The sequence below is a fragment of the Dendrobates tinctorius genome, unplaced genomic scaffold (assembly GCF_039654945.1).
Source record: "Dendrobates tinctorius isolate UK_male_01 unplaced genomic scaffold, ASM3965494v1 ptg000103l, whole genome shotgun sequence".
Taxonomy (NCBI): Eukaryota; Metazoa; Chordata; class Amphibia; order Anura; family Dendrobatidae; genus Dendrobates; species Dendrobates tinctorius.
The window spans coordinates 19229311-19301399 of record NW_027361771.1 but is presented as its reverse complement, the minus strand read 5'-3'; positions in this window follow the sequence as shown (position 1 = coordinate 19301399).

Below are 72089 nucleotides of genomic sequence, written 5' to 3'. Positions count from 1 at the left end.
GGGGTGTGCTGAATTCCTTTAGCTCTGTCTTCTGAAAATACCTGAGTGCTTATTTTGTTTTTGAAGCCTAGCTGCTTCAGGGTCTTTTTCATATCAGCTTGTTGGCTTATGTCTTTGATAGGGTTTTGGCAGATTGCAGACAGCAACCTTCCTTTCCTGTTCTGTTTAGCTAGCTTGGGCCCCATCGTTTGCTCAGCCTATCTTTCTATCTGTGTGAGTGTTTTTTCATCTTGCTTCACCGTCATTATATGTTGGGGGCTGCCTTTTACTTTGGGGTCTGCTCTGGGGCAGTTTAGATTTCCTTTTCTGTCTTTAGGCTATTTAGCGCTCCGGCTGTGATCGAGGGGTCTAGGACATCGTAGGAACCCCCCACGGCTACTGCTAGTTGTGTTGATAGGTTCAGGGGTCTGCAATCTGATAGTTGCCAATTTCTCTGGTTTTCTGGACGTAGCTTCTATTTTTGTGTCTGCCTCCTACGGTGACTCAATCATAACAGAATCCCCCGCCATACCGCAGATCCTAGGGTACTCAATAGCAGGAAAGAATTGTAAAAAAAAAAATAAATAAATAAAAAAGTGTGTATATTTTTTCCTCTATATCTCTGAGGCCATAGGGGGAATTTTTTTTTCTCTCAATGGAGATAAAGCAATTGTCTGATCGTGTGGAGCAGCTCGCTGCAGAAGTGCAGGGAATTTCCGCCTACCTTGCTCATTCACATGCTGCTGAACCAAAGATTCCTACACCTGATGTATTTTTTGGGGATCGGTCTAAATTTTTGAATTTCAAAAATAATTGTAAATTATTTTTTGCCTTGAAGCCTAATTCGTCAGGGAGCTCCGCACAGCAGGTTAAAATTGTCATCTCTTTGCTGCATGGCGATCCCCAGGATTGGGCGTTTTCTTTGAAACCAGATGATCCTATTGTGACTAATGTGAACGCATTTTTTTCAGGCCTTGGGGTTGTTGTATGACGAACCTAATGCCATTGATCAGGCTGAAAAGACCCTGCTGGCATTGAACCAGGGTCGTGATTCTGCAGAATTGTACTGTCAAAAATTCCGAAAGTGGGCAGTACTTACTACCTGGAATGATAATGCCTTGGCTGCTCTCTTTCGGAAGGGGTTGTCAGAAGCCGTAAAAGATACTATGGTGGGATTTTCTGTTTCCTCTGGTCTTGACGATTCTATGTCATAGCCATTCAGGTTGATCAGCGTTTGCGTGAACGCAAAGCTGCACGAGAGGTGTTGCCACCTGTTGAACAAATGTCTGAACCTATGCAATGTGATAGAGTTTTTTCCAGAGAGCAGCGTCAGGAGTTCAGAAGGCGTAATAAGTAGAGTTGAGCGACTTTTGTTTTTTTAGGGTCGAGTTTCGTTTCGTGAAACCCGACTTTTCCAAAAGTCGGGTCGAGCAAGATCGGCCGACTATAGGGAAAAGTCGGGGTCGTCCCGAAACACGAAACCCAATGTAAGTCAATGGGGAATAAAAGTCGGCAGTGAGAGGACAGGAAACACACCTACAGTGCTCATTTGAATGCCAAAAGCATCAATTCTTCTTACTTAAGCTTGTCAACCTTAATTAACTTCATAATACTAGTTACGCACTGAAAAATGCACGCTCAGTACCTCAGCAGGACAAAAAAAAAATTGGGATTGCTTTTAAAAAAGCAGTTTGCAGAGCAGTGGGTAAACAGCAATGCAGCCGTCAGGAAGCCTTAGAAGGCAGCCTAACAACCAACACCGCTGATCCAGCAAAATATAGCCTCCCCTTGCAATGCACACACAGTGACTGGTGTGTTGTACAGGCAAAATCGCTAGCAGCAGAAGCAGTTTTTGGTGTCTTCTTACCTGCCTAACTCTCTCCCTACAGAATCATCAGCAGCAGCAGCTCTCCCTATTCTGAGATCAGCATGAGGAACATGGCGGTCGGCGTGCATGCCCTTTTATACCCCCTGTGACGCCCACCAAAGCAAGCCAATCACTTGCATGCCCTTCTGAAAGATGGTGGTGACCCCTGCCTATGTCATCACGTTGACCACAGTGTCCGTGGATCCTGATTGGCTGAAAAAGAGCGCAAAACAAACTTTTGAAACGCGACTTTGGCACGTAAGTCGCCGAACTCGTGGCCGACCTCATCCTAGGGTCGGGTTTCGTTTCATGAAACCCGACTTTGCCAAAAGTCGGCGACTTTTGAAATTTTTCGACCCGTTTCGCTCAACTCTAGTAATAAGTTGTGTTTTTTCTGTGGAGATGCCTCGCATATTATTTCTGTCTGTCCTAAACGAGAGAAACGCTTTGCACACACGTTTTCTGTTGGTGGTGTTCAACCTGAGTTTCTTCTGGCTATTACTCTGATCTGCTCCCTGTCCACATTTTCCACCAAGGCTTTTGTGGATTCGGGAGCAGCCCTAAACCTAATGGACTTGGATTTTGCTAAACGTTGTGGATTTCCGATGACACCTCTGCAGATGCCTATCCCTTTGAGGTAGATTGATGCTACTCCTTTGGCTAAAAATAGACCTCAGTTTTGGACCCAGGTGGTAATGCGGGTCGCCCCAGACCATCAAGAAAATTGCAGATTTTTGGTGTTGCATAATCTGCATGATACTATTGTTCTGGGGTTTCCCTGGTTACAAATTCATAATCCAGTTTTGGATTGGAAATCTGTGTCTGTGGTGAGTTGGGGTTGTCGGTGTGCCTTTAGTGAGGCTCTGGTGTTTTCCACCTCTCCTCAGTCGCATGATGTTCCTGATTATTTGGCGGACTTTTATGATGTATTTAGTGAGAATGAGTCTGCGTCTCTGCCTCCTCATAGGAGTTATGACTGTGCAATTGAACTGAGCCCGGGGTGTAAATTTCCCAAGGGTCGGCTCTTCAATTTATCTGTACCCGAGCACGAGGCTATGCGATCCTATATTAAGGAGGCGTTGGAGAAGGGTCATATTAGACCATCCTCTTCACCCTTAGGTGCCGTTTTTTTTTTTTTTTAGCCAAAAAGGATGGATCATTAAGACCTTGTATTGATTATCGCGCCCTCTACAAAATTACTGTTAAATATCAGTATCCGTTACCCCTGATTTCTGATCTATTCTCCAGAGTTAAAGGTGCTTGCTGGTTTACCAAGCTTGACCTCAGGGGGGCGTATAATCTTATTCGCATTAAGCATGGGGATGAATGGAAGACGGCGTTTAATACTCCGGAGGGACATTTTGAGTACCTGGTGATGCCTTTTGGGCTCACTAATGCCCCTTCTGTCTTCCAGTGCTCCATGAACGATATTTTCCGAGATTTTGTCAATAAATTTTTGATTATCTATCTGGATGATATTTTGATCTTCTCCAAAGATTGGGATTCTCATGTGGAACATATTCGGACTGTGTTCCGGATCTTGAGGGAGAATTCCCTGTATGTCAAAGGATCTAAATGCCTTTTTGGAGTACAGAGGATTTCTTTTTTGGGATTTATTTTGTCCCCGTCAACTATTGAAATGGACCGGCCAAGGTACAGGCCATTTACGATTGGGTTCAGCCCACTTCTTTGAAGGCCCTCCAGAAGTTTTTGGGTTTTGCTAATTTTTATCGGAAATTTATAGCAAAATTTTCTAGTATTGCCAAGCCATTGACTGATTTGACTAAGAAGGGTACTGATGTGTTAAATTGGTCTCCGAAGGCTGTTTCTTCCTTTCAGGAGCTGAAGCGAAGATTCACCTCCCCCCGGTTTTGCGGCAACCTGATGTCTCACTTCCGTTCCAGGTAAAGGTGGATGCTTCTGAGATTGGTGCAGGAGCTGTTTTGTCCCAAAAGGATCCTGTAACATCTAAAATGAATCCCTGTGCTTTCTTTTCCCGAAAGTTCTCTCCATCTGAACGTAACTATGATGTGGGGAATCGGGAACTGTTGGCCATGAAATGGGCATTTGAGGAGTGGAGACATTGGTTGGAGGGAGCTAAGCATCAAGTCGTGGTCCTCACTGACCATAAGAATTTGATTTACCTAGAGTCGGCTAAGCGCTTGAACCCTAGACAGGCTAGGTGGGCCTTGTTTTTTACACGCTTTGATTTTGTGGTTTCTTTTCTTCCTGGAACTAAGAATGTCAAGGCAGATGCCCTCTCTAGGAGCTTCTTTGCTGATTTTCCTGTGGTGACCAAGCCTGCTACCATCTTAGGCGAAGGGGTAGTTCTTTCTGCCATCTCGCCCGATTTGAGACATGCTCTGGAAGAGTTCCAGGAGGACAAACCTGAGCGTTGTCCCATTGGAAAGTTGTATGTTCCTGACCAGTGGAAGAAGAGAGTGATGTCTGAAGTTCATTGCTCTGCTTTGGCTGGTCATCCAGGTATTTTTGGTACTAGAGATCTGGTGAGCCAGTCTTTTTGGTGGCCCTCCTTGTCTCGTGATGTCAGGAATTTTGTGCAGTCCTGTGGGACGTGCTCCCGGTCTAAATCGTGTTCTCGCTCTAGTGGGTTGTTGATGCCTTTGCCTGTCCCCAAGAGGCCATGGACCCATATTTCAATGGATTTCATCTCTGATATGCCTGTCTCTCAAAGGATGACTGTTATTTGGGTGATTTGTGATAGGTTCTCTAAGATGGTTCATCTTGTACCACTCCCTAAGTTGCCGTCTTCCTCTGAGTTGGTGCCCCTGTTTTTACAACAGGTGGTTCGCTTGCACGGGATTCCTGAGAACATTGTATCTGACAGAGGAGTCCAGTTTGTGTCTAGATTTTGGAGAACTTTCTGTTCCAAGCTGGGAATTCAGTTGTCCTTCTCCTCTGCTTTTCACCCTCAGACCAATGGGCAGACAGAGAGAACAAACCAGACCTTGGAGTCGTATTTGAGATGTTTTATTTCTGCTGTTCAGGATGATTGGGTTTCATTTTTGCCCTTGGCCGAATTTGCTTTAAATAATAGAGCTAGTTCTGCCACTTTGATGTCACCTTTTTTTTGTAACTTTGGGTTTCATCCTCGATTTTCTTCAAGGCAGGTGGAGCCCTCTGCCTGCCCAGGTGTTGACACTGTGGTGGAGAGAATGCACCAGATCTGGGACCAAGTGGTGGATAAGTTATCTCTCTCCCAGGAAAAGGCCCAGCGGTTTTCCAACCGACATAAGACCATTGGTCCCCAGTTTAAGGTTGGTGATATGGTGTGGTTATCATCAAAAAATATTGCTATGAAGGTGGCTTCTCCTAAGTTTAAGCCTAGATTTATTGGACCTTACAAGATTTTGGAGATTATTAATCCGGTCTCTTTTCGTTTGGCTCTTCCTTTCACATTTAAAATCCATAATGTGTTCCATAAATCTTTGTTGAAGAGGTTTGTTGAACCTGTTGTTCCGGGGGTGGCACCTCCAGACCCTGTATTGGTTGAAGGTAACATGGAATATGAGGTAGAGAAAGTACTGGATTCCCGTCTGGCTAGACGGAGACTCCAGTATTTGGTTAAGTGGAAGGGTTATGGTCAGGAGGATAATTCCTGGGTCTCTGCCTCTGATATTCATGCCAAAAGATTGGTGCGTGCCTTTGATCGGGATCACCCTGGTGGCGTGGTTGAGGGTTCGGTGACCCCTCCTCAAGGGGGAGGTACTGTTGTGAGTTCATTTTTCCCTTCACTACTGAGGCCCGAGGAACTCCCTCTTCTGGTAAAGAAAGGTAGTGAGCCTGATTATCAAACACCTGAGTCTGATGATGATGACTGGCTGAGTGGAGTTACTGACTGGATATAAGGCTGCCGACGCCCTTCTGCCCTGCGGGTGATTTCTCTGTGGGATCCTTGGAGACCAGTCTGAATTCCTGCTCCTCTAAAGCTAAGTTTTCTGCTCGGCTTTTTGCATTTGTGCTTAGACTTTGTTTTGCTTTGTTTTTCTGGATTTCTACCATTCCCTGCAGGGGTGTGCTGAATTCCTTTAGCTCTGTCTTCTGAAAATACCTGAGTGCTGATTTAGTTTTTGAAGCCTAGCTGCTTCAGGGTCTTTTTCATATCAGTTTGTTGGCTTATGTCTTTGATAGGGTTTTGGCATATTGCAGACAGCAACCTTCCTTTCCTGTTCTGTTTAGCTAGCTTGGGCCCATCGTTTGCTCAGCCTATCTTTCTATCTGTGTGAGTGTTTTTTCATCTTGCTTCACCGTCATTATATGTTGGGGGCTGCCTTTTACTTTGGGGTCTGCTCTGGGGCAGTTTAGCTTTCCTTTTCTGTCTTTAGGCTATTTAGCGCTCCGGCTGTGATCGAGGGGTCTAGGGCATCGTAGGAACCCCCCACGGCTACTGCTACTTGTGTTGATAGGTTCAGGGGTCTGCAATCTGATAGTTGCCAACTTCTCTGGTTTTCTGGACGTAGCTTCTATTTTTGTGTCTGCCTCCTACGGTGACTCAATCATAACATGAAGCTATCTGTGTGTCACTCTGTAAGGATAAGTCGAGGACATGTTCCGTTCTTACAGACCTGCACCTTCTAGTTTTGTCTAGTTTTCAAACAGTTAAATATATTTGCTGTTTGATCACATTCAAAACTATAGAGAGACAGCGTGTGTCAGTCCGTTTACTTAAAAAACACGGAGCTTGACAATTTTACGTACACCGGACAGCCGTGTACGTGCACGCTCCTCTCTCAGTACCGTGTAACAGCTGTTATCACGGCCACAGTGAAGCTATCTGTGTGTCGCTCTGTAAGGATAAGTCGAGGACTTGTTCTGTTCTTACAGACCTACACTCTAGGGAGATTCCTATTCTGCCCAATTCTATATGCACCTTGTAGTTTGTCATACACTAGCCAATTTCTGCCTGTGACATAGCGCTGTGATATTTACTGGGCCTCACACAATCCAAAAGTGTCCAGTGTCCACAAGTGTGTGCAGAAATTCAAAATCTCCGTTATCCTCTAGTGACATTTTTCACACCTGCGACATCGAGCCTGTGACAGCGCTGTGATATTCAGTGGGCCTCACACAATCCAAAAGTGTCCAGTGTCCACAAGTGTGTGCAGAAATTCAAAATCTCCCCTGTCCTATAGACACCTTGTACCTTGTTTTACATTACTATATAGTTTGTTGGATTTTGTCTACATTTCTACCAAAAATGAGGAAGGCTGGTGGAAGAGGCCGTGGAATTGGGCGGGGGTTGGCAGCTGGTAATAATGGTGTTGGTGGTGGATCTGATGGTAGTGGCAAAAGCAAAATAGGACCAAATGCAGGAGGTGTTGAGCCTGTGTCATTGTCTGGCTCCACAAGGCCTCGAAGGCTTAGTTTTCTATGAGTTGGCAAACCGCTTTTAAAGCCAGAGCTTCAGCAAAAAGTTTTGTCTTACATTGCTGACTCAGCCTCCAGCTCTATTGCCTCCTCTTTTGAAGTTGTAAAAAATAAAAGCACTGAGTCGTCATTGGAGGCTCATGTTCATAAACCACACCTTTCCTTGTGTCCTTCACCCCAACCAAGATTGAAGGATGACGCATGCCATACTACTGATTACTCCATGGAGCTGTTTTTACATACCATGCCTGGATTATCAAGTGAAATGGTGAATTACCCAGGCCAAGATGAATCTGACATGGAGTGCACTGATGCACAGCCACTGATAGATGATTCTGCTGGTACATTCACTCAGAGCACTACATTGTCATCGCAGTGTACAGAGCCAGATTCTGACCCTGATGAGACTCAGGTGCCCCTTCCCGCACACTATACCACCATACACGGTGACACAGAGGAAGGTGCACATGACATTGAAGAGGAGGTGATGGATGACCCAGTTGTTGACCCAGATTGGCATCCATTGGGGGAAGAGGGTGCTGCTTCCAATAGCTCAGATGAGGAGGAGGAGCATCCACAGCAGACATCGACATCGCAACAGCTGTTATCTGGCAGGCCCGGAGCACTCCAAAGACAGGTTCCAAAAATCAAAAGAGTTGCTGGACAGCTTGTCCAGAGGGTCAAAAGATCACAGCGTGCTAGGCCGCAAAATGTCTGCCAAAGTAGGAAGAGTGCAGTGTGGCACTTTTTTGAACAAAATCCTCATGATCAGGCCAAGGTTATCTGTAAGAAGTGCGTAAAGACCTTTAGCCGAGGGAAAAATCTGAAAAATTTGAATACCAGTTGCATGCTTAGACATTTAACCAGCATGCACTTGCAAGCGTGGACACAATACCAAACCTCAAGTACCACATGTGCAACTGATCACAAAGAAGGTAGTCAGCAACGCTACATTGTTTCCCCCACTGTAAGCCCACCGGTTAGCACAGCAGCAAATGTTGAGGTGTCGTTGCAAGGCCACAGCAGTCAGGGAATCCCACTGTTATATCAACGAAATACTGAATCTAGGCCATCAGAAAGAACACCAACTCCATCACCATCATCAACCCTCTCTCAGTCCGCCCTGTCCACCGCTACTTCCACCATATGCAGCTCTCAAGTCCAGCTCACCCTCCCAGACACTATGAGTAGGTCAAGAAAGTACTCAGTCTCTCATCCGCGTACACTGGGTTTGAACGCCCACATTGCCAAACTAATCTCGTTAGAGATGATGCCCTATCGGTTGGTGGAAAGCGCAGCTTTCCGCGAACTCATGGCCTATGCAGTACCACGCTATGACCTACCCAGTCGCCACTTCTTCTCTCGCAAAGCCATCCCAGCCCTCCAACATCATGTGAAACACCGCATTGTCCATGCACTCAAGCAGTCAGTGAGTGGAAAGGTGCACCTCACAACTGATGCATGGTCCAGTCGGCATGGCCAGGGCCGTTACGTGTCCATCACTGCGCACTGAGTTAATGTGGTGGATGCAGGGTCCACAGGGGACAGCGGTGGTGGGACAGTGCTGCCTAGCCGACGGTATAGGAAACAGTTGGCTGTAGGCGTTCGACCCTCCTCCTCCAGAAGCGAAAGCTCGTCCACAGAGCGCAGTCGTACGAGCACTCCATCTGCAGCTGCCACTGTTGCATACGAGGTGTCCCCCTATCGAGCAGCTAGTGGAAAGCGTCAGCAGGCTGTGTTGCAGATGATGTGTTTGGGCGACAGACACACTGCCGAGGTGTGCAGCTGGATCAATCCTGACAGAAAAAAGGACCCGTCTGTCATCCCAAAATGTGGATGATCTAACCTTCATTAAAATGAACCATGCATGGGTTTCCAAGGATTTTGTCTGACCTTCCCTTGATGACACATAGGTTGCCAGAAAAATGGCTTACTTTGGTCCTCCTCCTATTCCGCGAACTTGACCTATTTCGCCTTTTGCAGCAGCTGAATGACCCACATCTACATATGCCACTTTGTAAACCTCCCTAAGTGGGCGGCCCCCCCCATGGCCGGGGTCACCACCTAGCGCACAAAACCGTGCGAGTGCCGTTGCCCTGGACAGGTGGGTAGGCCGACTCTTGGGCGCGGGCACTGGCATAGGGTCCCTCATAGTGCAATCAAGTGTCTCTGACAGTGGTGGTGCACACCCGCCATCAGACACACCGCCGTACTATGAGGGGCCCAGTGCCAGTACCAACGCCCATGAGTGTGCCCCCCTTGCTTGGGCAGGGCCCCAGCATTTGCAATGTTTACCTCTCCCTGCTCCTCCGCTGTGTAGTCTGGGCTGTCAAATCCTTCACTGGGACTGCCACTACAGTTGATTGAACTGAAAGATGATGGTTAAGATGTAGCTATGCCCTGTACTGCTGGCCGGGCTCTAGCTCCAGATGATCAGTGGCTTCCATTTCTTATGGACGTCGACTCACAATTGCATGCATTGGTGGTTTATCATCAGCTTTCACAGTTTTCCTACTCACAAACATGTGACATTCCGGCGCACATTTCAAAATGTGACCTATCATGCCAATCAAATAGAATCGCCTGTGGCTTCTGTCTTTTGCACTCCAAAGTTACGTGACAGATCATGATAGCCAGTGAGCACCATGTTTACATCGCTCCCTGTGATAAAAATTGGATTGAGATGAGTAACAGTGATGGAATCAACGGAAGTGCGATACAGCAAGACTTTATTCACAAAAAAATGTTTTCACTGTCTCAACACACAAATTAATTGAGGGTTAGCATCGCCTGTGAGAATTGTGACGGAATTTTTTCCCGAGAATAATAATTCCTAGATTTCTGCAATCAATAGCCTTTATGTCACTAATTGTATGCATCTCATTTCCTATTGCGGAGAGGCTGGACTGTAATACTGAGACAGAAATATATATGAAGATTTAAAAATAACACCAAAAGTATATAGTTGTGTACGCCTCAAATGCATTTCCTTTTTTCCACTTTTTAGATTGCTGTTTAAACTATGCTATATATACGTGCTATCCAGTGATAAAGTACCCTTTCTCAACTTTGTACAATCTGGTCAAATCCATACTGGGCCTGAGAACATCTGAGTCTGCCTCCTGATCTATAGACATATATTTTTAATGTGTAAACTAGGCTACATATATACGTGTTATCCAGTGAAACTGTACCCTTTATCAACTTTCTACAATGTTGTTGAATCCATACTGGGCCTGAGAACGGCTGCCGAGCTGTTAAGCAAGCTACAGCACCTGTGGTTTGGACATGTAATTTTTTCTTGAATGACGGTTAGGCCTAACTCCGGAATTGCGGTTGACCTGAACTTACTGGGAAATCATTGTTCGCGGGGAATAATCTGGATCCCAGATCCCCATCACTAACGGAGTTCAGCAGGTTATCTGCACCTGTAAGCGACAAAAGCTGGTCCTTTCAGTGTAGCGTGCATGCAGCCCCGGACATGTACTGGAATGCTAGACCTGTTATTGCTCGATCTCACGTGCCACAGCCTCGCGTATCCCTCTAGTAAGCTTGACGCGTACCACGGGGCCATGCCGGAGTCTCGGTCATTAATGGAATAAAGCTGAGAAATCGCTAGCACAACTACAAACGGACATACCACACCACACACAGAATCGACAAAGCTTGCAATCTGTCCATCTTTTCTGTAGCTTGTATGGTAGTGGTTTCCCGGGTGCAGTCCAATTAAGCCACAGGCTCCACTCCTGGTGGTGCCCTTTTGGACATTCGTTTAAGGTTCAGCTTTGCAATCATACTGCCCCCGGAAACCAAAAACTTTGCCTTCAGGGACTCTGTTTGGAGGTTCGTGGGAATAACGCCGCCCGATCAGCAGTCGGCATATGGGTCGCCCTCCCAGGGCTGTGGGGTACTCGGTACCGGGCCGGTGTCAGTGGGATGTGTCACAGCAGCGGTGACCCGGAGAGTGGCCCTGGGCGCCCATGTAAATGGCGTGGTATAATGGTAAAGAGTTTATATAGATAGTTTGACGCCACCTGTGGTGTTCGGCAACATAGATGTTAGGCCGACGCTGCATGCAGATCCTCTGGGACTGATGGTGTTGTGCAGCAAAGATGGTGAAATTCCCCACAGGTGGAGCTGGAGTCCCAGGGAAGTGTAGATGTAGTGATGGGGGAAAGGCACAGGCGGTGTAGGTGCTGGTACCCAGATGTAGCGGTGCTGGAATAACTGTAGGACACCAGAGCGTGCAGTTCCAAACCTTTACTCACAGTCTGCAGGTTACACAGATGCCTGCCTCCGTGCTGTGTCCTCCGGGTCAGGACCTCTGCCAACCTCCGGGACCAGAATGGAAAGCTCCCTTCCAACACTCCGCCAACATGTACCTTCCTGAACGTCTCCTTTCTAGCACTTGTGGGGGGAAGCACTCACAGGACCGTGGTTCACTGAAGTGCCTCCTGTCTAACAGATGTTCCTCAGACTTTACTTGTATGGCAGACAGCTGTAGCCTTTTCCTTCTGCCTCACACACGTCGATGCTGGGGCCTCCGAGCCTTAGTTGGGTACAGAGCATTTATAGCTGCTACTTCCCCCGGTTTCTGCTGCAGGAACGTCAGTGTCCCTACAAACTCGGAGACCGGAATCCAGACCATGCGGACCTGCTCATCCTCCAGCTCCCCTTCTCACGTCCACACACTTCCCCTTCCCTGCAGCGAGTGCCCTAACTTACCTCCTCGCGACCACAGAGAGCAGCTCCTCAGCAGTCAGGTTCAGAGGTCTCCCTGCTGGCCTGGAGTGGGAAATGTGTTGTGTGTTGGTTTCACTGCGAGAGAGATCCTTCGTTGCTCCCAAGCTTGACAACACACTCCCTAGGAGGAAGGCAATGCCACAGTGGCGACCGTACTCTTGAGGACGCCACAAGTGCACTGAGGCCCAGCCACTGCTGGATGATGCTGCTGGTACATTGACCCAGACCACTACATTCCCCTCGCACTCTACATAGCCAGAATCTGACCCAGAGGAAACTCGGGTTCCCCTTCCCGCATACTATACCACCTTACACGGTGACAAAGAGGAAGGTGCAGATGAAAGTGCAGGTTCCTTGAGCAGGTGGGGGGGCATACTCATGGGCGATGGCACTGGCACAGGGCACCGCATAGTATGCAAAAGTGTCTCTGCCGGTGGGAGGGCCTAAACAGCCAAGTGCAGTGAGATGGAAGATGGGGACGACAAGGAGTTCAGAGTAGTGCAGGGATTCCCTAGCAAGGAGACTTATGTAATTGTTTTCAATGTTGGGACAGCAATTTTTGGGGAGCGCTATACTCTGGTGAATGATATATGGGGCCCACCATAAACTGGAGCATTCCAAAGGTGGACATCAGACACTGGAGCAGCATTTACAGGGCCTATTATACACTAGAGCAGTAGAAATGGGGCCCATTATATATGGAGCATTATTTGGGCCCATAAGACAGTGGAGCTTCATCCATTGGGACCAACATATACTGTAGCATTATGTGGAGCTCATCATATACGGTTTGAAACATTATATGGGAATAATGATTCCGTATGGAGAAATATATGGGCCTCATTACTCTGTATAGCGCACTAAGCGCTGGCCATGATAATGTATGGAGTTATATACTGTCCGTTTTTGGAGGTATTGGAGAATTTAAAATGGATATCAGTCATGAGATGTAAGAAGTGTAGTATTTTTCATTGTACTATACTGCTATTTCTCTGCCGTATCGGAGCATCATGAGTTGTGGTATGTGTTAAAGGGGCGCTCTTTGGACCTGGGCCCACGAAAACCTGGATCCAGCCCTCTCCCCCCACAACTATAGCCAAATAACCCCCATTTTTCAGTGCGTAACTAGTATTATGAAGTTAATTAAGGTTGACAAGCTTCAGTAACAAGAATTTATGCTTTTGGCATTCAAATGGGCACTGTTGGTGTGTTTCCTGTCCTCCTCTCACTGCCGACTTTAATTCTCCATTGACTTACATTGGGTTTCGTGTTTCGGGACGACCCCGACTTTTCCCTATAGTCGGACGATTTTGCTCGACCCGACTTTTGGAAAAGTTGGGTTTCATGAAACGAAACTCGACCCTAAAAAAAAAAAATTCGCTCAACACTACTTGGTAAGTGCCGTCCAGGACCCAGAGTACAGATGGAGAAGGAGTTGGTCAGCCTGGAAGCAAATTAGGAATTCTCTCTCTGCAGATAGGTAGTGTGGCCTCCGTTCTAGCGCTTATCTGAGGTAGTCGCAGTACTGAGTTCACTGAAGTTCCCCCTGTTGACTCTCTTTTGGAACTTTCTTGTATGGCAGGCAGCCGTAGCCTTTTCCTTCTGGCTCACACACGTCGCAGCTGGGGCCTCCGAGCCTTAGTTGGGAACAGAGCATTTACAGCTGCTACTTCCTCTGGTTTCTGCTGCAGGACCGTCAGTGTCCCTACAAACTCGGAGACCGGAATCCGGACAATGCGCTCCAGCTAGGAGTGAGCCTTAACTCTGCTCATCCTCCAGCTCCCCTTCTCACGTCCACACACTTCCCCTTCCCTTCACAGACTGCCCTAACTTCCCTCCTTCCGACCACAGAGAGCAGCTCCCCAGCAGTCAGGTTCAGAGCTCTCCCTGCTGGCCTGGAGTGGGAACTGTGTTGTGTGTTGGTTTAACTGCTATGGAGATCCTTCGTTGCTCCCAAGCATGACATCACACTCCCTAGGAGGAAGGTAATGCCACTGTGGCGACTATACTCCTGGGGGCGCCACAAGTGCTCTGATGCCCAGCCACTGCTAGATGATTCTGCTGGTACATTGACCCAGACCACTACATTCCCCTCGCACTCTACACAGCCAGAATCTGACCCTGATGAAACTCAGGTTCCCCTTCCCGCATACCATATCACCTTACACAGTGATAAAGGTGCAGATGAAAGTGCAGGTTCCCTGAGCAGGTGGGGGGGCATACTCATGGGCGACGGCGCTGTCACAGGGCCCCTCATAGTACGCAAAAGTGTTTCTGCCGGTGGGAGGGGGAGGGTCCCACCCGAGGGCCCACCCGTCGGCCCACCCGCTGTCAGACACACCGCCGTACTATGAGGGGCCCTGTGCTAGTGCAATCACCAACAAGTGGCCCCCCCTGCTTGTTCAGGATCACAGCACTTGCAAAGTTGAAATACTTACCTCTCCCTGCTCCACCGCCGTGACGTCTTCCGCGTTTCCTGATAGTGACAGTCTGGTCAGAGAGCGTGATGACATCACATCTGTACGCCCTCTGCCTAAACTGTTGTGAGCTCATCTGTTCATTCACCTTTTGTGTCCAAGGATCTCCCTCTTCTGATGAAGGAAGGTAGTGAGGCTGATTTGGATGAAAGAAACCAAACACCTGATCACGTGGATTGTGAATGGGTAACAGGAACTTCAGACTGGATATAAGGCAGCCGATGCCCTTCTGAGAGGCTGGTGATTTCTCTGCTGGATTCTTGGAGACCAGTCTGATTCCTGCTTCCCAAAGATAAGTTTTTGCTCTGCTATTGAACTTATTAGTTTTGGTTTTGTTTACCTTGTTTTTCTTTAGTTCAGCCATCCCCGGCCGGGGGTGTGCTGATTCTTATTCCTTGATTAGTGTTCTCTTTTGCTCTGCTTTCAGAATATTCTGAGTGCTGATATAGGGTTTGAAGTCTAGTGACTTCAGGGTCCTTTTTGCTTATCAGTTGTGTTGGTAATATTTTTAGCAGGGTTTTCTCAGATTGCAGACAGCAGCTTTTCTGTCCTGTCCTTTTTAGTTAGCATGGGCCCCATCGTTTGCTCAACCTATCTTTCTATCTGTGTTAGTGTTTTCATCTTGTTTCACCGTCATTACATGTTGGGGCCTGCCTATTGCTTTGGGGTCTGCTCTGGGGCAGTCAGTTTTTCTCTTTTCTCTCTTTAGGCTTATTTAGATCTCCGGCTGTGACGAGGTTTCTAGGATCACCGTAGGAACACTCCACGGCTACTGCTAGTTGTGTGATAGGATTAGGGGTCTGCAATCCGCTAGTTTCCAACCTCTCTGATTTTCTGGGCTGAGCTTGTGTCTTGTTTTTTCCTCCTCGGTGACTCAATTATAACAGAATCACCAGCCAAACCGCAGATTCTAGGGTACTCAAAAGCAGGAAGGAATTGTTAAAAAAAAAAGTGTCAATTTTTTTTTGTGTATATTTTTTCCTCTTTTTCTCTGAGGCCGTAGGAAGAATATTTTTTTTTCTGATGGAGTTTAAGCAATTGTCTGATCGTGTGGAGCAGCTTGCTGGTGAAGTGCGAGGAATTTCCGCCTATCTTGCTCATTCACACGCTGCTGAACCAAAAATCCCCACTCCTGATGTGTTTTTTGGGGATCGGTCTAAGTTTTTGAATTTTAAGAATAATTGTAAATTATTTCTTGCCTTGAAGCCTAACTCATCGCAGCAGGTAAAAATTGTCATCTCCTTGCTGCGCTGCGATCCCCAGGATTGGGCGTTTTCTTTAGTACCAGATGATCCTATTCTAACTAATGTGGATGCATTTTTTCAGGCCTTGGGGTTGTTGTATGATGAACTTAATGCGATTGATCAAGCTGAAAAGGCCCCGTTGGCATTGAGCCAGGGTCAAGATTCTGCAGAACTGTATTGTCAAAAATTCCGAAAGTGGGCGGTCCGCACCACTTGGAATGATGGTGCCTTGGCAGCTCTCTTTCGGTAGGGTTTGTCAGAAACCGTAAAAGATATTCAGGTTGATCGGCGTTTACGTGAACGTAAAATTACATGGGAAATGCTGCCACCTGTTGAACAAATGTCTGAACCTATGCAATGTGATAGAGTTTTGTCTAGGGCGCAACGTCAGGAGATTAGAAGGCGTAATAAGCTGTGTTTTTTCTGTGGAGATGCCTCTCATATTATTTCTGCCTGCCCTAAACGAGAGAAACGTTTTGCACACACATTTGCTGTAGGTGGTGTACAACCTAAGTTTCTTCTGGCAATTACTCTGATCTGCTCCCTGTCCACATTTTCTGCTAAAGCCTTTGTTGATTCAGGAGCGGCCTTGAACCTAATGGATTTGGATTTTGCTAAACGTTGTGCTTTCCCTATGACACCCCTGTGGACACTTATTCCTTTGAGGGGTATTGATGCTTCTCCTTTGGCGAAGAATAAACCTCAGTTTTGGACCCAGGTGGTAATGCGGGTCACCCCAGACCATCAAGAAAATTGCAGATTTTTGGTGTTGCATAATTTGCATGATACCATCGTGCTGGGGTTCCCCTGGTTGCAAATCCATAATCCAATTTTGGATTGGAAATCTGTGTCTATGGTGAGTTGGGGTTGTCGGTGTGCTCTTAGTGACACTCCTGTTTTCTCCACCTCTCCCCAGTCGCATGAGGTTCCTGACAATTTGGCTGATTTTTATGATGTGTTTAGTGAGAGTAAATCTGCGTCTTTGCCTCCTCATAGGAGTTATGACTGTGCAATTGAGCTGAGTCCGGGATGTAAATTTCCCAAGGGTCGACTTTTTAATTTGTCTGTACCCGAAGATGAGGCTATGCGTTCTTATATTAAGGAGTCGTTGGAGAAGGGTCATATTAGACCATCCTCTTCACCCTTGGGTGCTGGGTTTTTTTTTGTGGCCAAGAAGGATGGTTCACTAAGGCCCTGTATTGACTATCGCTCCCTTAACAAAATTACTGTTAAATATCAGTATCCGTTACCCCTGATTTCTGACCTATTTTCTAGAGTTGAAGGTGCTTGCTGGTTTACCAAGCTTGACCTCAGGGGGCGTTTAAACTTATTCGCATTAAGCATGGGGATGAATGGAAGACAGCGTTTAATACTCCGGAGGGACATTTTGAGTACCTGGTGATGCCTTTTGGGCTCACTAACACCCCTTCTGTCTTCCAGTGCTTCATGAATGATATTTTCCGGGACTTTGTGGATAAGTTTCTGATCATCTATTTGGATGATATTTTGATCTTTTCCAGGGATTGGGACTCTCATGTGGAACATGTTCGGACTGTGTTCCGGATTTTGAGGGAAAACTCCCTGTGTGTTAAGGGATCGAAATGTCTTTTTGGTGTACAGAGGATTTCATTTTTGGGATTTATTTTGTCTCCGTCAACTATTGAAATGGACCCGGCCAAGGTACAGGCCATTTATGATTGGGTGCAGCCCACTTCTTTGAAGGCTCTCCAAAAGTATTTGGGTTTTGCTAATTTTTATCTGAAGTTTATAGCCAATTTTTCTGTTATTGCCAAACCATTGACTGATTTGACTAAGAAGGGGGCTGATTTGCTGAATTGGTCTCCAGAGGCTGTTTCTTCTTTTCAGGAGCTGAAGCGGAGGTTCACTTCTTCTCTGGTTTTGCGACAACCCGATGTCTCCCTTCCATTTCAGGTGGAGGTGGATGCTTCAGAGACTGGTACAGGAGCTGTTTTGTCCCAAAAAGATCCTGTAACATCTAAAATGAACCCCTGTGCCTTCTTTTCCCGAAAGTTCTCTCCTTCGGAACGCAACTATGATGTGGGGAATCGAGAACTGTTGGCCATGAAGTGGGCATTTGAGGAGTGGAGACATTGGTTGGAGGGAGCTAGACATCAAGTTGTGGTCCTCACTAACCACAAGAATTTGATCTACCTTGAGTCGGCTAAACGCTTGAATCTGAGACAGGCCAGGTGGGCCTTGTTTTTCACACGTTTTGATTTTGTGTTCTCCTTTCTCCCGGGCACTAAGAACGTTAAGGCTGATGCCCTCTCTAGGAGTTTTTTGGCTGATTCTCCTATTGTGACCAAGCCTGCTACCATCTTAGGTGAGGGGGTGGTTCTTTCTGCCATCTCGCCTGATTTGAGACGTGCTCTGGAGAAGTTTCAGGAGGATAAGCCTGAGCGTTGTCCCAGTGGTAGGTTGTATGTTCCTGACCAGTGGAGGAGGAAAGTGATGTCTGAGGTTCATTGCTCCGCGTTGGCTGGTCATCCAGGTATTTTTGGTGCTAGAGATTTGGTGAGTCGGTCTTTTTGGTGGCCTGCCTTGTCTCGTGATGTCCGAAATTTTGTGCAGTCCTGTGGGATTTGCTCCCGATCTAAGCCTTGTTCTCGTTCTAGTGGTTTGTTGATGTCTTTGCCAGTGCCCAGGAGGCCATGGACCCATATTTCAATGGATTTTATTTCTGATCTGCCTGTCTCTCAGAGGATGACTGTTATCTGGGTGATTTGTGATAGATTCTCTAAGATGGTCCATCTTGTACCACTCCCTAAAAGTTGCCATCTTCCTCAGAGTTGGTGCCCTTGTTTTTGCAACAGGTGGTTCGCTTGCACGGGATTCCTGAGAACATTGTATCGGACAGAGGAGTTCAGTTTGTCTCTAGATTCTGGAGGACCTTTTGTTCCTAGTTGGGAATTCAGTTGTCCTTCTCCTCTGCATTTCACCCTCAGACCAATGGGCAGACGGAGAGAACAAGCCAGACTTTGGAGGCTTATTTGAGATGTTTTATATCTGCTGATCAGGATGATTGGGTCTCATTTTTACCCTTGGCCGAATTTGCTTTAAATAATAGAGCTAGTTCTGCCACTTTGTCACCCTTTTTCTGTAACTTTGGGTTTCATCCTCGATTCTCTTTAGGGCAGGTGGAGTCTTCTGCCTGTCCAGGGGTTGACACTGTGGTGGAAAGAATGCAGCAGATTTGGGACCAAGTGGTGGATAAGTTGTCTCTTTCCCAGGAAAAGGCCCAGCGGTTTTCTAACCGGCATAGGACCATTGGTCCCCGGTTTAAGGTGGGTGATATGGTCTGGTTGTCATCAAAGAATATCTCTATGAAAGTGGCTTCTCCAAAGTTTAAACCTAGATTTATTGGACCTTACAAGATTTTGGAGATTATTAATCCGGTCTCTTTTCGGTTGGCTCTTCCTGTCACATTTAAGATTCATAATGTGTTTCATAAGTCCTTGTTGAAGAGGTTTATTGAACCAGTGGTTCCTATGGCGGCACCTCCTGACTGACCCTGTGTTTGTTGAAGGTAACATGGAATATGAGGTAGAGAAGATACTGGATTCCCGTCTGGCTAGACGGAGACTCCAGTATTTGGTTAAGTGGAAGGGTTATGGTCAGGAGGATAATTCCTGGGTCTCCGCCTCTGATATTCATGCCGAAAGATTGGTGCGTGCTTTTCATCGGGCTCATCCTGATTGGCCTGGTGGCTTGGATGAGGGTTCGGTGACCCCTCCTCAAGGGGGAGGTACTGTTGTGAGCTCATCTGTTCATTCACCTTTTGTGTCCGAGGATCTCCCTCTTCTGGTGAAGGAATGTAGTGAGGCTGATTTGGATGAAAGAAACCAAACACCTGATCAGGTGGATTGTGACTGGGTAACAGGAACTTCAGACTGGATATAAGGCAGCCGACGCCCTTCTGAGTGGCTGGTGATTTCTCTGCTGGATTCTTGGAGACCAGTCTGATTCCTGCTTCCCAAAGATAAGTTCAATAGCAGAGGAAAACCTTATTAGTTTTGGTTTTGTTTACCTTGTTTTTTTTTTAGTTCAGCCATCCCCGGCCGGGAGTGTGCTGGATTCTTATTCCTTGATCAGTGTTCTCTTTTGCTCTGCTTTCAGAATATTCTGAGTGCTGATATAGGGTTTGAAGTCTAGTGACTTCAGGGTCCTTTTTGCTTATCAGTTGTGTTGGTAATATTTTTAGCAGGGTTTTCTCGGATTGCAGACAGCAGCTTTTCTGTCCTGTCCTATTTAGTTAGCTTGGGCCCCATCATTTGCTCAACCTATCTTTCTATCTGTGTTAGTGTTTTCATCTTGTTTCACCGTCATTATATGTTGGGGGCTGCCTATTGCTTTGGGGTCTGCTCTGGGGCAGTCAGTTTTTCTCTTTTCTCTCTTTAGGCTTATTTAGATCTCCGGCTGTGACGAGGTGTCTAGGATCACCGTAGGAACACTCCACGGCTACTGCTAGTTGTGTGATAGGATTAGGGGTCTGCAATCCGCTAGTTTCCAACCTCTCTGATTTTCTGGGCTGAGCTTGTGTTTTGTTTTTTCCTCCTCGGTGACTCAATCATAACACTAAACAGTCCAAGTGCAGAGAGATGGAAGATGGGGACGACAAGGAGTCCAGAGTACAGGGATTCACTAGCGAGGAGACTTATTTAATTGTTTTAAAGGTTGGGAGCAATTTTTGGGGAGCACTATACTCTGGAGAATGATATATGGGGCCCACCATACACTGGAGCATTCCAAAGGTGGACATCAGACACTGGAGCAGCATTTACAGGGCCCATTATACACTGGAGCATTAGAAATGGGGCCCATTATATATGGAGCATTATTTGGGCCCATAAGACACTGGAGCTTCATCCATGGTGAACAACATATACTGTAGCATTATGTGGAGCTCATCATATACTGTATCGAACATTATATGGGACCAATGATTCTGTATGGAGAAATATATGGGCCTCATTACTCTGTATGGCGCACTATGCGGTGGCCATAATACTGTATGGAGTAATATACTGTCCGTTTATGGAGCTATTGGAGAAATTAAAATGGATATCAGTCATGTGATGTAAGAAGTGAAGTATTTTTCATTGTACTATACCGCTATTTCTCTGCCGTATCAGAGGATCATGAATTGTGGCATGTGTTAAAGGAGCCCAGTGACACTCTTTGGCCCTGGGCCCACGAAAATCTGGAGCCAGCCCTACCCCCCCAGAACTTTAGCCAAATAACCCTCAGTTTTCAATGCCTAACTATTATTATAAAGTAAATTAAAGTTGACAAGCTTAAGTAATAAGAATTGTTGTTTTTGGCATTAAAATGGGCACTGTAGGTGTGTTTCCTGTCCTCCACTCACTGCCGACTTTTCTTCCCCATTGACTTGCATTGGGTTTCGTGTTTCAGTCGGCCTTCGACTTTTCACGATAATCGGCCGATTGCGTTCCACCCGACTTTTGCGAAAGTCGGGTTTCATGAAACCTGACTCGACCCGAAAAAAGGCAAAGTCGCTCATCTCTAAGTTGGAACCTTGACAAGTTCAGTACAGACGGGCAAGATGCTTCACCAGGGGCCAACAAACGCATTGACTGATGAATTGTGTCTGGGGTGAAACAGGCTGAAGGAACTGTCATTATAGCGAGATCAGACCAGGAAGGAACTGAGAAGCAGTCTAAGACGGTCCGGTCCTGGCGTGTACTGCACAGAAGTGACAACAAGCAAGGGAGAGATGAGGAAGCAAGCAAATGTTATGATGTACCAACTGTGGATGTAACGTGCAAAATCCTAAGTAAAGAAAGTGTTAAAGTTGTCTCGGACTGTGTCTCCATTGATGGGGCTGGCCTAGAAGAGGGACCATTATGGCCTGGGAAGTGCCCTGGTGAAGCTAAATCTGGAGATGCAGGTATGCCGAGGAGAAGAGTATTTTTTCATGTAGGGGAAGGACTGGACACAGCTGCTACAGTAATACAGGTCACGACTACAGTCCTGTCCCTCCCTTACACTTAGATCTCTCCTGAGGCTTGGGAAAATATCCTGGAGAGAGCTTTGCCATTTCTTGAACCAGGCCAATAAGAAATTATAAAACTAAACCTGGAAAAAAAAAAGCCCAACATGCTGGTCTTGCAGGCAACCTCTCAGCTGTACGGATGAATTCTAAATTTTTGTGGTTTGTAAGGACAGTCACCGGATGATTGGCCCCTTCCAAAAGATGTCTCTAATTGGAGAAGGCGACCTTTGTAGCTAAAAGTTCCTTATTGTCAATGTCATAATTCTTTTCTGCAGATGACATGGCATGAGAAAGGAATGCACATGGATGAAGCTGCATCTTCTCCCCAACTTGCTGTGTTAAAACTGCTCCCACCGCAGAGTCTGAGATGTCTACTTTGACAACAAACGGTAGTTCAGGATTTGGATGGACTAGTAATGGTACAGAAATATAAAGATACTTTAGTTTGTCCAAAGCCATCTGTCCCTCTGGGGATCAGAAAAACACTTAGGTTTTCTTTGCGAGCAAAGTAATTTGTAAAATAATTTTTGAAGAGATTTAATGAATCTTCAGTAGAAATTTGCAAATCTTATAAAGCATTGGATGTGCTTTAGATTTATTGAGGTGGGTCAGTCAACTACTGCTCTGATTTTACTGGGATCCAAGCTAAGACCTTTTGGGGAGATGATATATCCCAGGAATTAAGTCCTGGTTTGTTCAATGCACATTTTTCAAGTTTTATATAGAATTGATTCTCCTGTGGATGTTTCAGGACTAACTGGACATGCCTGCGATGCTCCTCCAAGGCGTCTGAAAATATAACTATGTCATCGAGATAAACATAACCAAATCAATCACAGAAATCTCAAAAAACATCATTAATGAAGTTTTGAAAGATGGCAGGGGCATTGCTAAGGCTGAAAACCATAACTAGATATGGAAAATGCCATATCTAGTTCTAATGATGATTTTCCACCCATCTCCCTGGCGAATTCGTATGAGATTATAAGCCCCTCTTAGATTGAGTTTGGTAAAAATTCTGGCAGAACGTAGTCTCTCCACCGACTCAGGAATTAAGGGGAGTGGGTAATGATTTTTAATGGTTATCTTGTTTATTTCCCTGTAATCACTACATGGCCGCAGGGTTGAGTCCTTCTTTTCTATAAAAAACAAGGGTGCTCTAGCTTTCGAAGAAGAAGGTTGAATGAAGTCATTCTCTAAATTTTCGTCTAGGTATTCTTTTAGTGCTTTCATTTCCAGTTCAGAAAGTTTATAAATTCGCCCAAATGGAATGGATGCTCAAGGAAGCAATTGAATAAGACAGAAATAAGAACGATGAAGAAGCAGTTGATCGGCTTTCTTCTTATTGCAGACCTCACTGAACTGCTGGTAATGAGGTGATAGTTTATCATCATTCTGATAAGTAATCTCTGATACTTGAATTTGTTTGAGAACAGATAAATTAGCATGACCGCAATTGTTCTTACAGTACTCAGAGGGAAAGGGAAAGGTAAAGGTCCTTGATGCCCAGATAAGGTTATGGATTGAAAACAAGGGAATTCCTAGAATAACTGGAAATTGTGGAGCGGAAATAAGATAGAAATTAACAGCTTCATGATGATTTGGTTCAATACAGAATAAAGTTCAATTGTCTCATAACAGGTCCAGAAGATATAGGTGATCTATACACAGTTTGCATATTGTTTGGCATAGATTTAGTGCAAATTGCTTTGCTGTTATCAAGTGTAAATTGTAAGTCCATAAAATTTTTTGCTGCTAGAGACTCTAACATGGCAGAGCATTGCATTTTTTGGGTCCCAATTATAACCTGTATGGGAACGACAAAATGAAAATGACGATGGGGATTGCTCTTTGCCTTTATCCTGCATTGCAGATGAGATGGTCTGCATAACCGGATCTGGCCATTCAAAAAGGTCTAAATCGCTTTCAGTTTTGGCATATGTGAAAGCCATGGTCCTTTTATTAGGACAGTTGATGGCAAAATATCCAGTGCCCCCACAATAGAGGCATAAATTTTCTGTACGTGGCCTCTCCTTCTCTATTGCAGAGAGAGGTTTATGGATTACATCAATTTGCATAGGTTCAGGAACACTTTCCATTTTCTGTTGGTTTTTAATGCTGGTTGAGTAAAAGAGTAGTTAGGGTTGTTTCCATACACTCGCAGCCTTTCCTTTCTTCATTCAGTGAGTCTCTGATTAATTCGGATGCATAGTTGAATAAAGTCTTCTAAATTATCAAGGGTCTCAACCCTTGCAAGTTCATCCCTTATTAGCTCTGAAAATCCTTGGCAAAATGGACTCCTCTTGACAGCTAAATTCCATGTGGTGTCTGCCATCCAACAGCGGAATTCGGAGGTATATTCAGCGCCAGAGTGCTCGGACATGATGTAGGATTTGCAATTTGATTTCAGCTGTAGCATATTAATTTGGGTCATCAAACACTTCATCCAAAGCAGTGATGAAGGAACCTAAGTTATTTATTTTGCCAGAGTTCTTTTTCACATAAGGTGAGGTCCGTGCAAGAGACTTATCAGTCATGAGATTAATGATGAAAAGAACCTTTTTCCTATCACTGGTAAATGGAGAAGGTTGAAGTTGGAAATAGATAAGACATTGATTAAGGAATCCACGATAATGATAACGATCCCCACTGAATTTTGCAGGCAGCAGCGTGCATGCGTTTGATTCCGAACCGGAGTTGTGCAAATCCAGAAGTTGCCTCTGCAACTCAATTTCCTTTCGCTGACCCAACACCTGTATTTGCAACTTTGAACATTTTTCTTGGTATGTGGCAACAAAATTATGAAGTTCAGCAACTTGTTGCCTCATTGCCTCAGTTGTGCTGCAACAGTCTCCATTTTGTGTGCGAGAATATTATGTTAAGGACTGACCTTAGTTGCAACTACTAGGGGCATCACCGGCAGGTAGTATTGTCAGGATATAGCCAGAGGCCGGCACACAGAGCAACAATATAGTTGGAAGGATAAGAAGGAATCGTAGTCAGTATATAGCCAGAGGTCGGTACACGGAGCAGCAGTAGGATCTTGAGGATAAGTGGAAATCGTAGTCAGGATATAGCCAGAGGCTGGTACATGGAGCAGCTGTATAGTTGGGAGGTGTGACAAAGTCACTAGTAAAGTACTGGAGGGGAGATATGTGTCACTACACTTAATGGCATGAAACCAAGAGTATTTTGCTCATGCACACTAATTTTAGGAAGGGGTTAAGCTAATTTTCATAATGGGCTGGCCTTTATGTAGACCTTGTCATGATACAGGATGGGTTTTTTTCTCCCATCCTGGTCAGGTGGGGGTTAACTTTGTTTAGCCTCTCTTTGTTTCAGGGAGGGCTATTTAGGTTTGCTTCTAGCCTGGTTCTGTGTCAGTGATACTTCTGCTTGCCTGGCTTGAGTTGCTGACCCTGGTTATCGTTCTGTTATCATTGTGCCTCTGTGTGCTTGTGTGTTTCAGTGTATGACCCGGCTAAGACTCTGTATCTCCTTCTGTCTCTTGATTCGGTACTGCTTTGTATTCCTAGGTTCTGATTCCCGGCTCTGTCTCTGACCACTCTGTCTTGCTCTTTGGTCCCGCCCTCCCATCTGGCTTCCGATTTCGGCTTGTCCCCCACCATCCTTCTGTCTTGTCCCTGGCTACTGCTCATCTTCATGGCTTATGACCTCAGCTTTCCGGACTACATGCTTGGTTCTCATCCAGCTGTCGGCTCTCGTCCATTCACAGAGCTTGACTTCGCCCCCCTCCAGACGACTCCCCGGTTGTCACGTGATCTACCATGTCCTGCTCCCCGCACCTCATGCACTGCAGTGTCTGTGCTCTCCCAAACTGTCCTGCGTCTCACGTGCAGCGACTGCTAGAAAGACACACAGTGTGTGTGTGTCTTTACAGACCTCCATTAAGTGGGTGGGAGGATGTCCATCTTATTTCAACCCCAGGGTGTGGTCTGGGGCTTATATAGCTGGGCTCCAGAGGCAGTCTTGGTCCAGCAGCACTGGAGAGAGGATCTCCAGTGGCTTTGTCTCCTAAAGAGGAAAGACTGAACCTGTGTTACTCCAGAGCGAAATTGATGAAACGTTGCAATGCAGGATAGTCCGGATGGTGGATAAGCAGCCCCAATCAAGTTCCAAAGAAAATCAAGCTGTTCTGCAGTCTCTGGATGCATCAGTGTCAGTGGAAACTATCTGTCGACATTTGAATGAAATGAAATTCTATGGCAGGAGACCAAGGAGTACCCTACTGTTGATACAGATGCATAGAAAAACTAGGCTGCAATTTGCCAAAATGTATGCTAGTCAGCCAAAATCCTTCTTAGAAAGTGTCTTTTAGACAGATGATACTAAGATAGAGCTTTGTTTATAGAAGATGGAATGAGGCCTACAAGAAAAGTACACAGTACTTACTGTCAAATATGGTGGAGATTCGAAGATGTTTTGGTTTTGTTTTGCTGCCTCTGGCACTGTTTGCCTTGACTTTGTGCAATGCATATTTAAATCAGAAGATTACCAAAGGATTTTGGGCCGCAATGTACTGTAGTGACCTGTGTCAGAAAACTGGGTTTGCATTCTAAGTCATGGGTCTTCTAGCAGGACAATACCCTCAAACATACTTCAAGAAGCTGTGACTGTTCGTTAGGGAAAGGTACCCTGAACTGTCCCTAGGTCTGGGACCTTAAATATCTCTAAAGGTGAGGAGGTTTGAGCCAGCAACCTTACTGCTCTCCTGTTATTCCCTAAGCTGTCCCCTCCCCCTCGAGGCCTGGGATAAAAATGCTATTGTATCAAAACGTAAGACAGACTGTCAAGATTTGAACCCAGCAGCTCTTGTGCACCAGGTGACAGCTCATCCCTCTGTGCCATTCAGCTCGCTGGACAGTTCCTTGCCAAATCAGATACTTGTACCTGTGTTGTTCCTGATGTATCCAACCTGAGTTCCTGATATCTCCACCCCAAGTTCCAGATTGGCTCACCCTGTGATCTCCTGATTGAGCACCCTACTTAAACCTGTCACTGCACTTCATTCATTGCAAGAGTATTGAGATCCTAGCCTTTAGTCTAGCTTGTTTCCATCTGCTGCTTATCCTCAAGATCCTACTGCTGTTGAATGTACCGACCTTTGGCTATATCCTCATTACATTACTTGCTTATCCTCTGTGATAGTTCAACTCACACGGCTGTACACGGAGGTAGAAAACAGGAACACTGTCTCTTTAAATCTTCGGTTGGTTTATTATATGGCGGCATAAACCAACAAGAAGAGGAAAGTACACACAGCCCTTCAGCAAAAACAACAAAGAAAACCAAATGCTGTAACACAACCCATGCGTTTGTGGGTAGCATTTCGCTCTGGAGTAACACAGGTTCAGTCTTTCCTCTTTAGGAGACAATCTAAGTGCAGCAGAGAAATCTAAGTGTTGTTTTGTTTAACCCTGTCTGTCGTATCACCCCTTGGTGTTTTATTAGTGCAGCTGTGGGACCAGTGTCAGCACTTACCAATTCCCTAGTGAGGGATAGGTGCAGGGTAAGTGAGGGCTAAGGTATCCTGCTCGGCGACAGTTTGAAAGAAGCCATATAGGGACATCAGGTTAGTCCAGAACTCAGCCGCAGCAGAGTGCAGGAGGTGTCCTTTTCCCCATTGCGTATAGCAGGGCCCACCGTTGTAATTGTTTCCCCGGTGTCCCCTTGTTGTCTTGCTGTTTGGTGACCGACCGGTCGTTGGGTCACGCCACGGAGGGCCAGTCACATATCAAGACATTATAAACGCAGGGCCAGTCACATATTGTGACACAATGTGTTCTAGCTTTGCATTTTTCTATTGTATGCCAAAAATCCATAAAAACACTAATCATCCACGAGGTAGACCCATCATTTTGGGCATATTAACTAAATGTAACTAAATATGTGGACCTGCATTTACAACCTACATACATATCATAGCGCCTATGAATTATTTGGCATTAACACTGTTCCACAGATACCAATATCTCTTGTATAGGCTTCTTTCCCAACATAATTCTATATATTTATATGTACAGTATATATTTCTTGTTTTTTTTTTGCCATCTATTATTTATTAGCGCAACAGTATTATTTAGTTTTGGATTGTAGAGATGATCACACATGCACATTGCCTTTCCATTTATACATGGGACTTTGGGACCCCCATTCTTTGGATACGCAGAGATCTAGTCAACACTGATTATTATTATTATTCGTTATTATAGCGCCATTTATTCCATGGCGCTTTACATGTGAGGAGGGGTATACATAATACATGCAAGTATAGTAATCTTAAACAATACAAGTCATGACTGGTACAGGATGAGAGAGGACCCTGCCCGCAAGGGCTCACAATCTACAACGGGATGGGTGAGAATACAGTAGGCGAGGGTAGACCTGGTCGTGCAGCGGTTCGGTGGATCGGTGGTTACTGCAAGTTGTAGGCTTGTCGGAAGAGGTAGGTCTTCAAGTTCTTTTTGATCATACAGCTGTCAACTATTCATTTGATAGGTGACCAATGTATTTTAAAGGAAACCCCATTAATATATAGAAAGCTCTGTATCAAGAAAAATGTGTGCAGAGCTGCAATCCGAGGAAGTACATTAGCTATGTTCAAGGATTTTCTCAATGTCACCATGCATTAACCCTTGATGTAAATGTCACCACCAATGTAAATAATATTGGCAGTATAAACACTCAGGTAAACGCGCCTGCGTCAGCCGTCCATGCCAGTACTACCTCGTTGACATAAGGTCGATAAGGCTGTAGACATTTGGGCTGGCATGCATGTCAATATGTTTTTATGGCACTCTTCCAAAAGCTCTGCTTGTTCATTTGTGGATACATTTACACAAGATAAGAGATCATGAGAGATCCCGGTGAAAGGAGAAGCAAATACAGAATTGGGAAGTTTAAATAAACTGGCAAATTCAACATGTTTTATGATCACCTGCCAAAATCATTATCGTGTCCATGTTTATAGCAAACACGTGGTATCGGAGAAATGAAAATATGATGGTGTTAATGTCATTCTTCATACATAGAAGTAAATATAGTATTTAGTAAGGCCTTATTCACACAACTGTGTCCATTTTCCAACAATCCCCATGAGGTTTTTTTTTTTTTATCCATTTGTGTTCTGTGTGTTCTTTTTACCATCTGTAGAACATCCTTTTTCTCATGTGCAAAATGAAAAATTGCAAGGATGTTTCCTAAGTTTTTCAGAGGGACCAGTAAGTGTAAATGATGGAATGATGGTATGAAGGATGTCCTTTACCAATTTACTTGAATTGTTGAGTCCAGTCTAAAAAAACCTAAATTTTGTATGTAGACTATATCTTTCTTTAAGACTATGTTAATAGTCTAAAAAAATAAATAATGTGCCTAATACTGTCTATGAAAAAAAGGACAGCACATGTACAACAAAGGTTAGGGTCACCAAGCATGTCAATTTTTTGTGCAGTCATGTCCCCAAACTGCAGATGTGACTGTGTCTGTGTGCAGCTCTGTAAAGACATCCACATAACGGATGGGTACAGGAGCTGGATGGGTACTGACAAGTTATTAAAACAAACAAGACTAGTGCATTTTGCATTTTACTTTTTTCATTATGAAGCTTATGCTACCTGTGGAAAATTGTTCATGTGCACTAGCATATTAATTATCATTGATCAGTCTGCTGTAAACTGAAATACACATTCACATGAAACAGAGGGTTTGGTTCAGGGGGGGGTGAAACATCCGAGTGGCCCCTAACCAGGTAACCCTGATTACAACTATGGTGGCACACCCTAACGGTATGTGTCGATGATGAGGAATTGCTGCAGGTTTAACGCTGCGTATTTATGCAGTGTCAAAAGCGCAGTGGACAGATGTTACGGCATAGAGGAGGGGATTTCTAGAAATCCCATGTCCACTATGCGTGTATGTGCACCTGCGGACAGTGACATCGGCGCAGGTTTACAAGTCACAGCAAGTCAATTGATCTTGTGGAGGAGACGCTAGTCTCCGCAAGAGAAATTTCACCAATAGAATGTATGTTCAGTGAACACATACCTGCATGATTAAAACGCAGCGAAAATACGCTACGTCCAAAGTGCTGCTACTTCCTGATTGTGGGAACGCACCTTACCAGTGGATGTAGAAGAATCTCAACAGATGACAGAGCTGTTACTAGAAAAATAATCTCTATACCAAGGCCAGCACTGAAATTACTGCCATAGTGGCCAGATAGTGATAGATCCCAGTGCTGCAGAACATGTGATTACAGTACAGTTATAGATGGTGACTTACAGCTGACATTCTTTCTGAGAGTCACTCATTTCATCCATCTTTTCCATAAGCTCACACTGACATGACAACTTCTTCCAGCCAGGACTCGTCTGCAGAGATTACATAAAAGACACATCTGACTTCTCACATTTTAGGCACTGTCCCCATCTATTCACAACCTGCACAAACTCCTCATCCTGCTGATACCCCAAAATTGTCACCTAGAAATTATTTTTGCCTTGTGCAAGTGCCCTAGAAAACAGTGCCCACATTTTGCCCCACTAGAAGGTAATAATGCCCCATGAGCACGTTTAATGGTTACAACAATCTGAGTGCCCCTATAAGAATAATGGTTCTTAAGTGCCCAATTAACATTTAATAATATCCCCTGAGTTCCTCAATGTACAGTAATAGCCCATGAGTTCCCAGCATCATTTACAGCTCTGGCAAAAATTGAAAGACCACCACATCAAAACCCTGTCATGGGCAGCACATTCTCCTGACCTGAACCCCATTGAAAACCTCTGGAATGTAATCAAGAGGAAGATGAATAGTCACAAGCCATCAAACAAAGAAAAACTGCTTACATTTTTGTGCCAGAAGCAGTGTGAAGGACTGGTGGAAAGCATGCTAAGACGCATGAAAGCTGTCATTAAAAATCATGGTTATTCCACAAAATATTGATTTCTGAACTCTTCCTGAGTTAAAACATTAGTATTGTTGTATCTAAATGATTCTGAACTTGCTTTGTTTGCATTATTTGAGGACTGAAAGCACAGGGTTTTTTTTTTTAACCAATTCTCCTTTTCAGAAAAAAAAAATTATTGCTTGGAAATTTGAAGACATGTTGTCAGAAGTTTGTAGACTAAAAGAACAATTTACATTTTACTCAAAAACATACCTATAAAGAGAAAAATCAGACAAACTGAACATTTGAAAGTGGTCTCTTAATTTTTGCCAACGCTGTATGTGATCAGGGGGTCATGTCATGATCTGCCAGTCTGCAGTCACATAGAGTGACTGCAGACTTTTATCCCAAGCCGGGACAACCTCTTTAATAACTTTATACAAATAATAAGTTGATTATTATGAAATTATTAAAGTCTGAAAGTCTGCAGCTACTCTATGTGAACGGAGACTTGTGAATCGTCACATTGGGTGCACAGCACATTGTCAGGATTTCCCAGTGTGGGGAGTGAGTAGTCATGTGACCTCAAGTATGTGTTTTTCATACTCCTGGCCACACTCCAACTAGACAATGTCTGGCCTCGCTCAATACACTTGTATTGAGTGAGGCCATGCACATGTAGTCAGAATGTAGTCAGTAGTATGTAAATCGCATACTCATACTCATTTGATGAATACTCACAGTGCACAAGATGTGAGGATTCAGAAGACTGCAGCCATGTAGAGTAACTGCAGACTTGTAGATTTAGACCGTGCAACCACTTTAAATAAAGTGCAGCTCATGCCATAGTTACTGTATGGGGGATTGATATGCTGTCTGGAGCTTATAAGGCTATGTGCCCACATTCAGGAATAGCAGCTCTTAGGACGCAGCATATTTTCGCAGTTAAATCCACATGCAATCATTGAAACATGCGGATTTAACACATCTAATGAATGGCTATGGGTGAGACTATGCAGTAGCGTCTCTTGAGGCTTGTAAACTTGCACCGCGGGTGAGATTGCGCAGTGGTAAATAGGAGCACAGTGGGCATGGGATTTCTATAAATCCCATTCACTGTGCTTCTAATGTAGAATGCAGCATTTTAGACTGTGTCTGAAACATTGCTATTCCTGATCGTGCGCACATACCCTAATAAGACCTAGCTGTAAATATAATAAGCCCCCTATCTCTCTCTTCTCCCTCCCCAAACAGCATCTATGATATAAGATAGCATATTATCTCAGAACACAAGGCCTCCAGCGCCACCCCACTACCCTCATTCAGCTCCCCCTCTTCCCCTCATTCACCCCACTCCCACAGTAACATCATATGCATGAATTTATTTTAATAAAAATATGTTCTAGCAGCCCTAACATATGTAGTGATGATGATTGGTCCGGGTCAGGCAGCGTCTTGGTATATCCTAAGTGCACGCTAGGACCCAGAGGAAGGCCAGTGTGGACCAATCATGTGCAAGGGGTGGAGCTAACAACAGCATTGCCAAGTGCCAAACTGAAGATCATGAGAGAGGGAGATAGAGAGAGAGAGAGAGAGACAGACTCTTCTGGCAGCTCCCTTTCCCTTACTACAACCATTTTATAACACAAAAGTTTGGGTCCCTATTGACTTCTATGGGTTCGGTCTCAAGTTCGGGTAGAGTTTTGGTACCTAAATCGAACTTTGGACTAAATCCAAACATCCACAGGTCAGCTTATCCCTAGCTGTACCACTAGAAAATTAAAGGTTCGCATTTCAGAACATTTAACCGACATTGTTTGTTCTTCTAGTTTGCACCATACGGTATCCTACATGTCTAAGCATTTTATTACTCACCATGAAATCCAAACAGCATCTTTCAAAGTATTTGGCATCGAAATGGTGTTGAAATCCCCGAGTGGAGGAGACATCATGAGGTGCCTCCTAATATAGGAGGCATTTTGGATAGATAACCTCAGTACCTGCCATCTTGAAGGTCTCAACGCTCGCCCTCTTTGATTGTTTTCATTTCTCATCGCTGTCTGCATGTTTTTATTTTATATTTTGTATAATTTTATACATGTTCTTATTGTACATGCCCTTGTCAAGCGATTTATGCATCGGTTCTCATTGATTACATCAGCGTTTATAGTTATATTATGATCCACTTTCATTAGCTCTGAGAACAAACGCCAGAGAGCTTTTGAAACGCGTTGCTCTTGATCACACACTATGGATTGAAATAATTTTTAATTTGTTAAAATAAGCTTGGAATTTTAGAGGAGCTGGAATTTTCTATTTTTTTGTACATCTCTTTTTAGTAGCTTTTCGCTTTGGCTACGGCCAGATTCACACATCCAAGTTTCCTCAAACTGCAATGCACGGACTAGCCACGGATTTCCTGATCAGAACTCGACAGTCCCATAGGTTGTATAAACTGGAGGCTCATCTAGCAATGGCTTACTTCACTTTTGCCATAGAGAGCACACGAGAACTAAGCCAAGTCGAGTTAGGAGAGATAGCTGTTGTTAGGCGTCGGGTTCCTGCAACTGCACAGCAGGGATCCAGAGCCTCACATCCTGCGGCCTCCCATTTTCCATCGAAAGCATCGTTCCCGACACTCTGCTCAGACCAGCTCTGTGGGTCTGGCTGTTGCTGCCACCTCTGGGCCAGCAATAGCAGAGCAGGCTGATCAGCGGCAAGTCACTCCAGAGGCTAAGTCCTTCCGTCGCTCAACTGAGCATGCTCACGAGACGATGTCCAATTGGAGATCGGGAGTCACATGCCCAGGTACTTCTCCAGATCTGATTAGTCCATCTCAGGGATCTGGAAGCTTCCGGTAGGTCCCAGCTATAAATGGTTTGCATGGCCGCTCGGCCATGCGCTAGTATACACTCTAGTTGTTAACTGTGTGAATGACTCATTAAGATTCCCTTCCCTCTGATATTACGTGTGTGGATAGGGACTTAGTCATAGAGTCAGCGCCAGTCAGTGGCACGCTACAGGCCACAGTGCATATCTCCACAGAACTAGTGTCCGACAGTGCGCCCCCTCCTGGGCATTGTCATACAGTGGCTGTCAGTCGCCGCGCTGCACCCACGGTCGGTCTAGACGGACACTGACCCTGTGTCTTGGGCTCTTGTCCTGTGACCATATACCGTGCGTGCATTCCACTGAGACCATTTGAGTCCAACAGGCTCGGTATTTATGTTTATTGCTTTGGCACCTCTGTGAATCAACAGAGTACGCCCAGCGCACACCGGGTGACTTTCAACCCGCGTGCGATATACTGCCATATTGAGTTTCCGCCATTACCTAGCAGCAGAGTAACACCTTCTGCATGGTGGACCCCAGGCGGCGAACGTACTTTCTATTATTTATTATTTAGTGCGTTCTGCCGTCCCTTACAGCTGTTGGCCAAATGAGCCTTCTGCTGGTTCTTTTCTAAGATGTGTTGTGGTGGCCTTAAGTACTGTAAATACTTTTATTAGAAATTAACAGTTTTGCATTTCCTTTTCTGAAATCTCATTCATTGTGGTATTTTTCTTTTACTCCTTTAAATGTATAAATACATTGACAACTTGGTGTTGCAACTCTTTATCAATTTGGTGTGTTTCCAAACAGTCTAATAACTGCCATATACATTAGGTTGTATGGTCACTGTTTCTTCAATGAAACTTTGCATAAATCAATAGTACAATCAATATAGTACAATCAATATAAGAACTTTTGAAATATATGTTACAAAGAAATTGCTTTTTTACCTACTTATGAACCACTTCTTCCTCTTTCCCCTACTACCTGAACTTTTCATTCACTAGGATAAAGGGCTCAAATCCATCATGGCCAAAGTAAGAGTATCTGCCAGTACAATGAGGTGTCAGGCTACACAACCTATTAAGCTCTATGGAGTCAGTAAGAGAGAATGAATGATGAGCACACAGCACTGATACTTACAGACTTGTGCTGCAGCGTCGGACAGTGCTGAAATCACAACCAGACAGCTCTGGACTGCTGGGTAATATCCTCCACGCAAATATTTATTGTCTTTTATACTGTTGCTGCTTCTGAAAATATGATAACAAAAGAAAGAATTGCAAGAATCTCTGTTTCTGTGTGTATGGAAGACATCTAGCAGCTAAGCTCCTTCCAATAGATCAGCGAATACTGAAAATTGGAGAAAAAGCATTTAGATGGAAAACTCATGAATATTGCAGGATACAAGTCATTTAATGATCAGAAAACGCGTAATTCCTCATGTAGAGAGATGGGCGAACCCAAACAGTAAAATTTGGGCTCCATACTAAACACCTAGTGTTTGGGCACGGACCCCAAACACAAATTTCTCTAGGAAGTCCATGTTACTGTTGGGTTTAGCACCCAGAAAACTGAGTGTTTCCCATGCTGTCATCTGTATGACAGCGCGAGAAACACTGGTGACTCTGATCAGAGAGTTGCAGTTCCCACACTGTCAGATGACAGCGTGAGCCAGCAGTTGTGACGGGCAATAACAAGGTTACCTCCGGACACATGCATTGGCTGATGAGAGAGTACTACTCCAATCAGACTACACCTGCTGTCACTGATAATTTTCGGATGTTTTGGAGAGCAGTCACATCAGTGACCACTCTCCCCATCAGCTGGAACACACTGACAGGAACGTAATCACGCTCCTGCAGTGTCTAGTGCTGAGCTCCCATGAGAAAGTTTACCAAAGTTCATAGCTGAACCCAGGTAAACTCACGGCAACTTTCTCACGCAGTGAGTAGTGCTGTAAGTGAAGTCAGCGGGGTTTCGCTATAAACTTTGGTGAACTTTCTCTAGACGGCTCAGTGCTAGTCACTACAGGACGGATTACGCTCCTGTCAGTGTGTTTCAGCTGGCGGGGATAGCTGTTTCCTCACCGATGTGACCACTATCCAAATCATCCAGATTATTGTGGGACAGTATGGATTATCTTTATGTTGGACAGGTGAGGAAAATGGTTGATTATTATTTTTCTTTTTTTTACAGAGGACAAGGGCTTCAATGGATTAGGCATAATGTGAGTATAATGGACTTTTGTGAGTCCAGCACTCAACAGTCCAGCACTGGAGCTATTGTGAGACCCAGTGGCTTGAACTCCAGTAACCTTTGGATTACTAGAATTCACAGCCACTGGGTCTTCTGGCAGCTGCGAGGCCCAGAAACCTCATGGGAAATTTAGAGGGACATTTTAAGTTACTGGAGTTTCCAACTGCTGGAACACCTGGAGGGTGTGAACTAAGGTTACTTTGGATGTGCATTTTACTGTACTTGTTAATAAAGTAAAAAAACGGTGTGGGGTTCCCCATAATTTTCATTTGCTGATCAAACCACAGGCATCGTGAGTCAGAGCCTCCAGGTATATTTTTCGCTGAAACACTGGTGCATGTCAAAGAAAACATAGTTTGAATAGTTGGTTCAGTACTACAGGAAGAAAGGAGACTAGTATGGAGTTGCACTCAGCCAGTTTCTCCCCGCAATGCTTTAGTTAATTGATAGGTCCCTCCTGATGTAAATCACCTGGAGCAGGTTGGGGAGAAACTGGCAGCGGCTGCGCTGGAGTAGTTTCATCTCTCACTATGGTACCCAGAATGTTCTTCAAGCTATGTTTTCTCTGAAAATCCTTAGAATTTTAGAGAAAAACATATCTGGCTGCATTTGTCCAGAGAGGCTCTGAATCATGCTACCTGTGGTTTGGCAGCATAAATCAACTTACAGGTTACCTTTAAGCAAACAATTCCTAACCAAGGGCTTAGTGGTTAAAGTGCTGGGGTCCAGGTTTTGAATCCAACTAAAGCAACATTTGAATGAAGTTTGTATGTTCTCCCCATGTTCATTCAATGGTTTCCTCCAAAATTATAAAATTGAAAAATGTAGGTTCATTTGGATTTCATATTGTGAGCCTTAATGGGGGGAATAGTTTGATCTGGGTGTTGACATTCTCTGTAGACAGGTAAGAAATATGTTAGCCTAATCTAAATGAGAGAAAAATTCAAAATAGTCTGATTATTGTTGATTGTGTCAGAGTGCACAACTTAGAGTTTACTAAGGTTTCCAAAAATAGATACATATTAGCTTTAAAAACTGCCATATACATTGGGTATTATAAAATGAATGTCCATTTACTGAAGATTTATCATATAATCCTTTTCTTCAACATTTACCGTTAGTGCTGATTTTCCAGCTGTCTGATTGTATAATGAGATTATAATGTAAACTCGGGGGAATTTATTTAACTTCCATAGTTAGCTTTGATGTCTATGACAGACAATAACAAAAGGGAATAGTGACTCATTAGGGATGGCTGCCCAAAGACAACTAATTACAGCAAGTACAGTTACTAGACTAGTTAGACTACATACACATCGGTGTATAGCTTCGGTGCAGAAGGATATATCCTTTTGTACTAATTTATAGTGCTACAATAATTTAATATTTTCCTATTTACATGACTAATAAAATGTCTGGGGTATGTTTCAGGCTACCAGAAAAACATCTATACAAAATGTTTTGTCTCCACCCCCATTTTGCAGATCCAATGGGGTGACCTGCTTGCATGAGCACTATGTATGGTTTGTAGATAAATAATATTTTAGAATGAAGTTTGCTAAATTGTATGTAGTTCTCATTAAAGGAGGCCTTACAGATTAGATTTAAGTGTCCAATCCATGATGGTTTTACCAGGATCAAATAGATTTTGGAATGTTTAGACTTTCTATTTATGGTAGATGTTGGGTGAAAGAAGGATGAGGGTGTTGGATGAAAATGCCCGATCCATTTGGTTTTTACTATAGCTAATCTGTTGCCAGAAGTAACTGACAGCAGCTTACTCAGATCTCCCCAAACAGAAGACATGCACACTTGACCAAACCAAAAGCATGTGTGCAAGAGCCACTGTAAGAAATAGTTGTAGCCCCAGTTACTTGAAAATTGACACATCTGTCAAAGTCTGTCAACCGTTCCCATATCTACAGTAGCTATTTGATAGGAAGAAGATGTTTGTCCATAGCATATTTTGCCTTGAAGGGCTTTTCCCACTAGCAAAAGTTCATTTTAATCAATAGATCATGGAACAATAATGATTTCCACAATTGGATGTGTTTAAATAAAATGTCCCTGTGCTGAGATAATCTTATAAATGTGCCCTTGCTGTGTGCTGTGTAATGGCTGTGTCTGACCGTACAGGAACATGGTCTGATCATACCACAGCTCCTGGGCAGGATGGGGGGGAAATTATTCAGACATTGCAGCATGGGATCACAGCTGATTCTGTTTTTGAAGAAAAGCATTGTTTAAAAATTTGCCGTGAAATGCTTTACCTCACAAAAAGAATGAGCTGTAATCCTCAGCTGTAATATCTGTACACTCTCTTTTGCATCCTCCCCTGCCCAGGAGATGTGGTATGATCAGACCATGTTCCTGCATGGTCAGACACAGCCATTACACAGTACACAGCAGGGGCACATTTATAAGATTATCTCAGCACAGGAACATTTTATTTAAACACATCCAATTGTGGAACTTAGTTTTACTCCAAGACCCATTGATTAAAATCAAGTTTTGTTTGTGGGAAAAGCCCTTTGAGGAGTACTAAAAAATTATTAAATTGTTGGGATAATGGTCATTGTTCAGAAGAAATACTTTAAAGGAAGAGATCAGCATTCATCAATAGTGTCATTTTTACAACATATTGAGAAAGACTCACAGGTTTGAGGATTTGTCATGTTGTGGAATTTTGCCCTTTTAAGATAATGGATTCTTATAGAGAGATTTCCATTTTAGCATCTACTGTCTAGTTCATTTCCAGATGTCTTACATCCAAACATGTGACATACGCCACATATATTTGAAATGTAAATCTGTTAGAGATGTTGGCATTTGGCATAGTTACCAACATTAATGTTGGAGATTCATGAGCATTTAAAGCCAACCTGTCAGCAGGATTTAGCTCAGTAAACTATAGATGTTATACTAATTACAATGATACGTTGGTTGATGAAATCTGTCTTGTGGTTGTTGTTTAATCTTTATTTGCAGTTTGCAGTTAATGAGATTCTCGTGCTCCGTGGTAGGCATGTGGGGGGTGGTCTTTATGTAGTGCTATGCTTACATATGCATCCTTATGGGCTTATGACAGGTCACGGTACGTTAACTGACCTGCCTCCTATTTTACATACTGCTTATAATATTGGTTTTGGAAAAAAAATGTACTTCTGCAAAAAAATTTGGCTTCAGCAAAATGGTGCCGACAAGTGATAGATGCTAATGCACATGTGCCGCCCCCAGCGCCATTTTGCTGAAGCCAAATTGTTTCCCTCCAATAAAATGGAGCCAGTGTCAATGCATGTGCCGTAGCATCTATCACTTGCCTCCATTTTGCTGCAGCCAAATATTTTTTTCCTCCAACAAAATAGCGCTGCTGGCTGCACTTGTGCAGTAGCATCTATCGACACACAACAGATGACGCTGCATAAGTGCCGCTTGCGGCGACATTTTCTTGGAGGAAAAAAATTGGCTGCAGCAAAATGGCGCCGTCACATGAGCCATTTTTCAAAGCCAACAATATTATATGCAGCATGTAAAGTAGGAAGCAGGTCACTGAAGGTTCAGTGAACTGTCATAAGCTTATAAGGATGAATATGTGAACAGAGCACCAAATAAAGACCTGCCCACAGCCCGCCCCGGAACACAAGAATTTAATTAACTAGAAACTACGAATACAGATTTGACAATAGCCACAAGACAGATTTCATCAACCAAGGTATCATTTTAATCAGTATAACTGCACGAACATTACCACTGTCTGTAGTTTACTTAGCAAAATCCTGCTGACAGGTTTGCTTTAAGCCCTACTTCTGAGCCCACCTGGTCAAGGAAAAAAATCTCATCTATGAACTCCTATTTGTGGGTACAATTTGTGTAATCCTTTTAGGTGTGGAACATTCTTAAATTTGCAGAGATGGGTTCCAAAAAATCAGAATAGTTATGTTAGATCCGGGACTACTGGCAACTTTGGACTTGTTAGGTTGAGACATATCAATCTTATTTTTAGCACTTTGTTTTTATTTACACCTAAACCGTATTAAGTGAACCAAATTCAAAACATGTAAAAAAAAGTACATACTGTATATATGTACAATATGTACTGTACATAATCGAAGGTACACTCTGCATGTTATGGCAACTTTTTTAGATGCCAGATTGCCATTTCTATGTCCTAGTTTCTGTGTACCATTTTTAAGAAATTATTAGTGAATATGACTATCTGTATAGTTCAAAATCTGTTTTATTCACATTTTAAATATTATTACAATAGTCAAATAAAAATGTGCTTGGAGAGGGAATTTCCAATAGAACTTCTGGTTTCCACGTTCCAGCCACGAGTCGGTATCATTCTAGCCAAATAAAAAACCTAATTTTAAACGGGTTAGCTACACAAGGTCAACTAGTTCAATATAGCCTTTATATCCCACAGTTTCTCAAGTAATTATAACACTGGCAAGAAACCAATCTTCCTGTGTGTCCTTCTACTGAGCATTAAATGGGCTAAATTGTTAACAGAACATGAAGATCAGCTTGAAACTATTAAAACCGAATAAGAAAATAATTTCTTCAGGCAGAAATTTCATAAAAGTAAATTATTTATTTTACTTCCAGTCAGTCTTGATGAGCTTTAACCTGACCTCTATTTCGCACTACCATTTATTTCTGTTATCATTAGGAGCAAGAACAATTATTTTATGCCTGCCAATATTCTGCCTGAAATAATGGATGACCTAAGAAGTCATTAGTCAAACTTATGTAATATTTGTGGGTGAGTGTGGCACCCTGCAAAGACAGGCGTCACAAATGCCTGTGAACTCTGATGATGTGAGAAGTCAGCTCTTCAGCCATTTTTACTTAGAGATATAATTAGTGTAAAGGCTTTTCTGAAGTCGGGTGGGTAGCATTTCCCCATAGGAAAACTAGCAAGCCCAGTAGAAGCAACCCTGCACCACTGGGATTGAGTGGTGGTGGAGATCAAGGAGGCTAGCCAGTGCCTTTGCTGTGGTTGCAGTTGAGACTCCAGCGAAATCTGTGCAGCCTCATGGCTACCAGATGACGTTGGTTAGGGATCAGAGGAGAGAGGTCTAGATACGATCCTTAGTTGTCAGCCGTGGGAAGAGAGCTGAGGTTCTTTCCTGTAAGCTTAAGCTGCTGTGGATGCCAATGTCTAGGCTGAGAGGTGAAGTTTTAGTGAACGTATAGTGCTATATGCAGCATGAGTGAAGAGAACTGCTGCACATTGCCAGAAAAGAGTTGTGTTCACCACACCATGAGGGGCTGTTTGCTCAGTGTAGTGAATAACTGTGAAGAGCTGTAATCATCATTATCATCAATTGCTCCAGCAAAAGCGAGTTTTTTTTTCTGTTGCACTTGAGGTCTGGACATTGCTTACTGAAATCGGCTGATCCTTTATCCCTTCCATAACTTTTCCCTTTTTATTCTGCTGAGGATGGTCCGCTGGCTGGTGAGACCATTGTGACCGTTGACCGCCATTAAGCCCTGGCACTAGAGTTGAGCGAAACGGGTCGAAAAAATTCAAAAGTCGCCGACTTTTGGCAAAGTCGGGTTTCATGAAACGAAACCCGACCCTAGGATGAGGTCGGCCACGAGGTCGGCGACTTACGCGCCAAAGTCGCGTTTCAAAAGTTTGTTTTGCGCTCTTTTTCAGCCAATCAGGATCCACGGACACTGTGGGCAACGTGATGACATAGGCACGGCTCACCACCATCTTTCAGAATGGCATGCAAGTGATTGGCTTGCTTTGGTGGGCGTCACAGGGGGTATAAAAGGGCGTGCACGCCGACCGCCATCTTACTTCTGCCGATCTTAGTATAGGGAGAGGTTGCTGCTGATTCTGTAGGGAGAGCGTTAGGCAGGGAAGAAGACAAAAAAACTGCTTCTGCTGCTAGCGATTTGGCCTGCACAACACACCAGTCACTGTGTGTGCAGTGCAAGGGGAGGCTATATAGTGGTGTATCAGTGGTGTTGGTTGTTGGGCTGCCTTCTAAGGCTTCCTGACAGGCTGGCATTGCTGTTTACCCACTGCTCCGCAAACTGCTTTTTTAAAAGCAATCCAATCTCCCTTATCCTCTAGTCACTTTTGTCACAGCTGTGCCATCGAGCCTGTCACATAGCGCTCAGATATTCATTGGGCCTCACACAATCCAAAAGTGTCCAGTGTCCAAAAGTGTGTGCAGAGATTCAAAATCTCCCTTATCCTCTAGTCACTTTTGTCACAGCTGTGCCATCGAGCCTGTCACATAGCGCTCAGATATCAGTGGGCCTCACACAATCCAAAAGTGTCCACTGTCCACAAGTGTGTGCAGAAATTCAAAATCTCCCTTATCCTCTAGTCACTTTTGTCACAGCAGTGCCATCGAGCCTGTCACATAGCACTGAGATATCAGTGGGCCTCACACAATCCAAAAGTGTCCAGTGTCCAAAAGTGTGTGCAGATATTCAAAATCTCCCTTATCCTCTAGTCACTTTTGTCACAGCAGTGCCATCGAGCCTGTCACATAGCGCTGAGATATCAGTGGGCCTCACACAATCCAAAAGTGTCCAGTGTCCAAAAGTGTGTGCAGATATTCAAAATCTCCCTTATCCTCTAGTCACTTTTGTCACAGCAGTGCCATCGAGCCTGTCACATAGCGCTGAGATATCAGTGGGCCTCACACAATCCAAAAGTGTCCAGTGTCCAAAAGTGTGTGCAGATATTCAAAATCTCCCTTATCCTCTAGTCACTTTTGTCACAGCAGTGCCATCGAGCCTGTCACATAGCGCTGAGATATCAGTGGGCCTCACACAATCCAAAAGTGTCCAGTGTCCAAAAGTGTGTGCAGATATTCAAAATCTCCCTTATCCTCTAGTCACTTTTGTCACAGCAGTGCCATCGAGCCTGTCACATAGCGCTGAGATATCAGTGGGCCTCACACAATCCAAAAGTGTCCAGTGTCCAAAAGTGTGTGCAGATATTCAAAATCTCCCTTATCCTCTAGTCACTTTTGTCACAGCAGTGCCATCGAGCCTGTCACATAGCGCTGAGATATCAGTGGGCCTCACACAATCCAAAAGTGTCCAGTGTCCAAAAGTGTGTGCAGATATTCAAAATCTCCCTTATCCTCTAGTCACTTTTGTCACAGGTGTGCCATCGAGCCTGTCACATAGCGCTGAGATATCAGTGGGCCTCACACAATCCAAAAGTGTCCACTGTCCAAAAGTGTGTGCAGAAATTCAAAATCTCCCCTGTCCTATAGACACCTTGTACCTTGTTTTACATTACTATATAGTTTGTTGGATTTTGTCTACATTTCTACCAAAAATGAGGAAGGCTGGTGGAAGAGGCCGTGGAATTGGGCGGGGGTTGGCAGCTGGTAATGATGGTGTTGGTGGTGGATCTGATGGTAGTGGCAAGAGCAAAATAGGACCGAATGCAGGAGGTGCTGACCCTGCGTCATCGTCTGGCTACATAAGGCCTCGAACGCTTAGTTTTCTAGGAGTTGGCAAACCGCTTTTAAAGCCAGAGCATCAGGAAAAGTTTTGTCTTACATTGCTGACTCAGCCTCCAGCTCTATCGCCTCCTCTTCTTCAGTTGTAAAAAGTAAAAGCACTGAGTCATCATTGGAGGCTCATGTTCATGAACCACACCTTTCCTTGTGTCCTTCACCCCAACCAAGATTGAAGGATGACGCAGGCCATACTACTGATTACTCCATGGAGCTGTTTTCACATACCATGCCTGGATTATCAAGTGAAATGGTGAATTACCCAGGCCAAGATGAATCTGACATGGAGTGCACTGATGCACAGCCGCTGATGGATGATTCTGCTGGTACATTCACTCAGAGCACTACATTGTCCTCGCAGTGTACAGAGCCAGATTCTGACCCTGATGAGACTCAGGTGCCCCTTCCCGCACACTATACCACCATACACGGTGACACAGAGGAAGGTGCACATGACATAGAAGAGGAGGTGATCGATGACCCAGTTGTTGACCCAGATTGGCATCCATTGGGGGAAGAGGGTGCTGCTTCCAATAGCTCAGATGAGGAGCATCCACAGCAGACATCGACATCGCAACAGCTGTTTTCTGGCAGGCCCGGAGCACTCCAAAGACAGGTTCCAAACATCAAAAGAGTTGCTGGACAGCTTGTCCAGAGGGTCAAAAGATCACAGCGTGCTAGGCCGCAAAATGTCTGCCAAAGTAGGAATAGTGCAGTGTGGCACTTTTTTGAACAAAATCCTCATGATCAGGCCAAGGTTATCTGTAAGAAGTGCGCAAAGACCTTTAGCCGAGGGAAAAATCTGAAAAATTTGAATACCAGTTGCATGCTTAGACATTTAACCAGCATGCACTTGCAAGCGTGGACACAACACCAAACCTCAAGTGCCACATGTGCAACTGATCACAACGAAGGTAGTCAGCAACGCTACATTGTTTCCCCCACTGTAAGCCCACCGGTTAGCACAGCAGCAAATGTTGAGGTGTCGTTGCAAGACCACAGCAGTCAGGGAATCCCACTGTTATATCAACGAAAGACTGATTCTAGGCCATCAGAAAGAACACCAACTCCATCACCATCATCAACCCTCTCTCAGTCCGCCCTGTCCACCGCTACTTCCACCATATGCAGCTCTCAAGTCCAGCTCACCCTCCCAGACACTATGAGTAGGTCAAGAAAGTACTCAGTCTCTCATCCGCGTACACTGGGTTTGAACGCCCACATTGCCAAACTAATCTCGTTTGAGATGATGCCCTTTCGGTTGGTGGAAAGCACAGCTTTCCGCGAACTCATGGCCTATGCAGTACCACGCTATGACCTACCCAGTCGCCACTTCTTCTCTCGCAAAGCCATCCCAGCCCTCCACCATCATGTGAAAGACCGCATTGTCCATGCACTCAAGCAGTCAGTGAGCGGAAAGGTGCACCTCACTACTGATGCATGGTCCAGTCGGCATGGCAAGGGCCGTTACGTGTCCATCACTGCGCACTGGGTTAATGTGGTGGATGCAGGGTCCACAGGGGACAGCGGTGGTGGGACAGTGCTGCCTAGCCCACGGTATAGGAAACAGTTGGCTGTAGGCGTTCCACCCTCCTCCTCCTCCTCCTCCTCCAGAAGCGAAAGCTCGTCCACAGAGCGCAGTCGTACGAGCACTCCATCTGCAGCTGCCACTGTTGCACACGATGTGACCCCCTATCGAGCAGCTAGTGGAAAGCGTCAGCAGGCTGTGTTGCAGATGATGTGTTTGGGCGACAGACACACCGCCGAGGTGCTGGCCGAGTACTTGAAGCGACAAACTGAGTCATGGCTGGGCAGTGTACATCTTGAGGCAGGCAAGGTAGTTAGTGATAACGGCCGTAATTTTGTGGCAGCCATAGCCCTTTCAAAACTCAGCCACATACCTTGCTTGGCTCACACCTTGAACCTGGTGGTGCAGTGCTTCCTCAAAAATTATCCGGAGTTAACAGCCCTGCTCCAGAAGGTGTGAAGACTGTGCGCGCACATCCGCCGGTCGCCTGTACACTCCGTTCGTATGCAGAAGCTGCAGCGATTGCTCCACCTTCCCAACCACCGCCTCATTATCGACATTGCAACAAGGTGGAACTCCACCCTGCACATGGTGGAGCGGCTGTGCGAGCAGAGGCAGGCCATAATGCATTTGTGGGAGGATACACGGCCAGGCACTTTGAGAGCAGACATGGAGTTGACAGGTGTGCAGTGGTCGAAGCTGAAAGACCTTTGTAAAGTCCTTCAGTGTTTTGAGGAATGCACACGGCTGGTAAGCGCAGACGACGCCATCCTAAGCATGAGCATCCCACTTATGCGTCTGCTCATGCAAACTTTGACGCACCTTAAGGAGCAGGCGTCTGCAGCCAATGTTGATGAGGAGGAAGAGGAGGAGGGAATCCTTGATGACATTCAGCCATTGTCTGCTCAGGGACCTCTCCTGGACGAGGTGGAGGAAGAAGAGGAGGATGATGATGGGGATGATTACTTAGGGGAGGAGGATGCATCTCGTGGGGCAAGTGAAAATGTTGGCGTGGCAAGGTCTGGTACAGGGTTTGTGCGTGACTGGAGGGATGTGGATTTGCCAGAAAGTGCTCCTCCACCCAGCACTCGCAGTGCATCATTGACACCGGGAACATTGGCCCACATGTCAGATTATGCCTTGCGGATCCTAAAAAGGGACCCCCGCATTGCCAAAATGATGAACGATGACGACTACTGGTTGGCCAGCATCCTGGATCCACGCTATAAAGGCAAATTACAAAACATCATGCCACAGGAGAACCTTGACCTAATATTGGCTAATAAACAAGCAACTCTGGTAAATCGGTTGCTTGAGGCATTCCCAGCACACAGCAGCGGTGATGGTTCTCACACGAGCCGTACGGGCCGGGGGCAGCTTGGCAGAGGTGTTCGTGGTGCACACAGCAGAAGTGGCGTTGGAGACAGGGGTTTCATGACAATGTTGTGGACTGATTTTTCAAATACCGCTCACACAACTGGTAATACTGCATCGATGGAAAGTGACAGGAGACAGCAGTTGTCAACTATGGTTACAAACTACTTTTCCTCCCATATCGATGTTCTCCCACACAGGTCATTCCCCTTTGACTATTGGGCCGCTAAACTGGACACCTGGCCTGAATTGGCCCAATATGCCTTACAGGAGCTCGCTTGCCCAGCTGCAAGTGTGCTATCGGAAAGAGTCTTCAGTGCAGCTGGATCAATCCTGACAGAAAAAAGGACCCGTCTGTCCACCCAAAATGTGGATGATCTAACCTTCATTAAAATGAACCACGCATGGGTTTCCAAGGATTTTGTCCCACCTTCCCCTGATGACACATAGGGTGACAGAAAAATGGCTTGCTTTGGTCCACCTCTTCCTGGTACTTCACCTATTTCGCCTTTTGCATCAGCTGAATGTCCAACATCAACATATGCCACTTTCTAAAACTCCCTAACTGTGCTGCCTCCCCCCCCATGGCCGGGGTCACCACCTAGCGCACGACACCGTGCGAGTGCCGTTGCCCTGGACAGGTGGGTAGGCCGACTCTTGGGCGCGGGCACTGGCACAGGGTCCCTCATAGTGCAATCAAGTGTCTCTGACGGTGGTGGTGCACACCCGCCGTCAGACACACCGCTGTACTATGAGGGGCCCAGTGCCAGTACCGACGCCCACGAGTGGGCCCCCCTTGCTTGGGCAGGGCCCCAGCATTTGCAATCTTTACCTCTCCCTGCTCCTCCGCTGTGTAATCTGGGCCGTCAAATCCATACTCTGCCTGACACCGTCTGAGCCTGCCTCCTGAGACATATATTTTGAATGTGTACGCTATCCATACATGTTATCCGGGGATACGGTACCCTTTCTAACCTTTGTGCAATCACGTGCAATCCATACTGGGCCTAACACTGTCTGAGCCTGCCTCCTGAGACATATATTTTGAATGTATACGCTATCCATACATGTTATCCAGGGATACGGTACCCTTTCTAACCTTTGTGCAATCACGTGCAATCCATACTGGGCCTAACACCGTCTGAGCCTGCCTCATGCTGTATAGACATATATTTTGAATGTGTACGCTATCCATACATGTTATCCGGTGATACGGTACCCTTTCTAACCTTTGTGCAATCACGTGCAATCCATACTGGGCCTATCACCGTCTGAGCCTGCCTCATGCTGTATAGACATATATTTTGAATGTGTACGCTATCCATACATGTTATCCAGGGATACGGTACCCTTTCTAGCCTTTGTGCAATCACATGCAATCCATACTGGGCCTAACACCGTCTGAGCCTGCCTCATGCTGTATAGACATATATTTTGAATGTGTACGCTATCCATACATGTTATCTGGGGATACGGTACCCTTTCTCACCTTTGTGCAGTCACGTGTAATCCATACTGGGCGTGAGAACGGCTGGCGAGCTGTTAAGCAAGCTACAGCACCTGTCCAGACAAGTACAGGGATTCCCTAGCGAGGAGACTTATTTGATTGTTTTCAATGTTGGGACAGCAATTTTTGGGGAGCACTATACTCTGGAGAATGATAGATGGGGCCCACCATACACTGGAACATTCCAAAGGTGGACATCAGACACTGGAGCAGCATTTACAGTGCCCATTATACACTAGAGCATTAGAAATGGGGCCCATTATGTTTGGAGCATTATTTGGGCCCATAAGACAGTGGAGCTTCATCCATGGGGACCAACATATACTGTAGCATTATGTGGAGCTCATCATATACTGTTTCAAACATTATATGGGACCAATGATTCGGTATGGAGAAATAGATGGGCCTCGTCATGAGATGTAAAAAGTGAGGTATTTTTCATTGGACTATACCGCTATTTCTCTGCCGTATCGGAGCATGATGAGTTGTGGTATGTGTTAAAGGGGCGCTCTTTCGCCCAGGGCACATGAAAACCTGGAGCCAGCCCTCCCCCCCACAGTTTGTAGCCAAATAACCCCCATTTTTCAGTGCGTAACTTGTATTATGAAGTTAATTACGGTTGACAAGCTTAAGAAAGAAGAATTGATGCTTTTGGCATTCAAATGGGCACTGTAGGTATGTTTCCTGTCCTCCTCTCACTGCCGACTTTTATTCCCCATTGACTTACATTGGGTTTCGTGTTTCGGGACGACCCCGACTTTTCCCTATAATCGGACGATCTTGCTCGACCCGACTTTTGGAAAAGTCGGGTTTCACGAAACGAAACGAACGCACTGTGAAGGCCGACCAGACAGAAAACTGTTGTCATGAAAAGGATCGCAGCCTGCTGTGCCATCTACCTGAAGACCTGCTTCGGAATTGTGACATCAAGGCTAGTGAGAAACTGCAACAACAGGACTGTCATGGAGTGACTGACCAGTGCGATATGACCCAACAATTGGTCGGTCACCAAACAGCAAACAAACAAGGGAACACCGGGGACACAATTACAGTGGTGGGCCCTGTGATAAGGAACGGGGAAATGGACACCTCCTGCACTCACCTGAGGATGTGCCTTGCTCTTACAAGCGTCCCTATACAGGTTCTTTTAACCTGTCGCTGGGCAGGATGCCTTAGCCCTCATTTGCCCTGCACCTATCCCTAAGTAGGGAATTGGCAAGTTAAGACACTGGTCCCACCGCTGCACTAATATGACACCAAGGGTAGATATGACAAACAGAGTAAAGACAAATGACACTTAGCTTTCTGCTGTAAAGCACCGAACAGCAGGATCACGGCACCAGATGCACCATAAACAGCTGAGGTACCACAGCTCCCAGCAAGCTCCTTCTCTCCCAGTGGTCGCTGATGAATGACCTCTAACACCGATGGTCAGCTGATGCATCAGGTGACCATATAAAGGATGGTGGGAGTGGTCACCATCTGCATCAGCAAACTAAGCAGTGATGTAATTACACCAGCGGCCACCGGGGGGGAAAAACAGACATTAAACCCCGATGGCCTAAAAGGAAAAAAGTTTATATGTGAGAATCCAGATCTGACACAGATGTAAAAATGGATTGTGACTAGGACAATGAGTAGTATTGACCCCAGGTTAGCTGTAAAAAGAGGTGATAGCCATGTCAATCCCCAATAACATACAGTATGGGAGGAAAGAGAGCTGCAGTTGCTAGTTTCCATGGCAGCGATACCATCTCCTCCATCTTGCTGCTTCAGCCAGGCTGAAGTTTGCCAAAGACCATAAGGATTGGTGTAACAACCCTGCCAGCATCACTGCATGGCCTCCCATCCCCCACACACCAACTTATTCACTGCTCCAGGCCATGCTGTGACTTCTATCTGCTGCCGGCTCCATGATGTGTGCCTCTTGCTTCCTGCCTGCTTCTGCCTCTATTCATAGGGGGGTGGCGCCAGATCTCTTTGGTTATTATGAAATCTGGGTGCACCTGTCTAATGTGTCCCCGGCCAATTACCAAGAGGCCTCTAGTATTTAGGGCAGCTCAGTGGTAGCGGCCTGAGCACAGCCTTAACTCAGTGTCTTGCTGCTGAGTTGCCAGGTCCTTTCCTGTGTTTCGTCTTCTCTGTAGGCTTGATTCCTTGTCCTGTGTCTGTGCCTGTCTTGCCGCACTCCAGTGTCCTTGTTCCTTGCCTTGTCTTGTACCTCTCCATCCGCCCTCCAGGAGGCAGAATATCCTGGTCTCTGTATCCTTGTTCCTAGCCTTGCCTTGTACCTGTCCTGTCTGCCCTCCAGGAGGCAGAATATACTGGTCCCTGTGCGATTGTTCCTTGCCTTGTCTTGCACTTGACAGCTCTGCCCTCCAGGAGGCAGTATATCCAGCGCTCTGTGTCTTTGTTCCAGTACCTTGTCTTGCACCATTACCTTGTCTGAACTTAGTCCTACCTCTGTCTCTCAGTCTCCTTGTCTGTGGCTCCTTTCCTTGCTGTGTCTATCCTTGTATCCTCTCCTTCTGCCTGTGCTCCACACTCTTGTGGCTCTGCCTGCTCTGTACTCTTGCGGCTCTGCCTGTGCTCCAAACTCTTGTGACTCTGCCTGTGCTCCGTACTCTTGTGTCTCTGCCTGTGCGCCATACTCTTGCAGCTCTGCCTGCTCCATACTCTTGCGGCTCTGCCTGCTCTGTACTCTTGCGGCTCTGCCCATGCTCCGCACTCTTGTGGCTCTGCCTGCTCCATACTCTTGTGACTCTGCCTGCGCCATATTCTTGTGACTCTGCCCATGCTCCGCATTCTTGCTACTTTACCTGCTCCGTAGTCTTGTGACTCTGCCTGCTCCGTACTCTTGTGACTCTGCCTGTGCTCCGCACTCTTGCGGCTCTGCCTGTGCTCCGCACTCTTGCGGCTCTGCTGGTGCTCCGCACTCCTGCAGTTCTCCTTTGTTCTGCTTCTGCTGCTGTTGAATCTCCTTCTGCAAACTGCAGCTCCTTACCACAGCCTTGCAGTTCTTCTCCAGTGCGAACAGGTCCACACCTGTTCCTTCATACACCACTCCTTCCTGCCAGTACCAGTACCTCCACCTGCAGTGTGAACAGGCCTCTACCTATTCCATATACTACTCCTTCCTGCCATGTCCCTGTGTCTCAGCCGTGCCCACCTGCCAGTGTCTCAGCCGTGCCCGCCTGCCAGTGTCTCAGCCGTGCCCTCCTGCCAGTGTCTCAGCCATGCCCGCCTGCCAGAGTACCAGCCGTGCCTGCTGTGCTCTTCTGTCTGTCTGCCAGTTGTGCCTGTCACCCGCACCTGTCCTGGCATCCTGGTCCCCAATGGGATCAGCAGCCACAGCCAGACACCACACTGGAGTGGCACCTGGCAGCTATCTGCCGCACAAGCCTGACCTCACCATCAGAGGCTCCAGCGAACACCGAGGTAGCTGTCCTAGGCATGCCCCTTCTAGGGTATTCTGGTTTGTGGCACAATGAGGCCACAACCCCCTCGCTCGCGCCCACCTGCCAAGGCGCCAGCATGACAATTGGACCATTGAGGACTGGAGTAAGATAATCTTCTCTGATGAGTCTAATTTTCAGCTTTGCCCAACACCTGGTCATCTAATGGTTAGACGGAGACCTGGAGAGGAGTACAAGCCACAGTATCTTGCACCCACTGTGAAATTTGGTGGAGGATTGGTGATGATGTGTGGATGCTTCAGTAAGGCTGGGATTGGGCAGGTTAATCCTTGCAAAGGATGTACGAATCAAGCCGCATACAAGGTTATCTTGGAAAAACAGTTGATCCCTTCTTCTCAGGCAATGTTCCCCAACTCTGAGAATTAGTTTTTCCAGCAGGACAATACCCCATGCCACACAGCTAGGTCAATCAATGTGTTGATGAAGGACCACCATATCAAATCCCTGTCATGGCCAGCCCAATCTCCAGACCTGAACCCCATTGAAAACCTCTGGAATGTAAACAAGACTAAGATTAATAGTCTCAAGCCATCAAACAAAGAAGAACTGCTTAAATTTTTTACTAGGAGTGGCATAAGGTCACCCAAAAGCAGTGTGAAAGACTGGTGGAAAGCATGCCAAGACGCATGCCAGCTGTGATCTAAAATCATGGTTATTCCACAAAATATTGATTTCTGAAATTTTCCTGAGTTAAAACATTAGTATTGTTGTTTCTAAATGATTATGAACTTGTTTTCTTAGCATTATTTGAGGTCTGCAAGCACTGCATTTTTTTGTTATTTTGACCATTTCTCATTTTCTGAAAATAAATACAAAATTTAGTGCTTGGAAATTCGAAGATATGTCGTCAGTAGTTTATAGAATAAAAAAGCAATTTACATTTTACTCTAAAATCTCTCTATATAAAACTGAATGTAAGTGTGTGTGTGTGTGTGTGTGTGTGTGTGTGTGTGTGTGTGTGTCACCAACCAATCACGAAGCATCTTTCATTTCATCAGAGCTGTTCAAAAGAAGCTGAGCTGTGATTGGTTGCTATGAGCAACAGTTTTCCTTGCAACCAATCACTAAGCATTAGAGTTGAGTGAAACGGGTCAAAAAAATTCAAAAGTCGCCGACTTTTGGCAAAGTCGGGTTTCATGAAACGAAACCCGACCCTAGGATGAGGTCGGCCACGAGGTCAGCGACTTACGCGCCAAAGTCGCGTTTCAAAAGTTTGTTTTGCGCTCTTTTTCAGCCAATCAGGATCCACGGACACTGTGGGCAACGTGATGACATAGGCACGGGTCACCACCATCTTTCAGAAGGGCATGCAAGTGATTGGCTTGCTTTGGTGGGCGTCACAGGGGGTATAAAAGGGCGTGCACGCCGACCGCCATCTTACTTCTGCCGATCTTAGCATAGGGAGAGGTTGCTACTGATTCTGTAGGGAGAGCGTTAGGCAGGGAAGAAGACAAAAAAACTGCTTCTGCTGCTAGCGATTTGGCCTGCACAACACACCAGTCACTGTGTGTGCAGTGCAAGGGGAGGCTATATAGTAGTGTATCAGTGGTGTTGGTTGTTGGGCTGCCTTCTAAGGCTTCCTGACAGGCTGGCATTGCTGTTTACCCACTGCTCCGCAAACTGCTTTTTTAAAAGCAATCCAATCTCCCTTATCCTCTAGTCACTTTGGTCACAGCTGTGCCATCGAGCCTGTCACATAGCGCTCAGATATTCATTGGGCCTCACACAAACCAAAAGTGTCCAGTGTCCAAAAGTGTGTGCAGACATTCAAAATCTCACTTATCCTCTAGTCACTTAGGTCACAGCTGTGCCATCGAGTCTGTCACATAGCGCTCAGATATTCATTGGGCCTCAAACAATCCAAAAGTGTCCAGTGTCCAAAAGTGTGTGCAGACATTCAAAATCTCACTTATCCTCTAGTCACTTAGGTCACAGCAGTGCCATCGAGCCTGTCACATAGCGCTGAGATATCAGTGGGCCTCACACAATCCAAAAGTGTCCAGTGTCCAAAAGTGTGTGCAGATATTCAAAATCTCCCTTATCCTCTAGTCACTTTTGTCACAGCAGTGCCATCGAGCCTGTCATATAGCGCTGAGATATCAGTGGGCCTCACACAATCCAAAAGTGTCCAGTGTCCAAAAGTGTGTGCAGATATTCAAAATCTCCCTTATCCTCTAGTCACTTTTGTCACAGCAGTGCCATCGAGCCTGTCACATAGCGCTGAGATATCAGTGGGCCTCACACAATCCAAAAGTGTCCACTGTCCAAAAGTGTGTGCAGATATTCAAAATCTCCCTTATCCTCTAGTCACTTTTGTCACAGCAGTGCCATCGAGCCTGTCACATAGCGCTGAGATATCAGTGGGCCTCACACAATCCAAAAGTGTCCAGTGTCCAAAAGTGTGTGCAGATATTCAAAATCTCCCTTATCCTCTAGTCACTTTTGTCACAGCAGTGCCATCGAGCCTGTCATATAGCGCTGAGATATCAGTGGGCCTCACACAATCCAAAAGTGTCCAGTGTCCAAAAGTGTGTGCAGATATTCAAAATCTCCCTTATCCTCTAGTCACTTTTGTCACAGCAGTGCCATCGAGCCTGTCACATAGCGCTGAGATATCAGTGGGCCTCACACAATCCAAAAGTGTCCAGTGTCCAAAAGTGTGTGCAGATATTCAAAATCTCCCTTATCCTCTAGTCACTTTTGTCACAGCAGTGCCATCGAGCCTGTCACATAGCGCTGAGATATCAGTGGGCCTCACACAATCCAAAAGTGTCCAGTGTCCAAAAGTGTGTGCAGATATTCAAAATCTCCCTTATCCTCTAGTCACTTAGGTCACAGCAGTGCCATCGAGCCTGTCACATAGCGCTGAGATAACAGTGGGCCTCACACAATCCAAAAGTGTCCACTGTCCAAAAGTGTGTGCAGATATTCAAAATCTCCCTTATCCTCTAGTCACTTTTGTCACAGCAGTGCCATCGAGCCTGTCACATAGCGCTGAGATATCAGTGGGCCTCACACAATCCAAAAGTGTCCAGTGTCCAAAAGTGTGTGCAGATATTCAAAATCTCCCTTATCCTCTAGTCACTTTTGTCACAGCAGTGCCATCGAGCCTGTCACATAGCGCTGAGATATCATTGGGCCTCACACAATCCAAAAGTGTCCAGTGTCCAAAAGTGTGTGCAGATATTCAAAATCTCCCTTATCCTCTAGTCACTTAGGTCACAGCAGTGCCATCGAGCCTGTCACATAGCGCTGAGATAACAGTGGGCCTCACACAATCCAAAAGTGTCCACTGTCCAAAAGTGTGTGCAGATATTCAAAATCTCCCTTATCCTCTAGTCACTTTTGTCACAGCAGTGCCATCGAGCCTGTCACATAGCGCTGAGATATCAGTGGGCCTCACACAATCCAAAAGTGTCCTGTGTCCAAAAGTGTGTGCAGATATTCAAAATCTCCCTTATCCTCTAGTCACTTAGGTCACAGCAGTGCCATCGAGCCTGTTACATAGCGCTGAGATAACAGTGGGCCTCATACAATCCAAAAGTGTCCAGTGTCCAAAAGTGTGTGCAGATATTCAAAATCTCCCTTATCCTCTAGTCACTTTTGTCACAGCAGTGCCATCGAGCCTGTCACATAGCGCTGAGATATCAGTGGGCCTCACACAATCCAAAAGTGTCCAGTGTCCAAAAGTGTGTGCAGATATTCAAAATCTCCCTTATCCTCTAGTCACTTAGGTCGCAGCAGTGCCATCGAGCCTGTCACATAGCGCTGAGATAACAGTGGGCCTCACACAATCCAAAAGTGTCCACTGTCCAAAAGTGTGTGCAGATATTCAAAATCTCCCTTATCCTCTAGTCACTTTTGTCACAGCAGTGCCATCGAGCCTGTCACATAGCGCTGAGATATCAGTGGGCCTCACACAATCCAAAAGTGTCCTGTGTCCAAAAGTGTGTGCAGATATTCAAAATCTCCCTTATCCTCTAGTCACTTTTGTCACAGCAGTGCCATCGAGCCTGTCACATAGCGCTGAGATATCAGTGGGCCTCACACAATCCAAAAGTGTCCACTGTCCAAAAGTGTGTGCAGATATTCAAAATCTCCCTTATCCTCTAGTCACTTTTGTCACAGCAGTGCCATCGAGCCTGTCATATAGCGCTGAGATATCAGTGGGCCTCACACAATCCAAAAGTGTCCACTGTCCAAAAGTGTGTGCAGATATTCAAAATCTCCCTTATCCTCTAGTCACTTTTGTCACAGCAGTGCCATCGAGCCTGTCATATAGCGCTGAGATATCAGTGGGCCTCACACAATCCAAAAGTGTCCAGTGTCCAAAAGTGTGTGCAGATATTCAAAATCTCCCTTATCCTCTAGTCACTTTTGTCACAGCAGTGCCATCGAGCCTGTCACATAGCGCTGAGATATCAGTGGGCCTCACACAATCCAAAAGTGTCCAGTGTCCAAAAGTGTGTGCAGATATTCAAAATCTCCCTTATCCTCTAGTCACTTTTGTCACAGCAGTGCCATCGAGCCTGTCACATAGCGCTGAGATATCAGTGGGCCTCACACAATCCAAAAGTGTCCAGTGTCCAAAAGTGTGTGCAGATATTCAAAATCTCCCTTATCCTCTAGTCACTTAGGTCACAGCAGTGCCATCGAGCCTGTCACATAGCGCTGAGATAACAGTGGGCCTCACACAATCCAAAAGTGTCCACTGTCCAAAAGTGTGTGCAGATATTCAAAATCTCCCTTATCCTCTAGTCACTTTTGTCACAGCAGTGCCATCGAGCCTGTCACATAGCGCTGAGATATCAGTGGGCCTCACACAATCCAAAAGTGTCCAGTGTCCAAAAGTGTGTGCAGATATTCAAAATCTCCCTTATCCTCTAGTCACTTTTGTCACAGCAGTGCCATCGAGCCTGTCACATAGCGCTGAGATATCAGTGGGCCTCACACAATCCAAAAGTGTCCAGTGTCCAAAAGTGTGTGCAGATATTCAAAATCTCCCTTATCCTCTAGTCACTTAGGTCACAGCAGTGCCATCGAGCCTGTCACATAGCGCTGAGATAACAGTGGGCCTCACACAATCCAAAAGTGTCCACTGTCCAAAAGTGTGTGCAGATATTCAAAATCTCCCTTATCCTCTAGTCACTTTTGTCACAGCAGTGCCATCGAGCCTGTCACATAGCGCTGAGATATCAGTGGGCCTCACACAATCCAAAAGTGTCCTGTGTCCAAAAGTGTGTGCAGATATTCAAAATCTCCCTTATCCTCTAGTCACTTAGGTCACAGCAGTGCCATCGAGCCTGTTACATAGCGCTGAGATAACAGTGGGCCTCATACAATCCAAAAGTGTCCAGTGTCCAAAAGTGTGTGCAGATATTCAAAATCTCCCTTATCCTCTAGTCACTTTTGTCACAGCAGTGCCATCGAGCCTGTCACATAGCGCTGAGATATCAGTGGGCCTCACACAATCCAAAAGTGTCCAGTGTCCAAAAGTGTGTGCAGATATTCAAAATCTCCCTTATCCTCTAGTCACTTAGGTCGCAGCAGTGCCATCGAGCCTGTCACATAGCGCTGAGATAACAGTGGGCCTCACACAATCCAAAAGTGTCCACTGTCCAAAAGTGTGTGCAGATATTCAAAATCTCCCTTATCCTCTAGTCACTTTTGTCACAGCAGTGCCATCGAGCCTGTCACATAGCGCTGAGATATCAGTGGGCCTCACACAATCCAAAAGTGTCCAGTGTCCAAAAGTGTGTGTAGATATTCAAAACCTCCCCTGTCCTATAGACACCTTGTACCTTGTTTTACATTACTATATAGTTTGTTGGATTTTGTCTTACATTGCTGACTCAGCCTCCAGCTCTATCGCCTCCTCTTCTTCAGTTGTAAAAAGTAAAAGCACTGAGTCGTCATTGGAGGCTCATGTTCATGAACCACACCTTTCCTTGTGTCCTTCACCCCAACCAAGATTGAAGGATGACGCAGGCCATACTACTGATTACTCCATGGAGCTGTTTTCACATACCATGCCTGGATTATCAAGTCAAATGGTGAATTACCCAGGCCAAGATGAATCTGACATGGAGTGCACTGATGCACAGCCGCTGATGGATGATTCTGCTGGTACATTCACTCAGAGCACTACATTGTCCTCGCAGTGTACAGAGCCAGTGTACTCTTTATGCATCAAATGGCCAAGTTCTCCAAAAAATATGACATAGTTGTCATGGGAGATTTCAACTATCCAGACATTTGTTGGGAATCTCTCTCAGGCAAAACTAACAGGTCAAGGAAATTCTTATCCTCTCTTGCTGACAACTTTATCTTCCAAAAGGTAAGGGAGAAAACAAGGGGAACTGCTACCTTGGATCTAATCCTTATAAACAGGGAGGAAATGGTTGAGGAGGTAAAAGTGGCTGGGACCCTAGGAGGTAGCGACCATGCTATTTTAGAATTTTGGATAACTAGAGGCGGAAGACCTGTGAAGACTCAGACGTCAAGGTTAGATTTCAGAAAGGCAGATTTTAAGGGATTCAGAAAGAGAATTGGAGGGATCCAATGGCTGGATATCCTTAAAGACAAAAATGTCCAGGAAGGATGGGAAATCTTGAAAAATGAAATTCTCAAAGCACAGTTGTTAACAATTCCGAAAAGAGGGAAGAATAGGAAGCAGTTAAGGAAACCAGGATGGATGAACACAGAACTTAAGCACATGCTAAAAAGGAAGAAAAAAATGTTTATAAAATGGAAAGAGGGAGGCATATCTAAAGAAGAATATAATGCTGTCTGCAGAACCTGCAGGGCACAAATCAGATTATCTAAAGCTGAAAATGAATTGAGGCTTGCAAGAGATGTCAAAAGCAATAATAAAGGATTTTGGGGATATGTCAAAAGTAAAAAAAAAGTCAAAGATGCTATAGGATTTTTACAGGATGAAAATGATGAAATGGTAAGACAGGATGTTGAGAAGGCTGAACTTTTAAATTCCTATTTTGCATCTGTTTTCTCTCAGAAAGGAAATGTAACATCAACTGTTATTCACTGTCCTATTAAGGGAATAGAAGAATCCAGGATATCTATAAACAGAAAGATAGTGAGGAAACACTTAGCTAGCCTAAATGAATTCAAGTCTCCAGGTCCAGATGAATTACACCCCAGAGTACTGAAGGAGATAGCAGAAGAAATTTTTGAACCCCTCTCTATAATCTTTGAAAATTCTTGGAGAACAGGAGAAGTGCCAGAAGACTGGAGAAGAGCAAATGTTGTTCCTATCTTCAAAAAGGGGAAGAAGGTGGACCCAGGTAACTATAGGCCGGTGAGTCTGACTTCTATACCAGGAAAGATCTTTGAACAAATTATTAAACAACATGTATGTCAATACCTGGATAAGAATGAAGTGATTAAACAGAGTCAGCATGGGTTTGTAACTAATAAGTCATGTCAGACTAACTTAATTTCCTTCTATGACGGTATCACTGATTGGGTGGATCAAGGAAATGCTGTAGATATAGTATATCTTGACTTCAGCAAAGCATTTGACAAAGTCTCTCATACAATCCTTATTGAAAAAATGATTAAGTATGGAATGGACAAGGCAACTGTTAGGTGGATTCATAACTGGCTTAGTGATCGGACCCAAAGAGTGGTCGTAAATGGCTGCACATCCAGTTGGAAGAATGTCTCAAGTGGGGTACCACAGGGCTCTGTCCTGGGCCCTGTATTGTTCAACATCTTTATCAACGATTTAGATGAAGGAATTGAGGGTAAACTGATTAAATTTGCTGATGACACAAAGCTAGGAGGGATAGCTAATACTAGAGAAGAGAGAGAGAGGATTCAAAAAGATTTAAATAAACTGGAGAAGTGGGCAGCAACTAACAGAATGGTTTTTAACAGGGAGAAATGCAAAGTACTACATCTGGGCAATAAAAATGGAAAAAGCATATATAGAATGGGAGGAATAGGGCTAAGTGACAGCACATGTGAAAAAGACTTGGGTATACTAATAGATCACAGACTGAATATGAGTCAACAGTGTGATGCAGCAGCAAAAAAGGCAAATGCAATTCTAGGATGTATTAACAGAAGCATACAGTCTAGATCACGTGAAGTCATTATTTCCCTCTACTCCTCTTTGGTCAGACCTCATCTGGAATATTGTGTCCAGTTTTGTGCACCACATTTTAAAAAAGACATCAACAAACTGGAGCAAGTTCAGAAAAGAGCGACCAGAATGGTGACCGGTCTGCAAACCCTGTCTTATGAGGAAAGGTTGCAGGATTTGGGAATGTTTAGTTTGCAAAAGAGAAGACTGAGAGGAGACTTAATAGCTGTCTACAAATATCTAAAGGGCTGTCACATTGTAGAAGGATCAACTTTATTCTCATTTGCACAAGGAAAGACTAGAAGCAATGGGATGAAACTGAATGGGAGGAGACACAGATTAGATATTAGAAAAAACTTTTTGACAGTTAGAGTGATCAATGAGTGGAACAGGCTGCCACGAGAAGTGGTGAGTTCTCCTTCAATGGAAGTCTTCAAACAGAGGCTGGACAGACATCTGACTGGGATGATTTTAGCGAATCCTGCTTTGAGCAGGGGGTTGGACCAGATGGCCCAGGAGGTCCCTTCCAACTGTACGATTCTATGATTCTATGATTCTAGAGCCAGATTCTGACCCTGATGAGACTCAGGTGCCCCTTCCCGCACACTATACCACCATACATGGTGACACAGAGGAAGGTGCACATGACATAGAAGAGGAGGTGATGGATGACCCAGTTGTTGACGCAGATTGGCATCCATTGGGGGAAGAGGGTGCTGCTTCCAATAGCTCAGATGAGGAGCATCCACAGCAGACATCGACATCGCAACAGCTGTTATCTGGCAGGCCCGGAGCACTCCAAAGACAGGTTCCAAACATCAAAAGAGTTGCTGGACAGCTTGTCCAGAGGGTCAAAAGATCACAGCGTGCTAGGCCGCAAAATGTCTGCCAAAGTAGGAAGAGTGCAGTGTGGCACTTTTTTGAACAAAATCCTCATGATCAGGCCAAGGTTATCTGTAAGAAGTGTGCAAAGACCTTTAGCCGAGGGAAAAATTTGAATACCAGTTGCATGCTTAGACATTTAACCAGCATGCACTTGCAAGCGTGGACACAACACCAAACCTCAAGTGCCACATGTGCAACTGATCACAACGAAGGTAGTCAGCAACGCTACATTGTTTCCCCCACTGTAAGCCCACCGGTTAGCACAGCAGCAAATGTTGAGGTGTCGTTGCAAAACCACAGCAGTCAGGGAATCCCACTGTTATATCAACGAAAGACTGATTCTAGGCCATCAGAAAGAACACCAACTCCATCACCATCATCAACCCTCTCTCAGTCCGCCCTGTCCACCGCTACTTCCACCATATGCAGCTCTCAAGTCCAGCTCACCCTCCCAGACACTATGAGTAGGTCAAGAAAGTACTCAGTCTCTCATCCGCGTACACTGGGTTTGAACGCCCACATTGCCAAACTAATCTCGTTTGAGATGATGCCCTTTCGGTTGGTGGAAAGCACAGCTTTCCGCGAACTCATGGCCTATGCAGTACCACGCTATGACCTACCCAGTCGCCACTTCTTCTCTCGCAAAGCCATCCCAGCCCTCCACCATCATGTGAAAGACCGCATTGTCCATGCACTCAAGCAGTCAGTGAGCGGAAAGGTGCACCTCACAACTGATGCATGGTCCAGTCGGCATGGCCAGGGCCGTTACGTGTCCATCACTGCGCACTGGGTTAATGTGGTGGATGCAGGGTCCACAGGGGACAGCGGTGGTGGGACAGTGCTGACTAGCCCACAGTATAGGGAACAGTTGGCTGTAGGCGTTCGACCCTCCTCCTCCTCCTCCTCCAGAAGCGAAAGCTCGTCCACAGAGCGCAGTCGTACGAGCACTCCATCTGCAGCTGCCACTATTGCACACGATGTGTCCCCCTATCGAGCAGCTAGTGGAAAGCGTCAGCAGGCTGTGTTGCAGATGATGTGTTTGGGCGACAGACACACCGCCGAGGTGCTGGCCGAGTACTTGAAGCGACAAACTGAGTCATGGCTGGGCAGTGTACATCTTGAGGCAGGCAAGGTAGTTAGTGATAACGGCCGTAATTTTGTGGCAGCCATAGCCCTTTCAAAACTCAGCCACATACCTTGCTTGGCTCACACCTTGAACCTGGTGGTGCAGTGCTTCCTCAAAAATTATCCGGAGTTAACAGCCCTGCTCCATAAGGTGCGAAGACTGTGCGCGCACATCCGCCGGTCGCCTGTACACTCCGTTCGTATGCAGAAGCTGCAGCGATTGCTCAACCTTCCCAACCACCGCCTCATTATCGACATTGCAACAAGGTGGAACTCCACCCTGCACATGGTGGAGCGGCTGTGCGAGCAGAGGCAGGCCATAATGCATTTGTGGGAGGATACACGGCCAGGCACTTTGAGAGCAGACATGGAGTTGACAGGTGTGCAGTGGTCGAAGCTGAAAGACCTTTGTAAAGTCCTTCAGTGTTTTGAGGAATGCACACGGCTGGTAAGCGCAGACGACGCCATCCTAAGCATGAGCATCCCACTTATGCGTCTGCTCATGCAAACTTTGACGCACCTTAAGGAGCAGGCGTCTGCAGCTAATGTTGATGAGGAGGAAGAGGAGGAGGGAATCCTTGATGACATTCAGCCATTGTCTGCTCAGGGACCTCTCCTGGACGAGGTGGAGGAAGAAGAGGAGGAGGAGGATGATGATGGGGATGATTACTTAGGGGAGGAGGATGCATCTCGTGGGGCAAGTGAAAATATTGGCGTGGCAAGGTCTGGTACAGGGTTTGTGCGTGACTGGAGGGATGTGGATTTGCCAGAAAGTGCTCCTCCACCCAGCACTCGCAGTGCATCATTGACACCGGGAACATTGGCCCACATGTCAGATTATGCCTTGCGGATCCTAAAAAGGGACCCCCGCATTGCCAAAATGATGAACGATGACGACTACTGGTTGGCCAGCATCCTGGATCCACGCTATAAAGGCAAATTACAAAACATCATGCCACAGGAGAACCTTGACCTAATATTGGCTAATAAACAAGCAACTCTGGTAAATCGGTTGCTTGAGGCATCCCCAGCACACAGCAGCGGTGATGGTTCTCACACGAGCCGTACGGGCCGGGGGCAGCTTGGCAGAGGTGTTCGTGGTGCACACAGCAGAAGTGGCATTGGAGACAGGGGTTTCATGACAATGTTGTGGACTGATTTTTCAAATACCGCTCACACAACTGGTAATACTGCATCGATGGAAAGTGACAGGAGACAGCAGTTGTCAACTATGGTTACAAACTACTTTTCCTCCCATATCGATGTTCTCCCACACAGGTCATTCCCCTTTGACTATTGGGCCGCTAAACTGGACACCTGGCCTGAATTGGCCCAATATGCCTTACAGGAGCTCGCTTGCCCAGCTGCAAGTGTGCTATCGGAAAGAGTCTTCAGTGCAGCTGGATCAATCCTGACAGAAAAAAGGACCCGTCTGTCAACCCAAAACGTGGATGATCTAACCTTCATTAAAATGAACCACGCATGGGTTTCCAAGGATTTTGTCCCACCTTCCCCTGATGACACATAGGGTGACAGAAAAATGCTTGCTTTGGTCCACCTCTTCCTGGTACTTCACCTATTTCGCCTTTTGCATCAGCTGAATGTCCAACATCAACATATGCCACTTTCTAAAACTCCCTAACTGTGCTTCCTCCCCCCCCCATGGCCGGGGTCACCACCTAGCGCACGACACCGTGCGAGTGCCGTTGCCCTGGACAGGTGGGTAGGCCGACTCTTGGGCGCGGGCACTGGCACAGGGTCCCTCATAGTGCAATCAAGTGTCTCTGACGGTGGTGGTGCACACCCGCCATCAGACACACCGCTGTACTATGAGGGGCCCAGTGCCAGTACCGACGCCCACGAGTGGGCCCCCCTTGCTTGGGCAGGGCCCCAGCATTTGCAATCTTTACCTCTCCCTGCTCCTCCGCTGTGTAATCTGGGCCGTCAAATCCATACTGTGCCTGACACCGTCTGAGCCTGCCTCCTGATGTATAGACATATATTTTGAATGTGTACGCTATCCATACATGTTATCCGGGGATACGGTACCCTTTCTAACCTTTGTGCAATCACGTGCAATCCATACTGGGCCTAACACCGTCTGAGCCTGCCTCCTGAGACATATATTTTGAATGTGTACGCTATCCATACATGTTATCCGGTGATACGGTACCCTTTCTAACCTTTGTGCAATCACGTGCAATCCATACTGGGCCTAACACCGTCTGAGCCTGCCTCATGCTGTATAGACATATATTTTGAATGTGTACGCTATCCATACATGTTATCCGGGGATACGGTACCCTTTCTAACCTTTGTGCAATCACGTGCAATCCATACTGGGCCTAACACCGTCTGAGCCTGCCTCATGCTGTATAGACATATATTTTGAATGTGTACGCTATCCATACATGTTATCCGGGGATACGGTACCCTTTCTAACCTTTGTGCAATCACGTGCAATCCATACTGGGCCTAACACCGTCTGAGCCTGCCTCCTGAGACATATATTTTGAATGTGTACGCTATCCATACATGTTATCCGGTGATACGGTACCCTTTCTAACCTTTGTGCAATCACGTGCAATCCATACTGGGCCTAACACCGTCTGAGCCTGCCTCATGCTGTTTAGACATATATTTTGAATGTGTACGCTATCCATACATGTTATCCGGGGATACGGTACCCTTTCTAACCTTTGTGCAATCACGTGCAATCCATACTGGGCCTAACACCATCTGAGCCTGCCTCATGCTGTATAGACATATATTTTGAATGTGTACGCTATCCATACATGTTATCCGGTGATATGGTACCCTTTCTAACCGTTGTGCAATCACGTGCAATCCATACTGTGCCTAACACCGTCTGAGCCTGCCTCCTGAGACATATATTTTGAATGTGTACGCTATCCATACATGTTATCCGGTGATACAGTACCCTTTCTCACCTTTGTGCAATCACGTGTAATCCATACTGGGCGTGAGAACGGCTGGCGAGCTGTTAAGCAAGCTACAGTACCTGTCCAGACAAGTACAGGGATTCCCTAGCGAGGAGACTTATTTGATTGTTTTCAATGTTGGGACAGCAATTTTTGGGGAGCACTATACTCTGGAGAATGATAGATGGGGCCCACCATACACTGGAACATTCCAAAGGTGGACATCAGACACTGGAGCAGCATTTACAGGGCCCATTATACACTAGAGCATTAGAAATGGGGCCCATTATGTTTGGAGCATTATTTGGGCCCATAAGACAGTGGAGCTTCATCCATGGGGACCAACATATACTGTAGCATTATGTGGAGCTCATCATATACTGTTTCAAACATTATATGGGACCAATGATTCTGTATGGAGAAATAGATGGGCCTCGTCATGAGATGTAAAAAGTGAGGTATTTTTCATTGGACTATACCGCTATTTCTCTGCCGTATCGGAGCATGATGAGTTGTGGTATGTGTTAAAGGGGCGCTCTTTCGCCCAGGGCACATGAAAACCTGGAGCCAGCCCTCCCCCCCCACAGTTTGTAGCCAAATAACCCCCATTTTTCAGTGCGTAACTTGTATTATGAAGTTAATTAAATTTGACAAGTTTAAGAAAGAAGAATTGATGCTTTTGGCATTCAAATGGGCACTATAGGTGTGTTTCCTGTCCTCTCACTGCCGACTTTTATTCCCCATTGACTTACATTGGGTTTCGTGTTTCGGGACGACCCCGACTTTTCCCTATAATCGGACGATCTTGCTCAACCCGACTTTTGGAAAAGTCGGGTTTCATGAAACGAAACGCGACCCTAAAAAAACAAAAGTCGCTCAACTCTACTAAGCGTCTCTCATTTCACCAGAGCTGGTTAAAAGCTGAGCTGTGATTGATTGCTATGAGCAAGTTTTCCCATTTGACAACACCTCAGCAGACACTGACATGGTGGGAGACATCTAGCATCCCCTGGAACATAAGCTCCCAGCCATTGTCTGCCCCCCAGAAAGGAGCACAGAGCACATGACAGAAATGAATCCCCCCTCCCATGGATCATTGGTATGCAAGTTAGGGCAAATTCACTCAGCATTTTGGTACTGACCCCAGGCCTTTCTTAAAGGGATCCTCGGTATGGAAGTCAGGGCAATTGCCTTTAAATACTCTAGTACTGACCCCAGGCTCTCTTAAAGGGATCTCCTGTACGGAAGTTAGGGAAAATCTCTCAGCGCTCTGATTCTGACCCCAGGGTTCTATTAAAGGGATCATTGGTATGCAAGTCAGGGCAAATCCATCCAGCGCTCTGGTTCTGATCCCAAGCTTTCTTAAAGGGATCCCCGGTATGGAAGTTAGGGCAAATCCACTCAGCGCTCTGGTTCTGATCCAAGGTCCCTCTTAAAGGGATCCCCAGTATGGAAGTGAGGGCAAATCCAATCTGTACTTTGGTACTGACACAAGTCCTCTCTTAAAGGGATCTCCGGTATGGAAGTCTGGGCAATTGCCTTCAAATGCTCTGGTACTGACCCCAGGCTCTCTTAAAGGGATCTCCTGTACAGAAGTTAGGGCAAATCCCTCAGCACTCTGATTCTGACCCCAGGGTTCTATTAAAGGGATCATTGGTATGGAAGTCAGGGCAAATCCACTCAGCATTCTGGTTCTGATGCCAGGCCTCTCTTAAAGGGATCCCTGGTATGGAAGTTAGGCCTGTTCCACTCAGCGCTCTGGTTCTGACCCGAGGCTGACGAAATGATGTGGGATATTAGGGGTAGTAGCCCGGTGCCTCTGGCTGACGGGATGATGCGTGATATTAGGGGGAGTAGTCCAGTGGCTCTAGCTGACGGGATGAAGCGGTATCTTAGGGGTAGTAGTCCGGTGGCTCTGGCTGATGGGATGATGTGCGATATTAGGGGTAGTACTCCAGTGGCTCTGGCTGAGAAGATGATGTGGGATTTTAGGGGTTGTAGTCTGGTGGCACTGACGGGATGATGTGGGATATTAGGGGTAGTAGTCCGGCGGCTGTGACGGGATGATGTGGGATATTAGTGGTAGTTGTCCGGAGGCTCTGGCTGATGGGATGATGTGGGATATTAGGGGTAGTAGTCCGGCAGCTGAGACGGGATGATGTGGGATATTAGTGGTAGTTGTCCGGTGGCTCTGGCTGACGGGATGATGTGGGATATTAGGGGTAGTAGTCAGGTGGCTTTGATGGGATGATGTGGGATATTAGGGGTAGTAGTCCGGTAGCTCTGGCTGAAGGGACAATGAGGGATATTACAGTGAATGTGGCTATGCGGAGTGGGCGGGGCTCTACACTCAGCTTTATGTATATAGATATAATCATTATAATTTGTTATAACTAACCGTAGTTAGTTACTATGCCCGGGCAGTGCCGGGCTCTTCAGCTAGTATTTCTATAAAGAAAAAAAAATCAGACAAACTGAAAATTTTACAGTGGTCTCTTAATTTTTGCCAGAGTTGTATATACTATGTGGCTTTCTATGTTGCTCCCTCTTGAGATACTACCATAAGTTGGTGATCTATTTCTCTACTTTTGTGTATGGCACTCTATCTGTGTGATTTTATATCATGTACAATATATGAAAATGGTTACTCTCAATCGTGTTAAAGCATGTCAATGTGAAATCTATGAAATGTGAATAGCAAAAATGGCTTTTGAATATTAGGAAAAATACACGAAAAATACATGAGACGCTTAGCACAAAATTTGGCCAAATAATATCTGCCCATCAACCATCGACAAGGTGGCCTCATGAGTTTGATGGGTCCCTGTCCTGTGTGACCACCTCTCTAAGGCTAATGTCTGAATGCATGGGTGAATGTGGAAACCTCTCTCAGTAAAACCTACATTTAGGGTTGGCAGGAACCAGCTGTAATTAAAGTCACCTGATGGTGAAGGGCGGAGTGCTCAGTCAGAAAGCTAGCATAGAAATAATGGAAAACTGACTTGCACATCAAGGACTAGTTAGAACAGGTGCATAACAAAAAAGAGCTACTTACATGTACACTGCTCAAAAAAATAAAGGGAACACTTAAACAACGGAATATAACTCTAAGTAAATCAAACTTCTGTGAAATCAAACTGTCCACTTAGAAAGCAGCACTGATTGACAATCAATTTCACATGCTGTTGTGCAAATAGAATAGATAACAGATGGAAATTATTGGCAATTATCAAGACAACCTCAATAAAGGAGTGGTTCTGCAGGTGGGGACCACAGACCACATCTCAGTACCAATGCTTTCTGGCTGATGTTTTGGTCACTTTTGAATATTGGTTTTGCTTTCACACTCGTGGTAGCATGAGACGGACTCTACAACCCACACAAGTGGCTCAGGTAGTGCATCTCATCCTGGATGGCACATCAATGCGAGCTGTGGCAAGAAGGTTTGCTGTGTCTGTCAGCGTAGTGTCTAGAGGCTGAAGGCGCTACCAGGAGACAGGCCAGTACACCAGGAGCCGTAGGAGGGCTGCAACCCAGCAGCAGGACCGCTACCTCCGCCTTTGTGCAAGGAGGAACAGGAGGAGCACTGCCAGAGCCCTGCAAAATGACCTCCAGCAGGCCACAAATGTGCACGTGTCTGCACAAACGGTTCAAAACTGACTCCATGAGAATGGTCTGATTGCCTGACGTCCACAGATGGGGGTTGTGCTCACAGCCCAATGCCCTGCAGCCCTCCAAAGAAATGCTACCCCACTCCATTACTGACCCACTGCCAAACCAGTCATGCTGAAGGATGTTGCAGGCAGCAGATCGCTCTCCACAGCGCCTCCAGACTCTGTCACGTCTGTCACATGTGCTCAGTGTCAACGTGCTTTCATCGGTGAAGATCACAGGGCGCCAGTGGTGAATTTGCCAATCCTGGTGTTCTGTGGCAAATGCCAAGCTTCCTGCACGGTGTTGGGCTGTGAGCACAACCCCCATCTGTGGACATTGGGCACTCAGACCATTCTCATGTAGTCGGTTTCTAACCGTTTGTGCAGACACATGCACATTTGTGGCCTGCTGGAGGTCATTTTGCAGGGCTCTGGCAGTACTTCTCCTGTTCCTCCTTGCACAAAGGCGGAGGTAGCGGTCCTGCTGCTGGGTTTTTGCACTCCTACGGCCCCCTCCACATCTCCTGGTGTACTGGCCTGTCTCCTGGTAGTGCCTCCATCATCGGGACACTACGCTGACAGACACAGCAAACCTTCTTGCCACAGCTAGCATTGATGTGCCATCATGGATGAGCTGCGCTACCTGAGCCACTTGTGTGGATTGTAGAGTCCGTATCATTGGTAGTGAGATGTGGTCTGTGGTCCCCACTTGCAGAACTACTCCTTTATTGAGGGTGTCTTGATAATTGCCAGTAATTTCCATCTGTTGTCTATTCCATTTGCACAACAGCATGTGAAATTCATTGTCAATCAGTGTTGCTTCCTAAGTGGACAGTTTGATTTCACAGAAGTTTGATTTACTTAGAGTTATATTCTGCTGTTTAAGTGTTCCCTTTATTGTTTTGAGCAGTGTACAATTGGACAATATACGAAAATAGTTGCACTTAATCATGTCAAAGCATGTCAATGTGAAATCTGTGAAATGTGAATAACAAAAATAGCTTTTGAATATTAGGAAAAATACATGAAAAATACATGAGATGCTTAGCACAAAATTTGGCCAAATAATGTCTGTCCATCAACGATCGTCAAGGTAGCTTCATGAGTCTGATGGGTCGCTGTCCTGTGTGAACACCTCTCTAAGGCCGGGATCACACATGCAAGAAACATAGAAACATAGAAATACATGCAGCAGCACATTCCGATCCCGAGTGCTGGCGGCAGTGCCGGGTGTTAAGATGCGAGACTTGTCCAAGTTTGTCGCATGTGTGATCCCGGCCTCAGGCTAATGTCAGAACTCCTGGGTGAATGTGGACACCTCTCTCAATAAAGCCTACATTTATGGGTTGGCAGGAACCAGGTGTAATTAAAATCACCTCATGGTGAAGGGTGGAGTGCTCAGTCAGAAAGCTAGCATACAAATAAATGAAAACTGACTTGCACATCAAAAACTAGTCTGAACAGGTGCATACCAAAAAACAGCTACTTACATGTACAATATATGAAAATGGTTGCACTCAATCGTGTTAAAGCATGTCAAGGTGAAATCTATGAAATGTTAATAGCAAAAATGGCTTTTGAATATTAGGAAAAATACATGAAAAATACATGAGACGCTTAGCACAAAATTTGGCTAAATAATGTCTGCTCATCAACCATCGTCAAGATGGCCTAAGGTTAATGTCTGAATGCATGTATGCTAGCTTTGGTATGCACCTGTTCAGACTAGTTCTTGATGTGCAAATGAGTTTTCCATTATTTATATTCTAGCTTTCTGACTGAGCACTAAGCCCTTCACTATGAGGTGATTTTAATTACAGCTGGTTCCTGGCAACCCTTAAATGTAGGCTTTGCTCAGGGTCTCAGGTAACAATTATGCCTTTAAACTTATATGAAAGATACTGGGCCAGAGAGGACTTTGTCCAGGATCCTGAAGATGAGATCTTCTCGTTGGCAAATAATGGCTAACCAGTGATACAGGTGGGCTATAAGGACGTTATCATAGAGGTGGGCCAAGTTTAACTGCCTTCCCGGGATTACTGATCATAGACGTTGGGAGGGGTGACGGTGCTCCTGCAGTGACCCTAAGCACCAATGTGACGGAACGCTGCCTGGATGATATTGTTGATATGATCAGGGACACTTTGCATACAGTCCCATGGAGGGGAGAGAAAAGCCTTGCAATGGAACCTTAAAGGGAAACTGTCACCTATTTTTTGCCCTATTAGCTGCGGCCACCGCCATCAGGTGCTTATCTACAGCAATCTGTAATGCTGTGTATAAACCCCCTGCTGTAACCTAAAAGATAAGAAAAATGAGTTAGATTATACTCACCCCAGCGTCTGTCCGGTCCGATGGGTGTAGCGGTCCGGCGCCTCCCATCTTCTAGCGATGGCATCCTCCTTCTTACTTCTGCCGCGGCTCCTGCGCAGGTGTACTTTATCTGCCCTGTTGAGGGCAGAGTAAAGTACTTAATGCGCAAGCGCCGGACTTCTTTGACCGTTTCCGGCGCCTGCGCCGGACAGCGCCCCCCACTGCACCCGACCGCACCCCCCAATGAGTATAATCTAACTCGTTTCTCTTATCTTTCAGGTTACTTCGGAGGCTTATCTATAGCATTACAGAATGCTGTAGATAAGCCCCTGATGGCGGTGGCCACAGCTAATAGGGCAAAAATTAGATGACAGATTCCCTTTAAGGTCCTAGTAATGTGTCAACAGATAGGATGTGTGAGACTTGCAAACCCAAACCCCCTTTCTCTGACCCTTAGGAGACAGACAATCCTGCGGTGCAGGACTGCTGTAGGTATAGGAAGTAGAGATTATGATGCCCTACTTGAGCCAGTGTTTTTGATTAGTAGGCCCACCATCCTTGCAGCACACCAAGTGCTAAACAATTGCAAGGGAAGTGTCTCGGTGCAAGTACTGAACTGTGGGGTGGAGCAGGTCTGCCAGCCCCTGTACTCCACGTTAGCCAGGCTATATGTGATAAGCACTAATGCAGTCAGTGCTGCCCAACCACTGACTCCTGAATGTTATACATTAAAAAATGGTCTCAGGAGTTGCACAATGGTACCAACACTTTGTGTCAGCATAATGAAAATCGTGGTTTGAGGGTGGCACAAGAGTATGGTCATGTATTCAACAAACACCCCCTTGACTTTGGTAGAATAATCTCCATTCAACCTCACATGTCCACAGGGACCAACCTGTCGACGAAAAAAAAGGGTAGACTAATTCGCCCTGCAAATTACCAACAGGTAAAAGATATGTTACAGGAGATGAAACAGGGAGGAGTGATTAGGGAAAGCTATAGTCCCTGGGCTGCCCCTTCGATTTTGGTTGAAAAGAAGGATGGGAGCATCCGCATGTGTGTGATCTACTGTAAAATTGTTACCCATAAAGATGCATACCCATTACAGCGTTTTGAGGAGTCGCTGGCTGCTCCTAGGGATGCTAGGTATTTCTCTACCCTGGACTTGACTAGTTGGTATTGACAGGTTCTGGTTGCTGAAGCTGACAAGGAGAAGGCAGCCTTCACGATGCCAATGAAACTATTCGAGTACAACTTTATGCTGTTTTGGACTGTGCAACACACTGGGAACGTTTTGAAGATTAATGGAGTGCTGTTTGGGGAATAATAACTTTGAAATAGTCCTCTTCTATTTGGATGATATAATCATCTGTTCCAAGAACTACGAGGAAGACCTGCAACATCTTGCCGAGGTATTCGAATTCCTGGCATAGTTTGGATTGGAAGTAAAGCCATGAAAGTGCCTTTTGCCGAACCCAAGGTTCAGTAATTGGGCTGTTGTCAGCCCAGAAGGAGTGTCTCCAAATCCTAACAAGGTGACGAATATTCACAACTGGCCAAGGCTAACCACTGTTTGGGATGTTCGTCAGATTCTTGGTCTTGTAAGTTACTACTGCCGCTTCATTTCTGACTTCACAAAGCTGGTGGCTTCACTGCAAGAATTGTTGGTAGGTCAATCCGGAAAGACAATACACACAAGTCCTCCCATTCAATGGAATGCACAGCTGGAAAAGTTTTTCCAAGGCTTGAAAAAAGCCCTCACTGGGGTAGAGGTATTAGCATATATATCCTGACTGCAATCGACCTTTCATCTTGCATACCGATGCTAGCACTATGGGACAAAGACTGTTCTATCCCAAGTAAGCAATGGACAAGAATAATCAATCATCTTTGCTAACAGATCACTCTGACCATCAGAAAGAATCCCCTTAAACTATAGCCCATTC